Source organism: Pelodiscus sinensis, chromosome 2 (genome assembly GCF_052426305.1).
Source record: "Pelodiscus sinensis isolate ZL-2025 chromosome 2, ASM5242630v1, whole genome shotgun sequence".
Classification (NCBI taxonomy): Eukaryota; Metazoa; Chordata; order Testudines; family Trionychidae; genus Pelodiscus; species Pelodiscus sinensis.
Genome location: NC_143053.1, coordinates 260,281,216 through 260,342,163, shown reverse-complemented (window position 1 = coordinate 260,342,163; position 60,948 = coordinate 260,281,216). Strand labels below are relative to the sequence as shown.

At 46.9% G+C, this 60,948-nt stretch overlaps 1 protein-coding gene across 2 annotated transcripts; it reads right to left on the bottom strand.

The window, feature by feature from the left end:
* Positions 1–658: 658 nt before the first annotated feature.
* On the bottom strand, positions 659–58,777 carry LOC149525474 (uncharacterized). Of its 2 annotated transcripts, none has more exons than XM_089775940.1 (6): positions 58,647–58,777; positions 56,049–56,175; positions 49,180–51,227; positions 36,382–36,508; positions 21,543–23,558; positions 659–5,107 (listed from the first exon to the last, which is right to left on the bottom strand). In XM_089775940.1, the coding sequence occupies exons 2-6, from the start codon at positions 56,146–56,148 to the stop codon at positions 4,140–4,142; spliced, it is 5,259 nt and encodes a 1,752-aa protein (XP_089632066.1). In that variant the 5' UTR covers positions 56,149–56,175; positions 58,647–58,777; the 3' UTR covers positions 659–4,139. The 2 variants fall into 2 exon arrangements, with proteins under 2 accessions (XP_089632066.1, XP_089632067.1); XM_089775941.1 differs by having other exon boundaries at positions 49,396–51,227.
* Between the last annotated feature and the right edge of the window lie 2,171 nt (positions 58,778–60,948).

Here is a 60,948-nt window from a genome sequence, read left to right as displayed (position 1 = left end):
TTTGCAGAGGCACAAGGGGCCACTAGGCTCCTAATTCCCATGGAAAGTCAACAGGAGTTAGGCACCAAACAGCAATGGGAGACTGTTACTCTGCCCTGAATTGCCCAGGTCTCCTGCTCACAGCTCCGACTCCACCCTCCAGAGCCTCCCTGGCCGTGCCGGGCTCTAGGATTTCCCAGCAAGGCAGGTATCATGCAGAAGGGGCATTGCTGGAGCTCCTGTCTCTAGATTTAAATCCCCCGCGGATTTCCCTATTACGATCTGAAAAATTAGCATGCCCCTTCCGGAAAAGGAGCCAATGTAGACGCAGCCTGGCTGCTTGAATTTCCGCAAGAACACTGATTTCTTACTGTCTGAAATCAGTGCTTCTTGCGGAAATACATGCTGCTCGCGTTTGGGCAAAAGTCCTTTTGCGCAAAGCTTTTGCGCAAAAGGGCCCATGTAAACAGCTCAGATTTGTTTTGCGCAAAAAAGCCCCGATCGTGAAAATGGCGATCGGGGCTTTTTTGCGCAAAAGCGCATCTAGATTGTCACGGATGCTTTTCCGTAAAAAGTGCTTTTGCAGAAAAACATCCGTGCCAATCTAGACACTCTTTTCTGAAAATGCTTTTAACGGAAAACTTTTCCGTTAAAATCATTTGCGGAAAATCATGCCAGTCTAGACGTAGCCTTAGTGTGGGTCGCTGTCCCATGTAATGGCACTTAGAGCACTTAAAGCCAGAGATAAGAACAAGGGAGCTCTACATCCTAAGCTGAGTGCCCACTGGCTTTCAGCACAAGCTGTAGAGGCTCCTACAATAAGCTCCATAGGTCCCAGGTTCAAATCTGCTGGTGGTGGCTACACAGAGTTTGGGAGGGGTATGGGAGGCAGTTGTGATCTGGGGTGGGGGAGGAGGCTGCAGAGGGTTTGAGTGGTGATGTGGGGCAGGGGATTTGAGTGCAGGGTGCAGGAAGGGTAGAAGAAGGGGTGCAGGGTCTGGGAGGGGCAGGCTCTGGTCAGGAGATACTTACCTAAGCAGCTTCCTGCCAGCATCACTCTTAAGGGAGCTTCTGTGCCTGTCAGCAGCCCCCAGCTGGCTGTTCCATGTGACACTTTGCCCAGCCAATGAGAACTGAGAAATTGTGCTACACTGTCCCTGCCCCCAGCACAGTCTCTCAGCTCCATTTGGCCAGTTTGCAGCCAATAGGAGCTGGGATATTTTGCTGGGGCAGAAGCAGTGTGCAAAGCCTCCCCACTGCAGAGCAGAGTCACAGGGAGCAGCCAGCCACTTTGAGCGGTGCTGCTCTAGGTGACGGGCAGATTGGCTGGGTTAAAGGCTTGGCAGGACCCACCCAGCCTGGGGACCGTATCTTGCTCACCCTTGCTCTAGTAATACACAAAGTCCCAGGATAATGACCACAGACACCAACACAAAGTTTTATCTGTACAAGTTTTATTAAAGCAGTACGTAAGGTTTCAATGACCCAAGCATGTTGAAATCCTACAAAGCCCTGCACAATAAGTATAACTGTAGTCACTCACATCCCCAAAATTATTTGAGAATCCAATGAACCTATCGCCAACTGATCGTCAGTGGAGGGATACTTCCTGCTGGGGCTTTTCCCATGGATGATCCCACTTTCACCAAATCAGGGAACCCTTTATATACTGTAATTCTAACTCTGCCTAGCAGCTTATGTGTATCCCCGAACAAGTCAGCTCTCCTTCCCTTATCTGTGCTTTCACATCCCTTGCATATTGGGACACCATATATTTCATAAGTTGTTTGTAGCTCCTCTTATTCTCATGGTATGTACCCTACAGCTAAGACAGATAATCCAGGATATTTCAACCAAGTGTCCTCAGACAACATGTTGTGGTCTATTGCACTCACTTATTGGCACATTTTTATAGTAATCTTGTGACCTTTGGGACACAGGGCTATTCCTAGGTTACCCACTCATGTCCATCAATCATTCTTAAGCCTATAACCTAGTGCAGCTAAGTAAACATCTTACAGGTCTTAGCCTATAGGCCTGACATTTCAGCCAGGCTACACTTATATACTGATACATACACATCACTGCTAAATATTTAATTCTATATGTCTATAATTCTAAAGTTAAATCTAATCAGCAGACATTGATTATATATGAAATAGCATATAAATTAACCATAACATAGCATAATGATAAATGGGTGATAATATGAACTAATTGACTTCATAAATGATATTGGGATTAATTAATGTGTCCTAAAATTCAGCATGAAACTATGTTGAGTCAGCCCAGTCTAAAAACCCAAGTGCTCTCATGAAGTTAAAAACAAATAATATTTCTTTTCATAGTATCATTCATAATTCATGTAAATTATTTCAAGACAGTTCACAGCAAATCAGAAGCTACACAGGAAAATGCAGTAGAATGACATTACCTAATTGCAGGTAGGCTATATCCACAGGTACGTTGTAGGACTGTGGCAGTTATGTGGAATTAGAACTAGGTGTGTATTTTAAAACTGGGAATGGGCAACAGGGGAGGGATCACTGGATGGTTTCCTGTTCTGTTCACTGCCTCTGGGGCACCTGGCACTGGCCACTGTCAGCTGACTGGACACTAGGCTATGTCTACACTACAGAGTTTTTGCTCAAAAACTTGCGGAGCGTCCACACTGCAAACGCGTTTTTGCATTAAGTAAACTTACATTAAATCAGAAGAAGAGAGGGGTTTTGCACAATAGTTACTCCTCTTTCTATGAGGAATAAGCCTTTTTGCGCAAGAGCTCTTGTGCAAAATGGTGTGTGTAGATGGGCAGCAGGGTCTTTTTGCGCAAAAAAACCCTATCGAAAAAAGCACAAGTGCCTTGGTGGCAATTCTGTTAATGGCAATCAGAGCTTTCTTGCGAGAGAGCAACCATGCAGTGTGGACACTCTCTTGCGCAAAAGCGCAGTGCTTTTCCGGTGCACTTCTGCAGTGTGGACGTGCTCTTGTTCAAGAAGTTTTTGCGGAAGATCTCTTCTACAAAAAGCTTCTTGTGCAAGAAGCCTGCAGTGTAGACATAACCTAAACTAGATGGATCTTTGGCCTGACCCAGCCTGGCCATTCTTAGGTTCTTATGTAGTCACATAGGAAATGTCTACACTACAGGCTTTTTGCACAAGAAGTTTTTGCGGAAGTTTTTATGGATGATCTCTTCTCGCATAAGTGCGCGTCTACACTGCAAGAGCTCATCGCAAAAGCGCTGTGCTTTTGCACAAGAGAGCAAACAGACTGCATGAACACTCTCAAAAGGAAACTCTGATTGCTATTTACAGAATGTCCATCAGGGCACCTGTGGTTTTTTTTATTGCCTCTTTTTGTGCAAAAAAACCCTCTTCCCTGTCCACACATGCCTTTTTGTGCAAGAGCTCTTGCACAAAAAGGAGTTATTCATTATAGAAAGAGGACTACCTAAAGTGGAAAAACCCCTCTGCTCTTTCAAATTTTTTTGCACAAAAATGCACTTGAGGTTAAAAATTGTTAAACTTCAATGTTTCATGAATTTTCAAATTATTGGCTGAAATACCACATCATGCATCTTTGTTATTCTCCAGTTCGCTAAATTTCAATCTTGAAGCTGAAACAGTATAATATGATATGAGTGGCCAGTCACAAGTTATGCATGCTGAATACTGAATACTAATAGGGTGAACAGCCAATGAGCTTAGAACTGTTCATCCAAACCGATCAATGAATAAACATGAATGGTTATTTTTATGAACAGTTCCTGATTTCTGTAAACAATTCCTGAACAGAAGTAAGATCTATATTTACCACAATACTGATTATGACAATATTTGCACAATGCATATACACACATCAACCCAAATTTATTCCAGCTCTTAGTTCAGAAGAGATCTAATAGCCGTAGTCAGGATCTTTAAAGGATCCAACATGCAATCTTAATAAAAACAAATGCTAAGAGCTATATTTGCTCATGCTTTGCATGCAGTAGGTGTAGGGTATGAAAGCATGCGGTTAACTATAAAGCTGATGCAAATACAAACTTCCATGCAGAAATAATTAGCAAATAAATGTGTTCCAAATACTGATTATCCTGTCAGGACTACTGAAAAACTGGAAAAATGGCAAGAAAATACAAAAATACAGAAAGTCAATCATTACTCAAACCCGTGTTTCAAAATTGAAAATGTCTTTGAGAATGATTTATAAATAGCTTCTGGGATAGTAACATCCTCGTCAGCCCTTTCTCTGAGTTCTCGCAGTTGTTCCCGGTAGCGGTTGTTTATTTCCTCTAAATCTTTGTCCAATATTTGTCGCAGGGCCTCCTTCTTTTCTGTCAAAGTTTTATCATAAGAGCCTCCCTTTAATTCTTCCTCTATTTTTTTACATTCCTTCTCATACTGAGATCTCACTTCTCCTGTTTTTCTTTTCATCTCTTCCTTATAAGCTTCTTTGAGCATCTTGATTTTTTCTTGACGTTCCTTCTGTGCATGTTCATACATCTCATTAGTATAATGAGAGCCTCCATTCTGCTGCACCATCTTATCGATTATTGCAATCAGCTCTGACACCTGGGCTTCCCGCTCCTGGCCTCTTGCTTTGTTGTTGAAAGCGCAGCATCGATTCCTGCACCTTTTTATCAATGTCTCAAGATCTTTGTCATTAAACTCTTTTATATAATCATGTAAAGGCATTCCTTCTATGTCCTCTTTTCTGGTGAACAGGAGGACCATGTGCTGTGCAGCTTTGTCCCCAAAAATGTCTTGTATTCGTTCAATTGTTTTTTTTTCTTCTTCAGTGAAACGACCCAGCTGCATCACCAGGACGATAGCATGGGGGCCTGGGGTGGAGAGTGCGACACAACGCCCGATTTCTTGCATAGTTTCCATTAAAGCGACTCGTGTGTCAAACAGACCAGGAGTATCAATGACAGCAATGTCCCTGCCCTTCCAATGCCCTTTCCTCTTAGTACATTTCACTACCAATGATTGTGCTGAGATTCTATACTCAAACACTTTCTCCCCAAGGATGCTGTTTCCTGTTGCACTTTTCCCAGCTCCCGTTTTGCCAACAAGAACAATCCGTAGTTCAGGTTTCTCGGTGCACTGGCCAGCAAATTGTGGGACTGTAGGAAGGACATTGGAAAGGTAATAGAGTAATAGTGTGTGAGTTTAGGGATTTTCTTTTCTGTAAATATAACTGTTGTGAGGTCTAAGTTAACTGTCATGGAAACTAGGGGTGTTTGCATATAGTGGTTTAAACAATTAACCAATAAGCATAGGTTTATTGGTTCATCCAAACAACTACATAACCCCTCCCCCCCGTCCCCCAGCTGCCTCTGGGCTTGCTGCAAACAGAGGAAGTTCTGTGGGATGCTGGAGCCGCCTCTGAAGGCAGGGAGCTTGGACCCCCTTCCCCAGACAGGGGCAGCTGCAGGGACTTGTGAACTAGCTCCACCTCCCCAGGACGGGGCTGGAGTGATTAGAATCACAGAGCTAGAAGAGACCTCAGAAAGTCATCAAGTCCAGCCCCCCTGCCCAAGGCAGGACCAATCCCAACTAAATCACTGAGGGGATAGCTCAGTGGTTTGGGCATTTGCCTGCTAAAACCCAGGGTTGTGAGTTCAATCCTTGTGGAGGCCATTTGGGGCAAATATTTGTCAGGGATGGTACTTGGTCCTGCTATGAAGGCAGGGGACTGGACTCAATGACCTTTCAAGGTCCCTTCCAGTTGTAGGAGATAGGCAATCTCCATTAATTTAACCCAGCCAGGGCTTTGTCAAGCTGAGACTTAAACACCTCTAGGGATGGAGATTCCATCTCTCTAGAGAACCCATCCCAGAGCTTCCCCACCCTGCTAGGGAAATAGTTTTTCCTAATCTCCAACCTGGACCTCTCCCACCACAACTTGAGACCTGCCTCCACTGAGAACAGCCTCTCTCCATCCTCTTTGGAACCTCCCTTCAGGAAGTTGAAGGCTGCTCTCAAATCCCCCCTCACTCTTCGCTTCTGCAGACTAAACAGACCCAAGTCTCTCAGCCTCTCCTTATAAGTCATATGCTCCAGCCCCCTAATAATTTTGGTTGCCCTCCACTGGACCCTATTCAATGAGTCCACATCCTTCCTGCATTTGGGGGCCCAGAACTGGACACAATACTCCAGATGTGGCTTCACCAGAGACGAATAAAGGGGAATAATCACTTCTCTGGATCTGATGGCAATGCTCCTACTAATATGCCATTAGCCTTCTTGGCTACAAGGGCACACTGTTGACTCATCTCCAGCTTCTCATCCACTGGAATCCCATGGTCTTTTTCTGCAGAACTGCTACTTAGCCAGTCGGTCCCCAGCCTGTAACAATGCTTGGGATTCTTCCATCCCAAGTGCAGGGCTCTACACTTGTCCTACATCGAATGCCAACATTAGCCTCCCTAGTTCAAACTAGGGGGCTAGTGTAGACATACCCAAAGATAATGGCTAAAGGCTCTTGAATGACATTTGCCAACTCCCTCAGTACCCTCGGATGCATTAAATCCCGGGCCCATGGATTTGTGTACGTTTAGCTTTTCTAAGTAGTTCCTAACCTGTTCTTTCCCCACCAAGGGCTATCCACCTTCATCCCATATTTGCGTCACCTAGTACATTTGTCTGGGAAGAGAGAAGCAAAGAAAGCACTGAGTACTTCAGCTTTTCCCATCCCTCCCTAGTCATCTGTTCAAGTTTCCACTTCTTGTAAGTTTCCTTTTTGTGCTTAAGTTCACCAAGGATTTCCCCTGTAAGCCAGTCCGGTCTCCTACCATGTTTGCCTCTCTTGCTACGCGTCGGGATGGTTTCTTTCTGTGCCTTCAGTAAGGCTTCTTGAAAATACTGCCAGCTGTCCTGGACTCCTTTCCCTTTCATGTTAATATCCCAGGGGATTCTGCCCATCAGGTTTCTGAGGGAGTCAAAGTCTGCTTTTCTGAAGTCCAAGGTGTGTGTTTTACTACTCTCCTTTCTTCCTTTGGTCAGGATCCTGAAATCTACCATCTCATGTTCACTGCTTCCCAGGTTGCCACCCGCCTCTACTTCCCCTATTAGTTCCTCCCTGTTTGTGAGCAGCAGGTCAAGCTGCGCACAGCCCCTGATCGGTTCCTTCAACACTTGTACCAAGAAGTTATCCCCAACATTCTCTAAAAACTTCCTGGATTGCCTGTGTACTGCCGTATTGGTCTCCCAACAGATGTCAGGGGATTAAAGTCCCACATGAGAACCAGGGCCTGTGATCTGGAAGCTTCTCTCAGTTGTCTGAAGAAAGCCTCGTCTACCTCATCCACCTGATCCAGTGACCTGTAGCAGACACCAATCAGAACATCACTGCTATTGTTTGCACCTCTAAACATAACCCATAGACTCGCAACTGGCCTTTCTCCCTCTATATACTAGAGCTCTGAGCAATCATAGTGCTCTCTTACATACAGTGCAACTCCTCCTCCTTATCTCCCCTGCCTGTTCTTCCTGAACAGTTTATACTCTTTCATGACAGTGCTCCAGTCATGCGAGTCATCCCACCAAGTCTCTGTTGTTCCAATCAAATCATAGTTCCTGCACTGAGCCAGAGCCTCTAATTCTTTCTGTTTGTTACCCAGGCAAGTATTTTAGTAACTGTATAATTGATTAAAATTTTCAGTGGCTACACGATTGCTAAAATAAACATTATCTAACATCCCTCAAGACATTGCATTTTGGAGTGGAGCAGCACAGTGAGTGGGTCTTGGTGGCCTCTGTTCAGATCTGAGTGAGCTCTAAGCCGACATCAGGGCTACGTTTACACTGGCACCCCTTTCCGGAAAAGGGATGCTAATGTAGACTTTGGAATAGGCAAATCCGCGGGGGATTTAAATATCCCCCGCGGCATTTGCATTTACATGGCTGCCGCTTTTTTCCGGCTTGGGGAAAAGCCAGAGAAAAGCGCCAGTCTAGACGTTATTCTCCGGAAAATAAAGCCTTTTCCGGAGGATTTCTTATTCCTACTTTCAAGTGTTTCACCAGCCTCACAGTTAGGAAGTTTTTCCTGATGTCCAGCCTGAACCTCCGGGTCACGTTATTGGATTTTAAGGGGAGAAGCCAGATCACCTCTGCATCCAGGGGAGGGGGAGTTGCCCTAAAGTCTGTACAAAGGGGGCCATGTGAGGTGTCAAATGAAAGCTTATGTCCTACTGATTGTATGTGTGCCACTCATGTACTTGTATGATATCTATGTAGAGTTATGAATATGGACTCTAGACTGCCTGTTGGAAAGAACAATTATTCAGCCGATGACTATGCTAATTAACAGTGCCCCGAGGACAATGAGTCTCAGAGAGGCCAATACACACCTGAGGAATGCATCTGGGAACATGCAAATCAGCCAGGGGAAAATGGCTGCTGGCATATGAAACAGGGACAGGTCACTCAACTGTGTTACCTGCTCCATTTGAAAGATACCAGGGATGGATATAAAGTGCCATGAGGCAGACTCCATCTCGTCTCCAATACTGCTACTGATCCCAGATGCAGCCTTTTGAGGGACAGAGAGCTGGGAAGAATTGCTGACCCATTCTGACATAGGATGTACACCAGAGACATCTCTGCAAGATGGTGATTCGATGCATGTAATGTATTCTCAACAACTTTATTCTCATGCTTTTCTTTCTTTCTTTCATTAATAAACCATTAGATTTTAAATTCTAAAGGATTGGCCAAGCATAATCTTGTGGGTAGAGGCATAACGAGGGTGTTATGCACCCAGGGGCAAAGGAAAAATTTTTACCCCCCCACATCCCTGCTGTCACTGCCACACTCCCCTCTGCCACCTCCCCACTGCCACCGCCATGCACCAGGGGTGATAGGTCCAAAGCACTCATGTAACATTGGACCACTGCTGTGTACTCACCTCGAGTGGAGCACCCTCGGGGACACTACTCAATGAAGAAAAGCGAGTTACTCACCCCGTGCAGTAACGTCTGTTCTTCGAGATGTGTGTCCCCATAGGTACTCCACGTCCCACCATCCTCCCTGCTTCAGAGCTTCTATTTATATCTTTCAGGTGCTTCCGGTTGGGAGGAAACTGGCAGGACCGGACCACGCTCAGATGAAAGGCGCGAAGGGGAGCAGTCCGGTAGGGGGGCTACTGCTAATGAAAATTCCTCCGGTTTGCAGTGCTGGGACGAGCCCAGCACCTCAAGTGGAGCACCCATGGGGACACACATCTCGAAGAACAGACGTTACTGCACAGGGTGAGTAACTCTCTTTTTTGTTGCAGATTTTCCATCTCCCAGTCATAGCAGAGACTTGGGATTAATGTGGCTTTCTCAACTAAAAGTCTTACACATGTTTGGATGTTGTGATTGTGAACACCCGGAGAGGCAATCTGCTCAAGGCAAGATTGGCCTTGAATCTTGACATCTATGGCTTCAGTTGAATGGCTTGTGTGAAATTTGGAAGAGCCGATCAGAGAGACCTCTCTGCTTTACTTAATGGTAGAATCTCACGGCAGCCTGAAGGAGAAAGTCCTCAGGCAGACAGAAAGCCTCGCTTGCCGGGTATCCTCAGCCTTAGGCTATTTATTGCTTCAAGTACCTTTGAGAAAGTGAGGGTGATTCTTGTGTTGTGTGTTAGTTTTATTTAAAAAAATTTCAGTGTGTTATTTTAATAGGTAAATTAATCTCTTAGGGTATGTCTACACTACCCCCCTAGTTTGAACTAAGGGGGTAATGTATGCATACCGAACTTGCTAATGAAGCCCGGGATTTGAATTTCCCGGGCTTCATTAGCATAAAGCCGGCGCCGCCATTTTTAAAAGCCGGCTAGTGCGAACCCCGTGTCGCGCGGCTACACGCGGCATGGACTAGATAGTTCGGATTAGGCTTCTGAACTATCTAGTCCGTGCCGCGTGTAGCCGCGCGGCACGGGGTTTGCACTAGCTGGCTTTTAAAAATGGCGGCGCCGGCTTTATGCTAATGAAGCCCGGGAAATTCAAATCCCGGGCTTCATTAGCAAGTTCGGTATGCATACATTACCCCCTTAGTTCAAACTAGGGGGGTAGTGTAGACATACCCTTACATTCTTAAGTCTCATGTAGTTTTTCACTGTGCGATAATGTGAAAAACAATTAGGTTAACTAAGTAAGTAAATGAGCAGTTAGGAAGCATTACAGATTGCTTACAATAAATGTATTAGGTATCTTGTTAGTCTTTAAAGTGCTACATGACTTTTTTTTCTTTTTATTTTACCAAGATCAGACTAACACGGCTACCCCTCTATTACAATAAATTTGATATGCTCAAAATCTTTTTTACTTTTTCTTCATTAAAGCAATGTGTTACTCATTTGCTGTAACAGTGGTTTTAAATGCTTGAATGAAATATAGTGATGAAATTCATATTTAGGTTGTATAACATTAATTTCTCTTGTGTTTTATAAAATTTACATATTTAAGAATTTGACATTTTTAATGTAAAAGACATGAACCTAATGAAAATGGGATATGAACAAATTAAAGAGACAAAAATATGTAGCAGAATGTAAACCACAACACTTGATAATTTATAAGTCTATAGTTAGTAAAATAAGTACAGTAGACTTCCGATAATCCGGAACCTATGGGACCTAGGCGGTGCCGGATTATCAGATATGCCGAACTATCAGGAGGTATTATAAGATGGTTATATATATACTGTATACATTATATACTGTATATAAAGTGTTCTTATCCCTTTTTACTGTACATACTGTATACAGTATACTGTAATGTTTTAGTTTTTTTAAGCCTTTTTTACCCTTTTTGCTCAGTTCAGCTGCTGCCGTTGTTACCTTGTGACTCATTTTTTGCCACAGCTCGCTCACTAGGCTCTTGCCATTTTGATGCCGGACTATCAGGAATGCCGGACTATTGGATGACGGACTATTGGAGTTTTACTGTAATTCATTAAACAATAAATATCCTAAGAGGCAGATTATTTACAGTGGTGTAGTGAGGAAGGCTGGAGGAGGGGAAGTGGCCCCTGGGTGCCACACTAGTGAGGTGCCAGAATAGTCCCCCTACACTCCCACTGTCATCCCTCTGCTCGCCTGTTCCTCCCCTGCCCACCACCACTGGCTGGAGCTACCTCCTTCCCCACCTTTCTGCCCCCAGCCCGACCCCCTCCACATCTGCCAGAGGGTTAGTGCTTGTGGGACTCAGCCCCAAACTGGATGGGGTTGGGTAAGACGCGATACAAGCTCCCCACACTCCTCCCAGGGTCGGGCTCAGCTGTGGGCCAGGTTCGGGGCCCCACCATTTGGTGGTGGGGGAGGGTGCCAATTTTGCCTTTGCCCCCGGGCTCATAACACCCTCGCTACGGCTCTGGAACCCACTTCCCAGGGCTCATTGTTATTGGATCTGGCTTCCCTCCCCTCTCCAACCCTTGCAACTGCCCAGAGGTGTCACCTTCCGCCTTATCCATTACCACCTCACTCGCCCCACAGGGACAGTCTCTGCCTCACTTGTCCTAGGGACTGTTCTACCAAGACGTAATTCAAAGTTTCCATGTAAAAGGACTCAGTACAAAGCTAAAAACTTCAATGAGAGAATGATGAATACAGAGACGTGTCTACATCTGCTGCAGGGAAACACCTCTGCCTGCCTCCAGCCCTCTCCCCCAGAGTCTACAGCCCCACTGCAAAGTGGGGGAGGGGAAGAAAGGGGCTGAAGCCCATCAACGGGACTGAAGCAGTCATGAGCAAGCCATGCCCGGGAGCCATTCTCCTGTCCATTGCTGGTGCTGTGTTGCTTCAGGCACGCTGAAATGCAGTCACCTCTAGGGTGGGCTGGACAGCTGTTTAACACCTGCACAAGGTTTCAGGCAGGGGGCAGTGCAGGCTGCCTTTCTGCTGAGCCCCCGTCAGAACTACTGTGACCCCCTGGCTTAGGAAAAGAATAAACAGGAGGATTGGAAATTAACCCTCCCAATCTCACGTCCTCTAGGCAGGGACTAAGCCATCTACATTAGGTCCCAGCTAGAGTATCATGTGCAGTTCTGGGTGCCACATTTCAGGAAACATGTAGTGAAACTGGAGAAAGTCCAGAGAAGAGCAACACAAATGATGAAAGGTCTAGAGAACATGAGATATGAGGCAAGGCTGAAGGAATTGGCCTTGTTTAGCTTGGAAAAGAGAAGACTGAAAAGGGACATGAGAGCATCTTTCAAGTACCTAGAAGGGTGTCATAAGGAGGAGGAAGAAAAATTATTCTCCTTGGCCTCTGAGGATAGAACAAGAAGCAATGGGCTTAAACTGCAGCAAGGGAGGTTTAGGTTGGACATTAGGAAAAACTTCCTACCTGTCAGGGTGGTTATACACTGGAATAAATTGCCTAGGGAGGGATTGTGGAATCTCCATCACTGGAGATATTTAAGAGCAGGTTAGACAGACACCTGTCAGGGATAAGCTAGGGTAACTCAATTTTGGAAGCCCCAGGTAGGTGCTGGTGCCCCCTAGAAGGGACAGATCCCCAGAGCCCATCCATACCTCCGTGAGCCAGCCTGTGCCCCCAGCCCTGGGACTGAACCAGAGCCAGCGCCCCCTAGAGAGGCCCTGTAGCCTCCAGTGCACCAGTGGGATTTTGGTGCCAGGCCCCTTCCTCAAATGGATCCCTTGAACTGGGGGTCAGGTCAGGCCCTGTTCTCTCCCGCACTGTGGGGTCCAGGGGCCGGGCCCTGTGGTACCTCTAGGCAAGTGTTGTGGCACGAGGAAAGTGAATTGGTTAGGTCCGAAGCATTCTCCCCACAGGGCTCAGTAAGCCTGGGGGTGGGGCTGAGCAGATGGGAGAAGCGGGGGCAGGGGGTGGCTGCTGGGTTTGTTTCTGCCCCTTGCTGTCATTAGTTGGGCTGCAGCGTAGGCTGGCGGGCAGCTCCCAGGACTGTCTCCTTTGAGCAGGGGTGGCTTGATCGCAGCACGAGCTAGCCAGGGCATGATTGCTGAAGCCCCCCACCCCGCGGTTGTTCCCCACATTAGTCAGATGGCAGCAAGGCGGGTTATGCTGGGCTGTGCTGCAGTCACATCTTCACTACCCCTGTAGACAGCCCCTGAACCACTGGAAAGTGAGCTGCTAGTCCAGTCTGGTGTGTGACCTCAGGCATGTCACAGTCTCCACTGTGCCTCAGTTTCCCCAGCTGTAAAATGGGAACACTGCTGGCCTCCTTGGGAAAGCCCTCTGAGTGCTACCAATGGGGAGCTCAAGCACTTGGACCTGTAATCCCGCACCCTGCTGTTGTTGCCCCAATGGCACTAGCCTTGCCTTAGTCATGTGGGCTTGGTACTGTTCCAGTGGGTGGATGGCGCCATCGGTTGCTTGACAGCGCTTTGTGTCCGTATGAAATCAAGTGAGGTGGTCCAGTGACAGGCGGGTGAGTGGCTGAAAGTCAGTGGGCAGGGAACCGAGTGCCAGGTGCTGAGTCACTGGCAAATTCAGCATACGGGGAAGGGAGCTGCCCACACCTCAGCCCCCAGCACTTGCGGGCGGAGTTCACAAATGACAAAGCTCTTCTCACTTCTCCACCATCCAATCCATCACTTTCCTGCGGGTCCTTAGCACAGGCTGTCCTTTGCCTTGGCTGGGCACTGCTCTGGGGTGGGCCCAGCTCTCCAAGCCCAGAACCACAGAAGTGACCAAAAAGTGGGGCTGGGGAGCTCAAGCACCTGGACCTGTGATCCCCCACCCTGCTGTTGTTGCCCCAAGGCCCCACCCACACACTGTTCCTCCCTCCCAAAATGCTCCTGAGCTACCTCTTCCTCCCAAGACCCATCCCCACCCCCACTTGTGCTCTCCCCCTGCCATTGCCTGACCTTACATGCCTCTGGGGCCCCAACCCCTGCTCCTTGCCACCTGGCCCTGGCCAGCCTGACCATGGGCTGCCACTGGAGACTGGCAGGTTTTCTACCAGCTGGTGCCAGAGCCAGGCATCCCTAGCACCTCCAACAACCAAATGCCCCTCCCTCAGAGCTAAGCAACTCCAGCCCTCCCATTCCCCTCCTTCAGAGCCAGGCACTGGAGGAACCAGTCCGGTAAGTTCATCTTACCAGCTGCCAGCTGCCTCTGCTCCCAGTGTGTTCCAGGGGCAGCACGTGGCCCAGCTGCCAGCTCACTGACCTGAGCATCACATGGGCCTGTGAGACATGCGCTACGCTCCCACCCCGGCCTGGCACCCCCCTAGCCCAAGGCTGACTGGGGCACAGGGAGAGCTGGGGTATCAGAGGGGTTTTGCTCATGAGGCTTCCTGCTGGCTGGATTGGCAGCTGAAGCGCTTGGTGTGGCTGATGTGTGGCCTATTTGAGAAAGGTCTCCTGTCAGGGGCTGTAAGTCGTCCTGGTTTTGAGCAATTCACCCTGAGTGGACGCTGTCAGCTGTGTCCAGACCCAGCCCTGACTGTTACATTCCCTTGCTGCAGTTTAAGCTTCTTCTCTTATCCTCAGAGGCCAAGGAGAACAATATTGGTCCCTCCTACTTCTGAAACTCTTTTAGATACCTGAAAACTACTATCATGTCCCCTCTCAGTCCTCTCCTTTCCAAACTTGCAGGAGGAATAATGTTAGTTCGAATTAGGAGCTTTAATTCAAACTACCTAGTCTGTGCTGTGTGTAGCCGCGGGCAGTTAGTCTGGACGAAGGGGCATTTAAAAATGGCGGCGCCCGGGAACATGAAAATGAAGCCCAGGATATTTAAATCCCGGGCTTCATTTGCAAGTTCGAATGCCTACATTAGCCACCCTAGTTCGAACTAGGGTGGCTAGTGTAGACATACCCTTAATTACTTGCTCCATTACTTCCCTGGCACTGAAGTTAAACTAACTGGTCTGTAGTTTCCTGGGTTGTTCTTATTTCCCTTTTTATAAATGGGCACTAGATTTGCCCTTTTCCAGTCCTCTGGAATCTCTCCCAACTTCCATGATTTTTCAAAGATTATAGAAGAGGTATCTGAGCCTTTAGCTATTAGCTCCTTGAGTATTCTAGGATGCATTTTATGAGGCCCTGGTGACTTGCAGACACCTAACTTTTCTAAGTGATTTTTAACTTGTTCTTTTTTAAATTTTATCTTCTAAACTTACCCCCTTCCCACTAACATTCACTATGTTAGGCATTCCTACATCAGGCTTCTCGGTGAAGACCGAAACAAAGAAGTCATTAAGCATCTCTGCCATTTCCAAGTTTCCTGTCATTGTTTCTACCTCCTCACTGAGCAGTGGGCCTACCTTGTCTTTGGTCTTCCTCTTGCTTCTAATATAATTGTGAAAAGTGTTCTCATTTCCCTTTATGTCTGTATCTAGTTTGAACTGATTTTGTGCCTTTTCCTTTCTAATCTTGTCCCTGCATACCTGTATAGTTTGCCTATATTAATCCTCTGTAATTTATCCTACTTTCCACTTATGTGACTCCTTTTTTATTTTTTAGATCATGCAAGATCTCCTGGTTGATCCAAGGTGGTCTTTTGCCATATTTTCTATCTTTCCTACACGGCGGAATAGTTATCAGTCCATGAAAGGACCGGCGGTGGCACTAGGAGGGGTTCTGGAGTGCAGTGGGACTCTGGAAACAGGAAACCAGCACTGGGGGTAGTGGTCTGGTAGTTCTTCTGGCCTCCTGGCCACCATCCTTGCTAGCCCTTAGTCACCAGACACTGGTCAGCATTCCTCCTATCTATTACTAGAGATCAATAAACATGTGGACAAAGGGGATCCAGTGGCTATAGCGAACTTAGATTTCCAGAAAGCCTTTGACAAGGTCCCTCACCAAAGGCTCTTACGTAAATTAAATTGTCATGGGAAAAGAGGGAAGATCATTATGTAAGCGGGGGAATGATCCCGCTATTGTGGGGAACTTTCCTGGCTTCTATACACCCCGGTGAAATGAACCAGCGAAAGGATCTGAGTCCCCGCTCCCACTTCCTTTACCCCACGGCTCCCTGATCCTGAGGGCTCCCCCTCCACTCTCCTGAGTAGCAGAGCCCTTGAAACCCCAACAAGGCAGGGCCCAGGTTTCCTGGGGCTTAATCCCTGACCTTGTAGTCACTAGGGGCAGGAGTTAGGGTGTCCCCACTCCGAGGTGCTCTCTTTACACTGCAGGCCTTCTTGGCCCAGTGATCACTTCATAAGGTTCAAAGCAAATACAATTTATTAAACATCAACTGATTAAAGAGAAAAGAATAAGACAAAATGAGAATGGTTAAATGGGAACACACAGCCCTGCTCTGTAGCACAGGGACATCAAAACAGCAGTTTGCAGAGTGTAAGGACAATTCACAGTATCTTTCTTAGAGGCCCTGGATATGCTGCAGGGGGGGCTACAGGCTGGACACGCTAGCTCTGGCAGTGACCACACAGTCTCAAGCTCGAAGTGGCCAGACCCCTCTCCCAGTCCAGAGCCTTTCCCCACACTTTGCTGGTCCCAGGTGCTCACCACATCCAGCTGCAGGCTGTGCTGCTTGGCCAGTTCCAGCTCCTTGTGTTGCTTCTCTGTCCCTTTTGGCTTTCTGAGCACTGCCAGTCTGCTGCTCAACACAGGGTCTGCACTCCCTGTGCTGTGTATGCCTGGCTCTGCTGCTGCAAAAACTGCCCCTCAGCACAGCTTGCTCCTCTTAGCAGTGTCTCAGCTCTCTGTTCCTTTTTCAGGACTTCTGCACACAGCTTGCACTGCTCTTTTCAGCTCTCTTGTCTTTGCAGGACCTCTTCTGCACACAGCTTGTTTGTTCAGAGAGAGAGAGAGAGCCAGAACAATCCCACCTCACAGGGAGGACGGGGCCTGGCTTCTCCCCTTCCTCACTGGCCTGTCCAACCTGTCAATCAGGCTGAGCTGGAGAGTTGGCTGCTTTCCATTGTCTCTGGGGTCAGTCAGTCTCATGAACTCTTCCCCTTCAGATACAGTGAGCTGGCAAACCAAAAACTCCCACAGAGTTTTAGTGAGGGGTAACAGTCCCCTTACACTTTCATGGGCTAAGAACTGGTCTGGAATGGCTGCCATGTAAGGAGAGGTAAATAATACTAGGACTTTTCAACTTAGAAAAGAGGAGGCTGGGGAAGGGGGGGGGGGCGGAGAGAGGATATGACAGAGGTGTGGAAAAAGTGAATAAGGAAACATTATTTACTTGATCCCATAATATAAGAACTAGAGTCTACCAAATGAAATGAATAGGCAGCAGGTTTAAAACAAAGAAAAGGGAGTTTTTGTTCACTCAGTGCACACACAGTCAACCCCTGGAACTCAATGCCAGAGGATGTGGTGAAGACCAGGACTTTAACAAGGTTCCAAAAAGATCTAGATAGATTCATGGAGGTTAGGTTCATCAATGGCTATTAGCCAGGGTGGGTAGAGATGGTGTCTCTAGCCTGTGTCTGGAAATGGGTGACAGGGGAGGGATCACTTGATAATTATGTTTTGTTCCCTCCCTCTGAGCATCTGGCATTGGCCACTGTCGATAGACAGGATAGTGGGCTAAAGGTAAATAAAATTAAGTTAAATAAGGACAAATGCAAAGTACCCCACTTAGGAAGGAACAATCAGTCTCAGACATACAGAATGGGAAGCGACTGTCTAGGAAGGAGACCTGTGGAAAGGAATGTAGGGGTTATAGTGAACCACAAGCTAAATATGAGTCAACAGTATGACGCTGTTGCAAAAAAAAACAAACATGCTTCTGGGATGCTGTGACGTAGTGGGGGTACTTGCTGGGCTGTGGTGACCCCTGCTGTCTGGAGCAAGACCCAGCAGGGAAAACCTCACTAGGCAGAGGTAATGCCAAACTTGTTGAACCAGTGGCCAGACACCCCCCATGGAGAGGAACAAAGGAAGGTGGAATGCTGCCCTGACTGGGGGGCAGGGCTGGTGGAGGGTTAGTTAGTTCCTGGCTGGAAGGCAGGGAATAAGGAGCTGGGGAGGGGGCTGGGACTCCCCTATCTCAAGGGGGGGCACTGAGGCCTCTTAGCCCCAGTTCCTGTAACCAGATTACATCTGTGCTGTGCTGTGCTGTGCTGTGCTGGAGGAGCAATAAACCACCCTCAATTCCACTGGCTGGTGCAGTCTGTTTGTGCCATTTCGGGGTGCAGGAGACGGGGAACCCCCAACGCACCGTCACAGATGCATAAACAGGGGTGTTGTGAGCAAGACACGAGAAGTCATTCTTCCGCTCTACTCTGCGCTGGTTAGGCCTCACTTGGAGTACTGGATCCAGTTCTGGGCACCGCATTTCAAAAAAAATCTGGAGAAATTGGAGAGGTTCCAGAGAAGAGCAACAAGAATGATTAAAAGTCTAGAGAACATGAGCCATGAAGGACGACTGAAAGAACTGGGTTTGTTTAGTTTAGAAAAGAGAAGACTGAGGGGGGACATGATAGCCGTTTTCAGGTATCTAAAAGGGTGTCAGAAGGAGGAGGGAGAAAAATTGTTCTCTTTGGCCTCTGAGGATAGGACAAGAAGCAATGGGCTTAAACTGCAGCAAGGGAGGTTTAGGTTGGACATTAGGAAAAACTTCCTGCCTGTCAGTGTGGTAAATACTGGAATAATTTGCCTAGGGAGGTTATGGAATCTCCATCTCTGGAAATGTTTAAGAGCAGGTTGGATAGACATCTATCAGATATAGTCTAGACAGTACTGGGTCCTGCCATGAGGGCAGGGGACTGTACTCAATGACCTTTTGACATCCCTTCCAGTTCTAGTGTTCTATGATTCTGTGGACCATTGGTCTCACCCAGCATGGCCATTCTCATGTTCTCTTGGGTGAAAGAAGTCAGCAGTCTAGACATAGCCTAAGTAAGCATGAAAGGGACAAAAATGTCTCTGTTTTTGGAGAACCATCTCTCTGCACTTCTAACATATGAATCCCTTTTGTAGGTGAAGTGGAGGCTGTGACACTTAGTCAGAAAGAATATTATAAGATTTGGGAATGGTACAGGAAAGGGCAACAAAAATGATTAGAGGTAGGGAACAGTTTCAATATAAGGAGAGATTAAAGAAACTTGGACTGGTCAGTTTGGAGAAGAGATGACTAAGGGAGGAAATACTAAAGGAAAAAGCGAGTAAAGAAATGTTGTTTATTTCTTTACATAGCACTAGGACAAGAGATCACCAAGTGAAATTAATATGTAAGGGTATGTCTACACTACAGCGCTAATTCGAACTAAGCTAATTCGAACTAACGCGTCTAGAACTAAAAACTAGTTCAAATTAGCGTTTTGCTAATTCGAACTAGCAAGTCCACACTGAGTGGACCCTGAACAGGGCTTAAGGATGGCCGGAAGCAGTGCCGGCAGGGCATCAGAGAAGAACTTAGAGCGTGGAGATGCTGTCTCAGGCTAGCCAAGGGCTGCGCTTAAAGGGTCCCGAACCCCACCCCGGACAGACAGTTTTCAGGGGTGCCCCGCTTGCAAAGCAGTCCTGGCTTGGATTGCCCGGAGTACCCACACCGGGCACATCACACCACTCGGTCATCAGCCCGGCTGCACTTGCCGCAGGCTGCCATCTGGGGAGAGGGGACAATCGGGGGGCTGCAGGAGAGCTTCCACCCCCAGAAGCCCGCAGACCCAGCCCAGTCCTCCCCATCGGGGGCTCGTACCCCATTCCTCCCTCACCTCCTTCCACTTACCCTTCCCTAGCCCCCCTTCTTATTGATGTACAAAATAAAGATAACGTTTCTTCCAACATTGACTCTGTCTTTAGTGAACAAAACTGGGGGAGACTGGGAAAAGGAGGTGGGAGAGGGGAAGAGAAAGGCTGGGAGAGGGGAGGGCAACTAACATGATCAGGGGTTGGGAACAGGTCCCAGATGAAGAGAGGCTACAGAGACTGGGACTGTTCAGCTTAGAAAAGAGGAGATGGAGCGGGGACAGGATAGAGGTCTCTAAAAGCAGGGGTTGGGTGGAGAGGGTGCATTCATAAAAGTTCTTCATGAGTTCCCATAAAGAAGGACTAGAGGACACCAAAGGAAAGGAATGGGTAGCAGGCTTCAAACTAGTAAGAGAAAGTTGTTCTTCTTCACAAAGCAAATAGTTATCCTGTGGAACTCCTTGCTGCAGGAGGCTGTGAAGGCTACAACTAGAACAGAGTTTAAAGGGAAGTGAGATCAAGTCATGGAGGTTGGGTCCATGGAGTGGTATTAGCCAGGGGGTAGGAGTGGTGTCCCTACCCAAAGTTTGTGGAAGGCTGGAGAGGGATGGCACGAGACAGATGGCTTGGTCACTGTCTTCGGTCCATCCCCTCCAGGGTCCCTACGGTTGACCGCTGTCGGCAGACAGGCTACTGGGCTAGATGGACCTTTGGTCTGACCCAGGACGGCCATTGTAAGCTCAGGGCTCAGGGTCGGGGGTCTCAGTGGACCCCCTTGATTTTCATGCACACCTGCTCCTGGGTGGCCAGGCTGGCAGCTCTCCTGCCCTAGACGGCCACTTTCCTGTGCCTAGTGCGGACATCGTGGACAAGGTCCACGATGTCCGCACTAGCCCAGGAAGGTGCCCGCCTCTTGCGGTCCAGGGCAAGCTCCCGGGAGCCGCCAGCCTGGTCCCGGGAAGAGGGGGTGGGCTGGGGGACATCGGGTGGGTGGCTCTGTGCCGTGCCAGGTGTAGGGTCTGCTGGCTGGGTGCTGGCAGGCTTGCACCTGGCACGGGCACCGTAGCCAGCCCGTGGCCCTTTAAGGGGTCTGGGGCCGGGAGGGGGGCATAGAGTTTCCCTGGTGTTGGCCAGAGTGGCCACCAGGGAAAGCTGGGGAGGGCTAGCCTCCCACTAGTTCGAATTAAGGGGCTACACACCCCTTAATTCGAACTAGTAAGTTCGAACTAGGCTTAATCCTCGTAAAATGAGGTTTTCCTAGTTCGAACTAAGCGCTCCGCTAGTTCGATTCAAATTCGAACTAGCGGAGCACTAGTGTAGCGCCTATGAATGTTAGTTCGAACTAACGTCTGTTAGTTCGAACTAACATTGTAGTGTAGACATACCCTAACACGGTTAAATGAAAAGGGGAAATATTTCTTCACACAGCCCAGTCAACCCAGGGAACCTACTGCCAGGGAATATTGTGAAGGCCAGAAACAATTAGAGAAGTTCTCAGAGGACAGATCCATGAATGGCTATTAGCCAAGATGATGAGAGAGGCAACCCCAAGTTGTGTGTGTCCCTAACCTTTCTGCAGAAGCTGAGGGCAAACACTGGGATGGATCACTCTACGATTCCCAGATCGGTTTGTTCCCTTTTAGGCACCTGGCACTGGCCAGATGGAAGTCAAGGATGTTGGGTTACTGACTCCATATGGCCTTTCTTATGTTGAACCTCTCTTGGACATGGGCCTGGATCACTGGTCATCTAAGCCACCGAGTCCATGCACAGGAACCAGCTTAGGTGTTTCCCTGGAAGCTAGGATGTCTTTGTAATTTCATTCATTATCTGTATGGAAGCTGAGCCCACATTATACACCCAGATGATTTAGATTCATTCCCTTGGTAAGGAATCTCTTACCTGATCGAGTAGCTCCAGGCACAAGAGGCCTGTAGGGGAAGGAAGAACATGCTGGTTTATATCAATATTTACCTTTCTTTATTGTTGAGATCCAGCTCTCCTCACTCGGGTCACTCACAGCCCCGTCCGCACACACGGCCGACACCCGGAATCTGTAGGGCGCCCCAGGCCTCAGTCCATCAATGGTGCAGGACTCGGTTCTCTGTCCCGTCCTTCGCTCCAGCCATTTGGCTTCTCCAGCCTCCTCTCTGTATTGCACCTTGTACTCGCTTACACTGACTCCATCTCCAATGACACGTGGACTCTCCCAGGTCAGGGTGATGGCAGATGATTCTACAGTCGCTGCTGCAGGTTTCCCAGGGGGGCTGGTTGGAAGTGTCTTCACCGTGTCGCTCACGTCGCTGCTCTCGCTGAGCCCTGGTTTGCTCACGGCCGCGTATCGGAACTGGTACTGGGTGTTTGGACGGAGCCTTGTGACTGTGAGTGTCTCTTGTGTGTTACTGACATTCACAGCCACCCAGTTCTCCTGCCCGACAAGTCTGTACTCTGCCCGGTAGCCGCATATCTCAGCCCTGCCATAGGCTGCTGGTTTCAGCGTGAGCTGCACATGGTCATGTCTGACTCCACCAATCAGGAGAGGAAGAGGCTTTGATGGAGGCTGGAAGTTGGTGCTGAGCAGCTCTCTGTTTTCATACAGGTAAATGGAAGCACCTGGATTGGCCTTGTCTGGAACAGAGGCCACAATGAACCCATTAGATTCATTGATATGGGCAAAATCCAAGAAGAAATTTACAGACTCTTGTGCTCTTCGGTGACTCTCTTTGTCCTCGAACCAGTGACTGGATTTGGGGGTTTCACATGCAGAACTGGCTGATGCTGGCTCATGGGTTTTCTCTGCATGTGAGGTCTGCAGCCAGGCCTCTAAAGCGGATAAATATGGCTCCTCCTCATGTAAGGAAGTAAATGTGAAGGAGATGATGTACTTATGCATAGAGTTCGACAGTAGCTGCTGGAGCTCAGTGGCGGAGGAGGCAACATCCACGCCACTTAGAAGAGTGAGGTACGAGTCCACTAACTTCATCTCCTGCACCTTTTTATCTAGATGTTCACTGAGTCGCTGAGCACTGAACGGGGATCGCTCTTTGCTGCTTAGCACGTCCAGCAGGGCCCCTTCCTCTGCTCCCCCGCCGCGGACAGAGGGTACGATTTCTGCCAGCTGCTGCTGGACCGTCTGTCTGTACCGATGACACAGAGCGTGGAACCGCTGGACTTTCCTCTGGAGTTCCGGGAAGGTTGTGGCCGGTTTGTCCATTGCCATGTCATTGCAGCGCATGTCTAGTTCTGTGAGGTGCTCCAGGGCAGCGTGGACACTGGGAATCAGCCCTACACTGACCTCACGTATCAGCTGAGGGCCGCTGGAATCTTGCCTGACCAGCGGGTACAGCCAGACTGTCACTGGAACGGCCTCCTCCCCGTTGTCTCCCAGCTCCTTGGGGAGGGCAGAATAAATGTTTATGGCTTCTTGGTAAGTAGCCGGCTTGTTCTCAAGCCCAAAGTCACCGTAGAACGTGCAAGTGATTTTTTCAGTGTTTTCTATTTCCTTAGTGTCCATTTTGGGTTCTCCGTCTTCTGAAATCTTGGGGATCTTTTTTACCAAAACTTTCATCTGTCCCTGTATCTCCTCCACACTCTCACACGAAGAAGCTTCCCGATCGAACACGAAGAAAGCCTGAGCCCCGTACAGCACAGCCGTGACCACGTGGGTTGCTTTGCCTTGGTCCAACACAGCAGGATAAGGGGCTTGCTGCCCTACATGGCTCATCGTCAGCTGCTCAGACCTTGTTGTCATTTTGTACTGGAGAGTGACTCGGGCCTGACGCCGGGATCGCCTGGTGTCCCTCAGATACTCAGCAGAGCCCTTCACTTCAACCATCCCGCACAGGAAACTGGTCTGCAGCCATTCACCCACCTGGAGTGCAGAGGCCTTAGCTGCAATCGTGTCCGAGTCAATAACCTGAAATTCAGCCTTGTCCTCTTTCTTTATGTTCACGTCCTTTCTAAGAGCCGCCCTGTCCATCAGCATGAGGCCTGCAAAATTCCAGACATATAGTGACTAATCAAGAAGCTTGGAAATCTTTTGCGAGTGTAACATGGACAGGGAGATCCAAATCTGGGACCTCTGGTGCTTAGTGTATGAGCTTCTTCCACTACTGCCTTCTCAGACTCTTTGGCCTGCAACCCACCTCCCACAATACAAACCTTTCCATGAATCATCAGCCAACCACGCATGACACAGAATGCCTTCACTTATAGCTAAATACCATAGATACCAAATTATTTATATTAGGGTACAGGAGCTATTATGTAAGGGGGCATACGTAACCAATAAAAAAGGAAATATTATTAATCCAAAATTAAAATAATTAAATGGATAAAGAGATAAAGGGTATGTCTATACTACCCTCTTTGTTCGAAATAGGAGGGTAATGTAGGCACACCGCACTTGCAAATGAAGCCCGGGATTTTAATTTCCTGGGCTTCATTTGCATAAGCGGGGCTCTGCCATTTTTAAAACCCCGCTCGTTCGAACCCTGTGCCGCGTGGCTACACGGGGCACGAACTAGGTAGTTTGAACTAGGTTTCCTATTCCGAGGTGTACCGGTAGTTCGGAATAGGAATCCTAGTTACTCCTCATTTCATAATAACTAAATTTGATTTAATAACTCCCAATATAACAGAATTGAGCTAGTATGTCCCCACTATGAGGAGCCTTGAAATGAGTCCGAGGCAGGCTCTGTTAATGTGGATACTCTACCTCGACGTAGAGCCTCAGGAAGTGCTGAGGAGAAATTGGTTTGAATTACTCTGGGGAGTCGTTATTTTGAAATAGTGGCACCGGAGCATCCACATGACCCGCTGTTTCTAAATAACTATTTAGAAATAAGCATTATTCCTTGACGAAAGCAGGAGTAAATATTTCAAAATAATGGGCTTGGTAGTGGAGCTGATCTGCTGATATGATACTAGTATTATCTGCCCCATTGTGACGGTAGATGCATACTCAGGATGGTCTGGCAAGGAGGCAAAAGCAGATCTGGCTGCCATCCTGGCTAATAGCCATTGATGGACTTAACCTGCATGAATGTATCTAGTTCTTTTTTAAAACCCGTTATAGTCCTAGCCTTCACAGTCCTAGGCAAGGAGTTCCATGGGTTGACTGTGCACTGTGTGAAGAAGAACTTAGAACATAAGAACATAAGAATGGCCGTACTGGGTCAGACCAAAGGTCCATCTAGCCCAGTATCCTGTCTGCTGACAGTGGCCAGCACCAGGTACCTCAGAGAGGGTTGACCGAAGACAATGATCAAGCGATTTGTCTCCTGCCATCCCTCTCCAGCCTCTGACAAACAGAGGCCAAGGACACCATTTTATCCCTTGGCTAATAGCCTTTTATGGACCTAACCTCCATGAATTTATCCAGCTTCTCTTTAAACTCTATTATAGTTCTAGCCTTCACCGCCTCCTCTGGCAAGGAGTTCCACAGGTTGACAACACGCTGTGTGAAGAAGAACTTCCTTTTATTAGTTTTAAACCTGCTACCCATTAATTTCATTTGGTGTCCTCTAGTTCTTCTATTATGGGAACTAATAAATAACTTTTCTTTATCAGCCCTCTCCACACCACTCATGATTTTATAGACCTCTATCATATCCCCCCTCAGTCTCCTCTTTTCTAAACTGAAAAGTCCCAGTTTCTTTAGCCTCTCCTCATATGGGACCCGTTCCAAACCCCTAATCATTTTAGTTGCCCTTTTCTGAACCCTTTCCAAGGCCAAAATATCTTTTTTGAGGTGAGGAGACCACATCTGTACACAGTATTCAGGATGTGGGCGTACCATAGTTTTATACAGGGGCAGTAAAATATTCTGGGTCTTATTTTCTATCCCTTTCCTAATAATTCCTAGCATCCTATTTGCCTTTTTGACCGCCGCTGCACTCTGTGTGGAAGTTTTCAGAGAACTGTCCACGGTAACTCCAAGATCCCTTTCCTGATTTGTCGTAGCCAAATTAGCCCCCATCATACTGTACGTATAGTTGGGGTTATTTTTCCCGATGTGCATTACTTTACACTTATCCACATTAAATTTCATTTGCCATTTTGTTGCCCAATCACTCAGTTTGGTGAGATCTTCTTGGAGTCCCTCACAGTCTGCTTCTGTCTTGACTATCCTAAGCAGTTTGGTATCATCTGCAAACTTTACCACCTCACTGCTTACCCCTTTCTCCAGATCATTTATGAATAAGTTGAAAAGGATTGGTCCCAGGACTGACCTTTGGGGGACACCACTAGTTACCCCTCTCCAATCTGAAAATTTACCATTTATTCCTACCCTTTGTTTCCTGTCTTTTAGCCAGTTCTCAATCCAAGAAAGGACCTTCCCTCTTATCCCATGGCCATGGAATTTACACAAGAGCCTTTGGTGAGGGACCTTGTCAAAGGCTTTCTGAAAATCCAAGTATACTATATCTACTGGATTCCCTTTGTCCGCATGTTTGTTAACCCCTTCCAAGAACTCTAATAGATTAGTAAGGCAGGATTTCCCTTTACAGAAACCATGTTGACTTTTGTCCAACAAATTATGTTCTTCTACATGATTCACAATTTTATTCTTTACTATTGTTTCGACTAATTTGCCCGGTACTGAAGTTAGACTTACCGGTCTGTAATTGCCAGGATCGCCTCTAGAGCCCTTTTTAAATAAACTTCCTTTTATTTGTTTTAAATCTGCTGTCCATTAATTTCATTTGGTGATCCCTAGTTCTTATAATATGGAAACAAGTAAATAACTTTTCCTTATTTACTTTCTCCACACTACTCATGATTTTATAGACCTCTATCATATCCCCCCTTAGTATCCTCTTTTCCAAGCTGAAAAGTCTTTGTCTCTTTAATCTCTCCTCATATGGGACCTGTTCCAAACCCCCTAATCATTTTAGTTACCCTTCTCTGAACCTTTTCTAATGCCAGTATATCTTTTTTGAGATGAGGAGACCACATCTGTATGCAGATTCAAGATGTGGGCATACCGTGGATTTATATAAGGGCAATAAGATATTCTCCGTCTTATTCTATCCCTTTTTTAATGATTGCTAACATCCTGTTAGATTTTTGACTGCTGCTGCACACTGCGCGGACGTCTTCAGAGAACTATCCATGATGACTCCAAGATCTCTTTCCTGATTAATTGTTGCTAAATTAGCCCCCATCATATTATATGTCTAGTTGGGCTTATTTTTTCTAATGGCTACATCTAGACTGGTATGATTTTCTGGAAATGCTTTTAACGGAAAAGTTTTCCGTTAAAAGCATTTTTGGAAAAGCGCATCTAGATTGGCACGGATGCTTTTCGCAAAAGCACTTTTTGCAGAAAAGCGTGCATGCCAATCTAGATACACTTTTCCGCAAAAAAGCCCCAATTGCCATTTTCGTGATCGGGGCTTTTTTGCGCAAAACAAATCTCAGCTGTCTACACTGGCCCTTTTGCGCAAAAGCTTTGCTCAAAAAGGACTTTTGCCCGAATGGGAGCAGCCTAGTATTTCCACAAAAAGCACTGATTTCTTACAGTAGGAAGTCAGTGCTTTTGCTGAAATTCAAGTGGCCAGTGTAGACAGCTGGCAAGTTTTTCCGGAAAAGTGGCTGATTTTCCGGAAAAAGTGGCCAGTCTAGACACAGCCAATGTGTATTACTTTACACTTATCCACATTAAATTTCATTTTCCATTTTGTTGCCCAGTCACTCAGTTTGGTGACATCTTTTTGAAGTTCTTCACAGTCTGCTTTGGTCTTAACTACCTTGAACAATTCAGTATTGTTTGCAAACTTTGCCGCCTCACTGTTTACCCTTTTCTCAGATCATTTATGAATAAGTTGAAAAGGGTTGGTCCCAGGACTGACCCTTGGGGGACACCACTAGTTACCCCTCTTCATTCTAAAAATTTAACATTTATTCCTACCCTTTGTTTCCTGTCTTTTAACCAGTTCTCAGTCCATGAAAAGATCTTGCCTCTTATCCCATGGCAACTTAATTTACGTTAGAGCCTTTAGTGAGGGACCTTTTCAAAGGCTTTCTGGAAATCTAAGTACACTAGATCTACTGGCAGGGGCAGATGAGAGTTTTGCGTGGCCCAGGTTACGGGGCCTATTGAAGTGCAGGGCCCCGGGCAGCTGCCCTGCTTACCCTGCCCTATATCCGCCGCTGTCTCATGGATTCCCCTTTTCACATATTTGTTGACCCCTTCAAAGAAAGCTAATAGATTAGGAAGACATTATTTTCATTCACAGAAACTATGTTGCTTTTTGCCCAACAAATTATGTTCTTCTATGTGTCTGACAATTTTATTCCTTATTATTGTTTTAACTAATTTGCCCGGTACTGACGTTAGACTTACCGGTCTGTAATTGCCGGCAACGCCTCTAGAGTCCTTTTTAAATATTGGCATTACATTAGCTATCTTCCAGTCATTGGGTACAGAAGCTGATTTAAAGGATAGGTTACAAACCATAGTTAATAGTTCCGCAATTTCACATATGAGTTCTTTCAGAACCCTTGGGTGAATGCCATCTGGACCCAGTGACTTGTTCTGTTAAGTTTATCAATTAATTCCAAAACCTCCTCTAATGACACTTCAATCTGTGACAATTCCTCAGATTTGTCACCTACAAAGGATGGGTCAGGTTTGGGAATCTCCCTAACATCCTCAGCTGTGAAGACTGAAGCAAAGAATACATTTAGTTTCTGTGCAATAACTTTATCATCTTTACGTGCTCCTTTTGTATCTCAATCCTCCAGAGGTCCCACTGGGTGTTTAGCTGGCTTCCTGCTTCTGATGTATTTAAAAAAAACTTTTTGTTATTACCTTTTGAGTTTTTGGCTAGTTGTTCAAATTCCTTTTTGACTTTTCTTATTACATTTTTACACTTTATTTGGCAGTGTTTATGTTCCTTTCTATTTACCTCACTAGGATTTGACTTCCACTTTTTAAAAGATGTTTTTTTATCTCTCACTGCTTCTTTTGCATCATTGTTAAGCCACGGTGGCCCTTTCTTAGTTCTTCTACTGTGTTTTTTAATTTGGGGTATACATTTAAGTTGGGTCTCTATTATGATGTCTTTGAAAAGTGTCCATGCAGCTTGCAGGGATTTTACTTTAGTCACTCTCCTTTTAATTTCTGTTTAACTAACCTCCTCATTTTTGCATAGTTCCTCTTTTTGAAATTAATGTTATTATATTATGGTCACTACTTCCAAGCGGTCCTATTATAGTTACGGCTTGGACCAGATCCTGCACGCCACTCAGGGTTATATTTTATCTTTTGTCCATGCTGTAACAAGTCGTTTGCAAGATCAGCAGAGGCTAAGGTTTGCAGACTTACGTGCTTGAAACCCAGTCTCAACCAGATACTGGTCATAACTTATTTATGGTTTCCCGGGCCTGAAGAGGGGGAACTTAGGTCTGGACCTTTCACCCACACAGGATGGCCAGAAAAATATCCTCAGACTCAGCAGAAGTATTATTAAATATAAGTCCCAAATAACTGGTTCAGGCTAAGTAAAGTAATCAGACACAGGTTGCAATAGATAATCACAAAGACCCAGGGCAACAAACTGATGTATATGGGTATGTCTACACTACAGCGTTATTTTGAAATAACCTCATTCCTCATTTGAAATAGTTAATTCAAAAAAGTTATTTCGAAATAACGCGTCTACACACAAAATGCATTTCAAAATAGCGTTTTGCTATTTCGAAATAGCGCTTCTGCACTGAGTGGACGCTGAATCACATTTAAGGCCGGTCAGAATCAGGTCCAGCAGGGCATCAGGTCAGGAGTTACTTTGTGTGGCTGCTGCCTGAGGCTATCTGAGGTCTGTGCTTAAGGGGCCTCCCCTTTCCAGACAGCTGGTTCTCAGGTTTCCCTGCTTGCTTGCCTACCTCGATGAGGGACAGCAAAGCATTGTGTCTCTGCAGGCCCTGGTTGCCCTCACTTGGGATACCACAGCACTCTGCAACATGGAGCCAGAGCTGCCCCTGGGCACTCTGGTGCTTCTTGTGGACACATTGCTGTGAGCCTGGATGCACTTTCTGCAGGCTGCCATCCAGGAGGTCCATCAGGGGGCTGTCAGTATCCAGGAGGTCCTGCAAGAAAGCTTCCACCCTGAGGAGCACTAAGAGCCTCCCTGGTCTGCCCACTGGGGGCTTGTGCCTCATTCCTCCCTCACATCCTTCCACTTACCTCTCTCTACCCCCCTCCCCCTTCCTGATGTCAAATAAAATACACCTATTTTCTTGAACACAAACTCTCTTTATTTAACAAAACTGGGAGCGGGAGAGGGAGGGTGGGTCACCCTAGGAAGGCTGGTGGCCCCCTATTTCGAAATAAGTGTCTACACAGCACTTATTTCAAAATAGCTATTTCAAATTTGGCATTATTCCTCATGGAATAAGGTTTACCAAATTCAAAATAAGCGCTCCACTATTTCAAATTAATTTCAAAATAGCGGTTTGGCTTTGGAGATGCTAGTAAAGTTATTTCGAAATAATGGCTGTTATTTCAAAATAAATTTGCTGTGTAGACATACCCTAAGATAATAAGTTAAGAGAAATGATACATTGACCAATAGGAAAAAAAACCTTCATCATTAGAAATGTTCTCTATTGAATATGCATAAAACATATTATCGTCAGGGTCACTTGGTATGAAAGTGGGACCCCAGCCAAGAGGCAATGGGGAGGAGAAGATGTAGTCCTTGGAAGGACTAGAATGATGGCCCCTGGTGATGATTGGGAAGGTGAAGGTAATGAGAAAGATGATGGGCTAACATCTAAGATTGTTCTAGAAGGAATGATGTAAGTATATGGTAAGGAAATATGGATGTACATTCCCTATCTTATGAAACTGAGGTGTTTGTGACTGTGCTAACTGTATTAATAAACTATAAATATTGTAAATATTCAAGAGTTTCTATATTGTGAGTGTTAGTACCGTGCACATCAGAGTTCCAATCATAGAATAATTGAACACTGGGCCTGATCCTTGGACAGAGAACCTGTAAAACCCAAAGGTGGGTAATTAGAATTTAATATAATCTTAAATCAGGCTACACCAGGCCAACAAGCCCCCAACTGAAGTACAGGATCTGCCGAAAAAGCTCCCTGATGTCGGCAGAGCTGCGGCTAGACTTTAATTTCACTTTCGAAATGGTGCTTTATCGGCACAGCGCCAGAACGTGAATATGCAAATGAAGTCCGGGATATTTAAATCTGGGCTCATTTGCACTTTCAAATGGCAGAGGGATGTAGCCTACATGTAGCCTGAGAGTGAGTAAGGGCTGTGGACAGCAAATGATGGCGAGGAGGGGAACAGAAAGGCTTGGGCCTCAAGGAAGTCTTGGGGAAGGGATGGAGTAGATCTTGGCTTGTCCTGACATTTACAAAATGATCTTGGGTGTAAAAAGGTTGGAGACCACTGCCATACGGAGTTTCTTTGTTATTTTGAACTATTGTTCCAGTGGAAGCTGGAGTCTTTTGGCTAGCCTAGGCGGTGGGCTGAGAGCTGAAATCACTGAGGGTATGTCTACACTAGCCACCCTAGTTCGAACTAGGGTGGCTAATGTAGTCATTCGAACTTGCAAATGAAGCCCGTGATTAAAATATTCCGGGCTTTATTTGCATGTTCCAGGGCGTCGCCATTTTTAAATGCCCCCTAGTTCAAACTCCGTACCCACGGCTACACACGGCACGGGCTAGGTAGTTCGAACTAAAGCCCCTAATTCAGACTAGAATCATAGAACCATAGAATAATAGGACTGGAAGGGACCTCAAGAGGTCATCGAGTCCAGCCCCCCGCCCTCAAGGCAGGACCAAGCTCCGTCTACACCATCCCTGACAGATGTCTATCTAACCTGTTCTTAAATATCTCCAGAGAGGGAGATTCCACCACCTCCCTTGGCAATTTATTCCAATATTTGACCACCCTGTGGTCATTGCAGGAGGAGTAACGGTAGTCCAAATTAGGGGCTTTAGTTCAAACTACCTAGCCTGTGCCGCGTGTAGCTGCGGGCACAGAGATCGAACTATTGGGCATTTAAAAATGGCGACGCCCTGGAACATGCAAATAAAGCCCGGAATATTTTAATCCCGGGTTTCATTTGCAAGTTCAAATGACTACATTAGCCACCCTAGTTCGAACTAGGGTGGCTAGTGTAGACATACCCTGAGAAACTGACAAAGAGCTGAAATCACTAGGTTTGGCCCAGAGCCAGACCCATTGTGGAAGCAGGAGCCAGTGGTCAGAAGGGTGACTGGTAGGAGCAGCAGCAGGTGGGAATGAGTGGACAACAGGAGCAGCACACAGGTGGCATTGCCACATGTTCAATGAGTGAAGACATCAGGGTGATGTGTCTGGTCTGCACTGCCTGGACAGAGCTGTAAGTGGGGTGTTTGAAGTGGGGTTGGACTAAAGGCTTTGTGCTGCAGACTGGGCATGGCACCTTGCTTACTGATTTCTTTCATGTTATGGGTTTTCTTTGTTTATGTGGGGTCATGTGGGTTGACGCTAGATTACTGTGATTAAACAGACTGTTTCTATCTCCGACTCAGTGCTTGTGAGTAGGGGAGAATTGCCTCTAAAGGCACCCAGTGGGTAGACTGGAATTTTTGGAGTTTACTGGGTGGGGACTCGAGCCAGATTGTCACCTTATTGAAAGAATCTCCCTAGATACTGAACCCAGCCCTTCTGGCTGCTGACTGCTACTGGCAAAAGGGTTCTAGATCTAGATCTAGAGCTGGATTTCTTAAACTATAGTCAAGTACAGGCAGTTCCCGGGTTACGTACAAGATAGGGACTGTAGGTTTGTTCTTAAGTTGAATCTGTATGTAAGTCGGAACTGGCGTCCAGATTCAGCCGCTGCTGAAACTGACCGCCAGTTCTGACTTACATACAGAATCAACTTAAGAACCCCAGGCGTCCCCAAGTCAGCTGCTGCTGAAACTGATCAGCAGCTGATTCCAGGAAGCCCGGGGCAGAGCAACTCTGCCTGGGGCTTCCTGTAGTCAGCGCTGGTCAGTTTCAGCAGAAGCTGACTTGGGGACGCCTGGGGCAGAACAGCTGGGGTGCTGCTGGGTTGCTCCAGTAGCGCCGCTCCTGGGTGCTACTGGACCAACCTAGCAGCACTCCATCTGCTCTGCCCCAGGCGTCCTGATTCAGCCGCTGCTGAAACTGACCAGCAGCGGCTGAATCAGGACCTGGGGCAGAGCAGCTGGGGTGCTGCCGGGTTGGTCCAGTAGTGCCCAGAGCGGGCGCTGCAGGACCAATCAGCAGCGCCCCAGCTGCTCTGCCCCAGAGTCCAAAACAAAAGCCTGGTCTGCTGGGAGGGGGGGAGCACACTAGCTGCCCCCCCCCCAGCAGACCAGGGACACGGGGAGCAAAGCCTCAGAGGCGCGGGACCCCCCTGCGGCTGCGGCTTCAGTCCGGGAGCCTGTGGTCTGCTGGGGGGGGGCAGCTAGTGTGCCCCCCCCCCAGCAGACCAGGCTTTTGTTTTGGACTCTGGGGCAGAGCAGCTGGGGCGCTGCCGATTGGTCCTGCAGCGCCCGCTCTGGGCACTACTGGACCAACCCGGCAGCACCCCAGCTGCTCTGCCCCAGGTCCTGATTCAGCCGCTGCTGGTCAGTTTCAGCAGTGTCTGAATCTGGACGCCAGTTCCGACTTACATACAGATTCAACTTAAGAACAAACCTACAGTCCCTATCTTGTACGGAAGTCGGGGCGAGAAAGCCCCGTTCGTAAGCTGCTCCGGTGCCCCTGGTCTGCTGGAGACCGTCTCCAGCAGACCAGGGGCACCGGGCGGGTTCCCGCGCTTCTGAGGCTTTGCTCTAGCAAAGCCTCTGAGGCGCGGGACCCCCCCGCGGCTGCGGCTTCAGTCCGGGAGCCTGTGGTCTGCTGGGGACGGTCCCCAGCAGACCACAGGCACCCAGATTGAAGCGGCAGCAGCGGCGGTTCCCCGCACCTCTGAGGCTTTGCTCTGGCAAAGCCTCAGAAGCGCGGGAACCCGCCCGGTGCCCCTGGTCTGCTGGAGACGGTCTCCAGCAGACCAGGGGCACCGGAGCAGCTTACGAACGGGGCTTTCTCGCCCCGACTTCCGGGGCGAGAAAGCCCCATTCGTAAGTGCGGATCCGACATAAGTCAGATCCGCGTAAGTCGGGGACTGCCTGTAGTAAGTGTTGTATTTATTATTTGCTATCAGTTCTGCCACTTTACATTTCATATTAATTTAGATGGTATTTCCTTAATGATAACTACTCAAACTATGTTGTTTATCATTTATCTAGAAATGAGATCTCCTAGAATTTTATATTTCATTAAGCAATATAATTTCTTTCTTTACAGTCAGTGTACTATTAATTTAATATTCTTATTTCGTTGTTCAATTTTAATTTCCAATTTGATAAAAAAAAGGATTTTTATGTTATGCTTCAATAAACAAATTTCTTTATTCAATTATTAAATTTTCTTGTCTATCTTTAGTCACGGTGCATATGAAATGAACTCTTATGCACTTATTTACTGTAAGATAAAGAAGGTTTTCTAAAAGGTGTCAGCTAATATGGTTTTAAAAATATCTTTTTTTCCTAGTTGGGAAATCTCTTAGGTGATAAAGTGAGAGACATAATCCCTGGGGGTATGTCTACACTAGAAAGTTAGTTCGAACTAACGGACGTTAGTTCGAACTAACTTTCCTATGCGCTACACTAGCGCTCCGCTAGTTCGAATTTGAATCGAACTAGCGGAGCGCTTAGTTCGAACTAGGTAAACCTCATTTTACGAGGACTAACGCCTAGTTCGAACTAGCTAGTTCGAACTAAGGGCTGTGTAGCCCTTTAGTTCGAACTAGTGGGAGGCTAGCCCTCCCCAGGTTTCCCTGGTGGCCACTCTGGCCAACACCAGGGAAACTCTATGCCCCCCTCCCGGCCCCGGACCCCTTAAAGGGGCACGGGCTGGCTACGGTGCCCGTGCCAGGTGCAAGCCTGCCAGCACCCAGCTAGCAGACCCTGCACCTGGCACGGCACAGAGCCACCCACCCGATGCCCCCCAGCCCACCCCCTCTTGCCGGGACCAGGCTGGCGGCTCCCGGGAGCTTGCCCTGGACCGCAAGAGGCGGGCACCTTCCTGGGCTAGTGCGGACATCGTGGACCTCGTCCACGATCTCCGCACTAGGCACAGGAAAGTGGCCGTCTAGGGCAGGAGAGCTGCCAGCCTGGCCACCCAGGACCAGGTGTGCATGAAAATCAAGGGGGTCCACTGAGACCCCCGACACTGAGCCCTGAGCTTACAATGGCCGTCCTGGGTCAGACCAAAGGTCCATCTAGCCCAGTAGCCTGTCTGCCCACAGCGGCCAACCCTAGGGACCCTGGAGGGGATGGACCGAAGACAATGACCAAGCCATTTGTCTCGTGCCATCCCTCTCCAGCCTTCCACAAACTTTGGGCAGGGACACCACTCCTACCCTCTGGCTAATAGGACTCCATGGACCCAACGTCCATGACTTGATCTCACTTCCCTTTAAACTCTGTTCTAGTTCTAGCCTTCACAGCCTCCTGCAGCAAGGAGTTCCACAGGTTAACTATTTGCTTTGTCAAGAACAACAACTTTCTCTTACTAGTTTCAAGCCTGCTACCCAGTCCTTTCCTTTGGTGTCCTCTAGTCCTTCTTTATGGGAACTCATGAAGAACTTTTCTGAATGCACCCTCTCCACCCAACCCCTGCTTTTAGAGACCTCTATCCTGTCCCCCCTCCGTCTCCTCTTTTCTAAGCTGAACAGTCCCAGTCTCTGTAGCCTCTCTTCATCTGGGACCTGTTCCCAACCCCTGATCATGTTAGTTGCCCTCCCCTCTCCCAGCCTTTCTCTTCCCCTCTCCCACCTCCTTTTCCCAGTCTCCCCCAGTTTTTTTCAATAAAGACAGAGTCAATGTTGGAAGAAACGTTATCTTTATTTTGTACATCAAGAAGAAGGGGGGCTAGGGAAGGGCAAGTGGAAGGAGGTGAGGGAGGAATGGGGTACGAGCCCCCGATGGGGAGGACTGGGCTGGCTCTGCGGGCTTCTGGGGGTGGAAGCTCTCCTGCAGCCCCCCAATTACTCCCTCTCCCCAGATGGCAGCCTGCGGCAAGTGCAGCCGGGCTGATGGCCGAGTGGTGTGATGTGCCCAGTGTGGGCACTCAGGGCACTCCAAGCCAGAACTTCTTTGCAAGCGGGGCACCCCTTAGAACTGTGTGTCCGGGGTGGGGGTCGGGACCCTTTAAGCGCAGCCCTCGGCTAGCCTGAGACAGTATCTCCATGCTCTAAGTCCTCCTTTTATGCCCTGCCGGCACTGCTTCCGGCCATCCTTAAGCCCTGTTCAGAGTCCACTCAATGTGGACTTACTAGTTCGAACTAGCAAAACGCTAGTTCGAACTAGTTTTTAGTTCTAGATGCGTTAGTTCGAACTAGCTTAGTTCGAATTAACTAATTCGAACTAAGTTAGTTCGAACTAGCGCTGTAGTGTAGACGTACCCTGGAATAGTGTGATAGTTATTGTCTCCTCACATTAGCAGTTTCATATTTTTAGTATTTACAATTATTTGTCATCCAACACTAACTTACTACACAGAGGGGTCCAACGAGCAGCCCACAGGTTGGATTCATTTTACAGGATGATTCCATCCTCTTTCCTAATCTGTCCACCCACAGAGCAGATGTGCTCTGCAAAATGGGGTCCTCTGCCCAGCATGGCCTCGCATGCACCGTATGTGTCAGGTCACATCACATGGAATCTTACCCCACAATAAATCACTGGGATCCGTGTTTTGTAGAGTTACCTGGGAGGATGGAGTCTGTGCGGCGGTCGTACAGCATCCCCAGCTGGAAAGGACGGCCCAGCGCCGGCATCGCAATGGCTGCTTCCTCAACCGAGGCCAGGCTTGTAACTGGGAGATTTGCCCACACCTAGAACACAAGGCCAATGTATTTACAGCTCACAGCACAGACCCTCGTGACGGCCCAGTTATCTGTATACGAGAGGTCTGCTTCCACTGCTGTTCATTATTCCGCACCTCACTACCATTACATCAGAGTGGAATGCACTGGCAGGGCTTGAACTATAGGCTGGTCTTTTTAAAAGTTATTGAAAAGTTTTGACCTGAAAGCAGGATAAAGAAGGCTGAGAGCAGCAGAGAACAATTTCAATCAAGTGTCATTGATATGAGTCAGGTAGCATAATATAGTAAAATCTAATTCCATGGACAAATTAGTGATAGACAAACCAGGAAGGTGTCATTTGATTTGTAAAACTCTACAGAATCATAATTTTAATGGCATCACCCTTTATGGTGTCGCAGAAGTGACTCTCTGTCTACTTGGCTCCCAGCCACAAGGCCGTCAGTTGGCAGACATTTTCATAATACAAAGTTGTCAGAAGTAGAATAATAGAATCATAGAATACTAGGACTGGAAGGGACCTCGAGAGATCATCGAGTCCAGTCCCCTGCCCACATGACAAGACCCAGTACTGTCTAGACCATCCCTGATAGACATTTATCTAACCTACTCTTACATATCTCCAGAGATGGGGATTCCACAACCTCCCTGGGCAATTTATTCCAGTGTTTGACCACCCTGACAGTTAGGAACTTTTTCCTAATGTCCAACCTAAACCTCCCTTGCTGCAGTTTAAGCCCATTGCTTCTTGTTCTATCCTCAGAGGCCAAGATGAACAAGTTTTCTCCCTCCTCCTTATGACACCCTTTTAGATATCTGAAAACGGCTATCATGTCCCCCCTCAATCTTCTCTTCTCTAAACTAAACAAACCCAATTCCTTCAGCCTTCCCTCATAGCTCATGTTCTCTAGACCTTTCATCATTCTTGTTACTCTTCTCTGGACCCTCTCCAATTTCTCCACATCTTTCTTGAAATGTGGTGCCCAGAACTGGACACAATACTCCAACTGAGGCTAACCATCTCAGAGTAAAGCGGAAGAATGACTTCTCGTGTCTTGCTCACAACATACCTGTTAATACATCCCAGAATCATGTTTGCTTTCTTTGCAAGAGCATCACACTGCTGACTCATATTCAGCTTGTGGTCCACTATAACCCCTAGATCCCTTTCTGCCGTTCTCCTTCCCAGACCGTCACTTCCCATTCTGTATCTGTGAAACTGATTGTTGCTTCCTAAGTGGAGCACTTTGCATTTGTCTTTATTAAACTTCATCCTATTTATCTCAGACCATTTTTCCAATTTGTCCAGGTCATTTTGAATGATGACCCTATCCTCCAGATTAGTTGCAATCCCTCCCAGCTTGGTATCATCTGCAAACTTAATAAGCGTACTTTCTTTACCAATATCTAAATTGTTGATGAAGATAGTGAACAGAGCCGGTCCCAAAACAGACCCCTGTGGAACCCCACTTGTTATACCTTTCCAGCAGGATTGTGAACCATTAATAACTACTCGCTGAGTACGGTTATCCAGCCAGTTATGCACCCACCTTATAGTAGCCCCATCTAAGTTGTATTTGCCTAGTTTATTGATAAGAATATCATGCGAGACCGTATCAAACGCCTTACTAAAGTCTAGGTATACCACATCCACCGCTTCTCCCCTATCCACAAGACTTGTTATCCTATCAAAGAAAGCTATCAGATTGGTTTGACATGATTTGTTCTTTACAAATCCATGCTGGCTGTTCCCTATCACCTTGCCACTTTCCAAGTGTTTGCAGATGATTTCCTTAATTACTTGCTCCATTATCTTCCCTGGCACAGAAGTTAAACTAACTGGTCTGTAGTTTTCTGGGTTGTTCTTATTTCCCTTTTTATAGATGGGCACTAGATTTGCCCTTTTCCAGTCCTCTGGAAAAGTAGTTGTAGTTTGTATCACTCAGTGACGCTGTTGGATTCCAATACGATCACACAAATCATTGTTGCAACCACTGTTCTATGTTTGCCCCAAATCATGTACAAAGTGGGCCAAGTGAGGTTCTATTGAAAGCTGGAGCTTCACTGAATCTCTTTATATTATCCATGTGCATGTGTCCTTTTTGTATTTGAAGTTATGACTCTTGAATTTACTTGTGGTTCAGATGTTTGCTTCTGGGAGACACCAAACAGGAAGCTTGTCCAGCCTGTTGTGTCCTGTGAATAGAAGTACTCGACTGACAATGGGCCATGGGAGGTGCCAGTCCTCATCTGAGGAGCTTTTCTGAGAATGTTGAGGCCAGCGGGGGAAGAATAGCTGCTGCCTGAAAAGGGCTGAGTCATGTCTGGGTAGAGGACATGCTCATGTGACAAATTCCATTTTATGGCTGCACTTTTCCACAGAGAGCAATGGGCTTCCCTCCACATGGCCAAGGATACCAAAAGGGCCCTGAAGTTTCCTTTAATTTTGTCTTTAATTAGGATTCTCCACCTAGAATCATGGAACCATACAGCTGGAAGAGACATCAGGAGGTCATCAAGTCCAGCCCCCTACCCAACACAGGAACAGTCCCAACTAAATCATCCCAGCCAGGGCTCTGTCAAGCTGAGACTTAAAAACCTCTAGGGATGAAGATTCCACCCCCTCCCTAGGTAACGCATTCCAGTACTTCACCACCATACTAGTGAAATAATTTTTCCTAATATTCAACCTACATCTCTTCCTCTGTAACTTCAGACCATTGCTCCTTGTTCTGCCATCCATTTCTACTGAGAACAGCCTTTCTCCATCCTCTTGGGAACCTCCCTTCAGGAAGTTGAAGGCTGCTATCAAATCCCACCTCACTCTTTGCTGCTGCAAACTAAACAGACCCAAATCCCTCAGCCTCTCCTCGTAGGTCATATGCTCCAGCCCCCTAATCAGTTTGGTTGCCTTCTGCTAGACCCTCTCCAATGTGTCCACATCCTTCTTGTAATTGCTCCAGATGTGGCCTCACCAGAGCCAAATAAAGGAAAATAATCGCTTCCCTAGATCTGCTGGCAATGCTCCCTAGGGAACCCAGCCCAGTGCTTCACTACCCTCCTAGGGAAATGGTTTTTCCTAATATCCAACCTGGACCTCTCCCACCACAACTTGAGACCATTGCTCCTTGTTCTGCCATCTGTCACTACTGAGAACAGTCTCTCTCCATCCTCTTTGGAACCTCCCTTCAGGAAGTTGAAGGCTGATATCAAATCCCCCCTCACTCTTCTCTTCTGAAGACTAAACAACCCCAAATCCCTCAGCCTCTCCTCATAAGTCATATGCTACAGCCCCCTAATCAGTTTGGTTGCCCTCCGCTGGACCCTCTCCAATGCGTCCACATCCTTTTTGTAGTGGGGGGCCCAGAACTGGACACAATACTCCAGATGTGGCCTCACCAGAGTCGAATAAAGGGAAATAATGACATCTCTGGATCTGCTGGCAATGCTCCTCCTAATGCAATCTAATATGCCATTAGCCTTCTTGGCTACCAGGGCGCCCTGTTGACTCATGTCCAGTTTCTCATCCACTGTAATCCCCAGGTCCTTTGCTGCAGAACTGCTACTTAGCCATTCAGTTCCTAGCCTGTAACAATGCTTGGGATTCTTCCGTCCAAAGTTCAGGATTCTACACTTGTCCTTATTGAATTTCATCAGATTTCTTTTGGCCCAATCCTCTAATCTATCTAGGTCACTCTGAACCCTATCCCTGCCCTTAGGGTATCCACCTCTCCCCCTAGCTTAGTGTCATCCACAAACTCGCTGATGGTGTATTCCATCCGCTCACCCAGGTCATTAATAAAAATGTTCAACAAAACTGGACCTCGAACTGATCCTTGGGGCTCTCCACTAGAAACCAACCACCAACCTGACAGTGAGCCATTGATCACTACCCATTGGGCTCGACAGTCTAGCCAGCTTTCTATCCATCTTATGGTCCATTTATCCAATCCATATTCCCTTAACTTTCTGGCAAGAATATTGTGGGAGACCGTATCAAAAGCTTTGCTATAGTCAAGGTATATCACATTCACCAACTTTTCCATGTCTATAGAGCCAGTTACCTCATCATATAAGCTGAGAAAATGTGATGGAGTCTAGTCGAGCTCCTACAACCTTGAGAGCCCGTTTGGGCAGCAATTTGGTTTTAGACGGTTGATATGGAATCCAAGGCTGAGTAGTAGAGTGATAGTCTTGTTGACCATGTCCTGGGTATCTCGATATGATGTGCCTTTGATAAGGTGATTGTCCAAATACAGAATGATTATCACCCCTACACCTTGGAGGTATGCTACTACGACAGCTAGGGTTTTTGAGAAGACTCTTGGTGCTATTGATAAGCCAAATGGAAAGACTTGATATTGTTGGTGGTCAGTTCCTTATGTAAGATGTAGGAAATGTCTGTGTGCTGGGTGGATCATTATATGAAAATAGGCATCTTGGAGGCTGAGGGCTGAGAATCAGTCTCTGTTGTCTAATGCCAATATGAGATCATCTTGAACCTTCAATATATTATGTATTTGTTGAGTTTTCTGAGCTCTAATATGGTCTTCACCCCATGTCGTCTTCTGTGTGAGGAAGTATTTTGAATAAAACCCTCCTCCTTGTTAGCCCAAAGGGACTGGTTCTATGGCCTTGATTTGTAGCACCTGTTGAACCTCTGATTGTAGGAGGTTTTTGTGAGGGGGTCCCTGAAGAAGGACAGGGAAGGAGGTGGGTAGGGGAAATATATGTGAAAAGTAAGGAGTAGCCCAGACTGATGATATCTAAGACCCACTGGTTGGATTTTATCTCAGGTCATTGTTAGAAAAAGGACCATAGCCAATGGGTAAATTGAAGGTTGGATGCTGTAGATGGTGGTTTAGTGGGGATGTTTCTTGAGCCCTCGACTAAATCTTCAAAACTGCTGCTTTGGCATGGATGGTTGATTTACATAAGATTGTTGCTGATTATGTAGTCTGTGCTTTTGTTGTCTGTGCCTTTGTCTGAAGTTGTATGGCCAGTTAGACTGCTTATATGACTCTCTTGGCCTTGAGATGGAGGTATTCCTCTGGCATTTATTTGGCAGGGTATACATCCCCAGTGTCATAATGGGATAAGAGGGAAGGTCCTTTCATGAATTGAGAGCTGGTTAAAAGACAAGAAACAAAGGGTAAGAATACATGGTAAGTTTTCAGCATGGAGAGCTAGGGGGACCCTCAAGGGTCAGTCCTGGGACCAATCCTATTCAACTTAGAATCATAGAATCATAGAATAATAGGACTGGAAGGGACCTCAAGAGGTCATCGAGTCCAGCCCCCTGCCCTCAAGGCAGGACCAAGCTCCATCTACACCATCCCTGACAGATGTCTATCTAACCTGTTCTTAAATATCTCCAGAGAGGGAGATTCCACCACCTCCCTTGGCAATTTATTCCAATATTTGACCACCCTGACAGTTAGGAATTTTTTCCTAATGTCCAATCTAAACCTCCCTTGCTGCACTTTAAGCCCATTACTCCTTGTCCTGTCCTCAGAAACCAAGAGGAACAAATTTTCTCCTTCCTCCTTGTGACACCCTTTTAGATATTTGAAAACCGCTATTATGTCCCCCCTTAATCTTCTTTTTTCCAAACTAAACAAGCCCAGTTCATGAAGCCTGGCTTCATAGGTCATGTTCCCTAGACCTTTAATCATTCTTGTCGCTCTTCTCTGTACCCTTTCCAATTTCTCCACATCTTTCTTGAAATGTGGCACCCAGAACTGGACACAGTACTCCAGCTGAGGCCTAACTAGTGCAGAGTAGAGCGACAGAATGACTTCACGAGTTTTGCTTACAACACACCTGTTGATACAACCTAGAATCATATTTGCTTTTTTTGCAACAGCATCACACTGTTGACTCATATTCAACTTGTGGTCCACTATGACCCCTAGATCCCTTTCCGCCATGCTCCTTTCTAGACAGTCACTTCCCATCTTGTATGTATGGAACTGATTGTTCCTTCCTAAGTAGAGCACTTTGCATTTCTCTTTATTAAACCTCATCCTGTTTACCTCTGACCATTTCTCTAACTTGCTAAGGACATTTTGAATTATGTCCCTATCCTCCAAAGAAGTTGCAACCCCACCCAGTTTGGTATCATCTACAAACTTAATAAGCGTACTCTCTATCCCAATATCTACATCATTGATGAAGATATTGAACAGTACGGGTCCCAAAACAGACCCTTGCGGAACTCCACTTGTTATCCCTTTCCAGCAGGATTTAGAACCGTTAACCACAACTCTCTGACTATGGTTATCCAGCCAATTATGCACCCACCTTATCGTGGCCCTATCTAAGTTATATTTGCCTAGTTTATCAATAAGAATATCATGCGAGACTGTATCAAATGCCTTACTAAAGTCTAGGTATATGACATCCACCGCTTCTCCCTTATCCACAAGGCTCGTTATCCTATCAAAGAAAGCTATCAGATTAGTTTGGCATGACTTGTTCTTCACAAACCCATGCTGGCTATTCCCTATCACTTTATTACCTTCCAAGTGTTTGCATATGATTTCCTTAATTACCTGCTCCATTATCTTCCCTGGGACAGACGTTAAACTGACCGGTCTGTAGTTTCCTGGGTTGTTCTTATTCCCCTTTTTATAGATGGCCGTAATATTTGCCCTTTTCCAGTCTTCTGGAATCTCCCCTGTCTGCCATGATTTTTCAAAAATCATAGCTAAAGGCTCAGATACCTCCTCTATCAGCTCCTTGAGTATCCTGGGATGCATTTCATCAGGACCTGGTGACTTGCTGACATCTAACTTTCCTAAGTGATTTTTAACTTGTTCTTTGTGTATCCTATCTTCTAAACTTACCCTCTCTCGGCTTGTATTCACTACGTTAGGCACACCTCCAGACTTCTCGGTGAAGACCGAAACAAAGAAGTCATTGAGCATCTCCGCCATTTCCAAGTTTCCTGTTACTGCTTCTCCCTCCTCACTAAGCAGTGGGCCTACCCTGTCCTTGGTCTTCCTCTTGCTTTTAATGTATTTATAAAAGGTCTTCTTGTTTCCCTTTATGCCTGTAGCTAGTTTGATCTCATTTTGTGCCTTTGCCTTTCTAATCTTGCCCCTGCATTCCCGTGTTGCTTGCCTATATTCATCCTTTGTTATTTATCCTAGTTTCCACTTTTTATAGGACTCCTTTTTTATTTTGAGATCATGCAAGATCTCCTTGTTAAGCCAAGCTGGTCTTTTGCCATATTTTCTGTCTTTCCTACACAGCGGAATTGTTTGCTTTTGGGCCCTTAACAACGTCCCTTTGAAATACTTCCAACTCTCCTCAGTTGTTTTTCCCTTCAGTCTTGCTTCCCATGGGACCTTACCTACAAGTTCTCTGAGCTTATCAAAATCTGCCTTCCTGAAATCCATTACCTCAATTGTGCTGGTCTCCCTTCTACCTTTCCTTAAGATCATGAACTCTATTATTTCACGATCACTATCTCCTATACTGTCTTCCACTTTCAAGTTCTCAACTAGTTCCTCCCTATTTGTTAAAACCAAATCCAGAACAGCTTCTCCTCTGGTAGCTTTTTCAAACTTCTGAAACAGAAAGTTGTCTCCAATGCAGTCCAGAAACTTATTGGATAGCCTGTGCCCCGCTGTGTTAGTTTCCCAACATATGTCTGGATAGTTGAAGTCCCCCATCACCACCAAATCTTGGGCTTTGGATAGTTTTGTTAATTGTTTAAAAAAGGCCTCATCCACCTCTTCCACCTGGCTAGGTGGCCTGTAGTAGACTCCTAGCATGACATCACCCTAGTTTTTTACCCCTTTTAGCTTAACCCAGAGACTCTCTACACAGCTATCTCCTACGTTCATCTCCACTTCAGTCCAAGTGTGTACATTTTTAATATACAAGGCAACCCCTCCTCCCTTTTTTCCCTGTCTGTCCTTCCTGAGCAAGCCGTACCCTTCCATACCAACATTCCAATCATGCGTCCCATCCCACCAGGTTTTTGTAATACCAATGATATCATAGTTGTATTTATTGGTTAGCAATTCCAGTTCTTCCTGCTTATTACCCATACTTCTCGCATTTGTATATAGGCATCTAAGATACTGATTTGATCTTGCCTCCCTGTTGTGCCCTGACCCTCCTTTCTCCTTGCCATTATAGGCCGTAGTCCCCCCCATTTCCCCCATCTCCCAGTCCTGCACATTCAGCACTTACCTGTGGGCTTTGCTCACCTGTCCCCGTCTAACCTAGTTTAAAGCCCTCCTCTTACTTATTTATAAATGATCTAGAGAAAGGGGTAAACAGTGAGGTGGAAAAATTTTCAGATGATTCCAAACTGCTCGAGAGAGTTAAGACCAAAGCAGACTGTGAAGAGCTTCAAAAAGATTTCACCAACCTAAGTGATTGGGCAACAAAATGGCAAATGAAATTTAATGTTGATAAATGTAAAGTAATGCACACTGGAAACAAATAATCCCAACTATACATACTATATGATGGGGACTAATTTGGCTACAATGCCTCAAGAGAGAGAGAGATCTTAGAGTCATTGTGGATAGTTCTCTGAACACAGCCACTCAGGTTACGTCTACAATATGGAATTTTTTGCGGAAAAGCAGATGGGCTCTTTCGGAAGCTCTGTAAACCTCGTTTCACGAGGAAGAAGGGCTCTTCTGAAAGAGGTTTTTCTGAAATTTGGCCCAACATAGATGGGCCAAATTTTGAAAAAGCCACTTCTGAAAAAATAACCAGAAAAAGGTACACAAATTGTGGAATGCAATTTGCATACCTTTTTCCAAAAAAGAAGTGTAGTGTAGACGTATCCTCAGTGTGCCGCAGCAGTCAGAAAAGCAAATAGAATATTAGGAATCATTTAAAAAGGGACAGAGAATAAGACAGAAAATATGTTTCTATATAAATTCATGGTTCACCCCCATCTTAAATACTGTGTACAGATGTGGTTGCCTCATCTCACAAAAGATCTATTGGCATTAGAAAAGTTTCAGAAAAGAGCAACAAAAATGATTAGGGGTTTGAAATGGGTGCCATATGAGGAGAGACTAATAGGGCTGTGATATTTCAGCTTGGAAAAGAGAAGACTAAGGGGGACATGAGAGAGGTCTATAAAATCATGACTGGTGTGGAAAAAGTGAATAAGGATGTAGTTGGGGGGTAGCAGGAGTGGCTTTGTGAGCTGCACTTTTGGGGGTTGAAGAGCTGCATGGGGCTTGCAAGCCGAGGGTTGGCCACAGCTGATCTAGATGATCGTGACTCCCAGGGAGGGTGTCTCTGTGCTAGTGAGGAGAGTTGGGACAAAAAAACTTTGTGATGCTGTGTCTGCCTCACTCATTGATATTGATGGTGCTGGAGATCCGGGGGAAAATATTGAATGGACAGACGATGCCGGTGAATGCAGTGCTCATCAGACATCAGCCTGAATATGCTGACTGGGTACCGGGGTGTGTCTTGGTGCATGCTTATGTGGTGCCATCTTGGTTGGTGCCAATGATGGTTCCATCAGAGCCAGAGGCAGCATTGGCGTCGGTGCCCCAGGAGGTGGCAATCGGCACAGGTCAGCTTTGATGCCGTCTTCTGTGCTGATTTCGTTGTAGTTTTAGGCGCCGCATCAGGTGTCGGTGCTGATATTGATGCCAGTGCTGAGGACTGGTGCCTAGATTCTGAAGCACACATTTATGAGGTGCACTGTGCTTCGTCAGCACGGTGCTGGAAGTGCTGGGCTTATTGGCAGACCTCGCTCCAGAGGAGCTCAGTGCCAAGGCCAGGGGTCTGTCTGGAGAAGTCCTGGCCTTTGTCTTTGCCCTGTCTGATGAGGAGGAGGGATGGTTCTTGACTGAGATTGGGAGATTTTCCCTCTCTTGAGTCCTCGTTGAAACAGGGGAGTCGTCTCGAGCTGTCTGGAGGGACTTTTCATAGGGGAGAGTCTTAAAGCTGGGATTTAGTTGAGATTGGTCCTGCCTAGGGAAGCGGGCTGGACTTGATGACCATCTAAGGTCTCTTCCGGTTCTATGGTTCTATGATTCTAAGGTGGTTGGCTCAGTCCTGTCTTGTTTATGTGGTGAGATTAGAGCAATGAGGGCACCTCTGGGAGCCATGGCATTATATACAAGAGGAATGCCTTCCTCTCCTTCTCTCAGGCATTGTATACAAGAAGAATGCCTGTTAGAGACAGGCACAGTATCTCTGCATGAGTCACATCTCTTGAATCCTGATGAGCCAGACATCTTCAACTGGAGAGAGTGCAGGAAAACCAACTTTAATTTTTTAAAAAAAAAATTAAAGAAAAAATAGGGAGAAGAATTCAAAAACTTGGAAAAGAATAAAAACTAAAGAAGTTTAACTTTTTTGATGTTTTACATCTGAGGAGGGTGACTGCAAAGGAGCTCCTCTGCTGTCGAGGATAATAATAAGTTCTTCAATCCATCAGAAAAAGGTCGAACATGATCCAATGTCTGGAAGCTGAAGACAGACAAATTTATACTGTACGTTTTTAGCAGTGAGAGTAATTAATCAGTGGGACAATTTATGAAGGACTGTGGTGGATTCTCCATCTCGAACCATTTTTAAATTAAAACAGGATGTTTTCCAAAAGATATGCTCTATACTGTGGAACAGGTCTCTAGCTTGTGTTATACAGAAGGTCAGACCAGGTGATCACAGTGGTCCCTTCTGTTCTTGGAATCTAAGAAGCTGTGGTTTAGCCCTTTGTTCCTAGCTATCTCATCTTGAAATTATAAGATAAAGCTTGGCATCCATCAATTTTACCCTATAGAGATAAACCAAGAAAAATACTTACATTGATAATAGCAATTTACAGATAGGCAAAACAGGAAAAATGCTCTGGACATTATATTAGTGTTGATTTGAATAAATATACTTTGCATATTTTGACACATGATGTTGGATCCCATATAATTTTGCACAACTATAAACATTTACACAAATGAAAGTTGCAAAACAATGCTTGACAATTAAAAATCATTATCCATAGGAATTAAAGAAACATAACAATTGAATTCTGCTAAGTCTATTGATTTATGGGCTTGTGTTTGGCTGTGTCTAAACAAGCCCTCTGCGGAAGCCTGGTTCTCAGGAGAGTCAAGTTCTTTTGCTTGCCTAAACAATGACAGAGCTGCATATGGCTCTGAGGGAGTAGAGAGTGACCTTGTCATGGAGGATGCCAGGATGACGATAGGGTCTCCACCAGACGTGCAAGAGGAGGGAGAGAGGGAGGTTGGCAGGGAAGGCCAGTTGTGTGAGGGGGGAAACGGAATGAAGAATGCCTGTGACACAGTCAGGCTGGAGAGCTGCAAGAGGGCAGATCTGTTAGCCACAGGGGATACGTGTAGACGACACGGCTCTGTTGACGGAGCCATGGAATCTAGACACACCCAGGATGTGAAAGGCCTCTTCAGTATTAGCTGAAATGGGACCACTCAGGTCAGTGAGGGACACCTGATGTCTATTATGGCCTGCTGAAGCCTTTAACCCCCATCCTTTGGGCACAGATGGAGGGGGAGGGAGAGACAGGGGCAATGAGAGGCTGTGCTCTTCCCACAGGAGAACAGCCACACCGGAGTCTCTGCTGCAGGAAGAGCTGACACCCCAGGGCAACTGACAGGATGACGCCCTGCACCAGTGAGAAGACAACAAAGGGTTCTCCTGTGGGCTTTTGTTCATGAGACTGTTTCCTTTATGTCTGGTGAAGTGCCACCCCCTTAGGCCAACTTTTAGGTCTTCCCTAAATGAGCACAGCCAGGGAAAGGCAAACCCTGCCCTGAGTGGGGGCTGTTTACCCCAGGCCCACCAACACCAGAGGGGGAAGTGACAATGTGGTAAGAGAAAGCAGGTGCCTTGTTGTCACCGAATGTGGGGGAGTCACCAGGCCCCGCACCCCATCCACAGCCAGACGTGACTCTCAGGCAGCAGGTAGAAGAGAAGTGTTATTGGTTCCCAGGGACACAGCATAGCACTGACTTGTTGTTAGAGGGACTAGGAGCAGATAATACAACCCATCTTGGGGGCAGGGGGCCCAGAGCCCCAGACCTAGGCCCCTACCCCAGCCCACCAGGCCAGTGAGGCTCCCTTCTCCTTAAACCAGCTGAAAACTAACCTACACCCCCAGCAACTGGCACAGCACCCAGGTTGCCCCCCCTTTGTTCAGAGTTCCAGGCAAGGCGTCACCTGATTGAATTCTCCAACTAGCTCAGGTGTCAGGCCAGCCAGGGCCATTGCCTGCGGGCTTCCCGTTAGGAGTCCTCCCCCAGAAACCCATCCCCCGTTGGGCACTGCGCACGCACGCGTGCACACACACACACACACAGAGAGTCAATGGAGAGCCGCACAGGACAGTAAGATTCATGGCACAATGAAGCAAGCGGTAAATGTAAAACAGAATGACATTGTGGCTACACAACTGAATGCAGTCCCTGCTACATCACACTTGGCACATGGTGAAGAGGACAGAGAGGGGAGACAATGACTGCGTCAGTGCAGGCGATGGAAGAGTGGGAGGAGAGGGCAGCCTGGAGAAGAAGAATAGCCCCCAACACTGATTGGCTGGAAAAGACACGAGGACCAGATGCCAGGATGAGAGGCAGTGAGCAGGCAGGTGATACTGGAAATGTGCGCTTAAAGTTATACGTATGCACATTTAATGCATTTTCTCTTACCTTTGGAGTTGAAATAGATGTCTCCTCACTTGGGTCACTCACAGCCCCATCTGCACACACAGCCGACACCCGGAATCTGTAGAGCGTCTGAGCAGTCAGGCCTTGTATGGTACAGGACTTGGTTCTCTGTCCCGTCCTTTGTTCCAGCCATTTAGATTTTCCCTCATCACTCTTGTCTCCAGCCTCCTCTCTGTATTGCACCTTGTACTCGCTTACACTGACTCCATCTCCAATGACACATGGACTCTCCCAGCTCAGGGTGACGGCAGATGATTGTACAGTCTCTGCTACAGGTTTCCCAGGGGGGCTGGTTGGAAGGGTCTTCACTGTGTCGCTCACGTCGCTGCTCTCGCTGAGCCCTGGTTTGCTCACTGCCACGTATCGGAACTGGTACTGGGTGTTTGGACGGAGCCCTGTGACTGTGAGTGTCTCTTGTGTGTTACTGACATTCACAGCCACCCAGTTCTCCTGCCCGACAAGTCTGTACTCTGCCCGGTAGCAGCATATCTCAGTCCTGCAATAGGCTGCCAGTTTCAGTGTGAGCTGCACACGGTCATGTCGGACTCCACCAATCAGGAGAGGAAGAGGCTTTGATGGAGGCTGGAAGTCAGTGCTGAGCAGCTCTCTGTTTTCATACAGGTAAATGGAAGCACCTGGATTGGCCTTGTCTGGAACAGAGGCCACAATGAATCGGGTCTTCCCGTTAGATTTGTTGACCTGGGCAAAGTCAGAGAAGGACTTTACGGCTCTTTGGGCTTTTCTCCTTATCTTGTCATCCTCAAACCACTTTGCGGAGTTTGGCATTTCACCAGCAGGACCAGCTAGGGCTGGATCGAGAGTTTTCGTCACAAATTGTCTCCGCAGCCACAGATTCAGTTCTGAGAAGTAGGGTTCCTCGTCGTGCAATGAAGTGAGCGTGAGAGACACCACGAAGTTGTGCCTGGGGCTGAGAACTACGCGCTGTAGCTCACTCCTGGAGGATACAATTTCCACCCCCTCCAGCTCGGCAAGGTAGGAACTGACAAAATCCAGCTCTTCCTGTGTCTTATCCAGAAATTCATTGAGTTGCTGGGCACCAAATGGAGATTGCTCCTTGCTGGTTAAAATCTCCACCAGAGCCCCTTCCTCTGCTCCACCCCCACGGATTAAGGGCAAGGTTCTCGCGAGCTCTTTCTGGAAGCTCTGTCTGTGCTGTGTGCACAGCTTTCTGAACTGCTGGATTTTCCTCCCGATCTCGGGGAAGGCTGTAGCCGCTCTGTCTTTCACCATGTCATTGCACTGGATGTCGCACTCAGTCAGATGCTCCAGGGCACTTTGTGCATCATCAACCAGCACCGAGCTGATCTCACGCACCAGCTGAGTGGCTCTGGAATCCAGCTTGCTCAGGGGGTACAGCCAGACACGTACTGATACAGCCTTTTCCCCAGAGTCACCAAGCAGCTTAGGGAGAGTCGAATAAACTCCCAGGGCATCTTGATAAGAAACCGGATTGTTCTCCAGAGCAAAATCACCGTAAAATTTGCAACTGAAATTTTCATTTTTTTCTATTTCTTTGTTCTTCATTTCTCCAGACCCCTCTGCTACTCCAGAAACCTTTGGGATCTTTTCTACCATCAGCTTCATTTCTACCTCTACCTCTCTCACACTCTCTGATGAAGAAATTTCTCGATCAAAGACGAAGAAAGCCTGTGCCCCATACAGCACGGCCGTGACCACATGGGTGGCCGTGCCTTGGTCAAACACAGCAGGATAAGAGACATTCTCTGGTCCTAAATGGCTCATACTCAGCTCCTCGTAGCTGGTTGTTACTGCGTAGTAGAGAGCAACACGAGCTTGGTTCTTTGATTTCTTGGTATCACTTATAAATGCGGCAGATCCACCTATTTCCACCAACCCGCCCAGGACACTGGCCTTCAGGGACCCAGACAGATTGAGGGCAGAGGCCTTATCTTCCATGGTGTCAGATGCAATGATCTGGAATTCAGTCTTGGGATTTGGCTTTGTCACCACGTCATTCTTAAGAGCCTCGATGCCCCATAATGTGACACCTGGAAAATACCCCCCAAGGACATTGTCAGTGACCACTGGAGAGAATGAGAAATATTTTCAATTTATTTTAATAATATGACTGCATTTTTAAGACATGTAATGAGCAGAAAATACCATCCCTGGAGGCTCAAATCACTGTTGCCTGTTATCTGATTCTCTGTTTAGGGTGACCATATTTCCTTCTGCCAAATACAGGACACCTGGCAAATTGCTTTGATTCAAGTGAATCCAACAGCAACCAATCAGCTTTGTAGCACTGGCTTTTAAAACAGCATTAAGCTGGCACAGACACCATTGAAAAACACACTGCATCATAAGAACATAAGAACGGCCGTACTGGGTCAGACCAAAGGTCCATCTAGCCCAGTATCCTGTCTGCCGACAGCGGCCAGCACCAGATGCCCCAGAGAGGGTGGACCGAAGACAATGATCAAGCGATTTGTCTCCTGCCATCCCTCTCCAGCCTCTGACAAAGAGAGGCCAAGGACACCATTTTATCCCCTGGCTAATAGCCTTTTATGGACCTAACCGCCATGAAATTATCTAGCTTCTCTTTAAACTCTGTTATAGTCCTAGCCTTCACAGCCTCCTCTGGCAAGGAGTTCCAAAGATTGACTATGTTCTGTGTGAAGAAGAACTTTCTTTTATCAGTTTTAAACCAGCTACCCATTAATTTCATTTGGTATCCTCTAGTTCTTCTATTAGAAGGTGGATTTTGGAAAGCTCAGAGATCTCATAGGTAAGGTTCCATGGGAATTGAGAATGAGGGGAAAAACAACTGAGGAGAGTTGGCAGTTTTTCAAAGGGACATTGTTAAGGGCCCAAAAGCAAGCTATTCCGCTGTGTTGGAAAATACGGCAAAAGACCACCTTGGCTTAACTACGAGATCTTGCATGACCTAAAAATAAAAAAAGGAGTCATATAAAAAATAGGAAGTTGGACAAATTACAAAGGATGAATATAGGCAAAGAGCACAGGAATGCAGGGGCAAGATTAGAAGGGAAAGGCACAGAATGAGCTCAAACTAGCTACGGGAATAAAGACAAACAAGAAGACTTTTTATAAATACATTAGAAGCAAGAGGAAGACCAAAGACAGGGTAGGCCCACTGCTCAGTGAGGAGGGAGAAGCAGTAACAGGAAACTTGGAAATGGCGGAGATGCTCAATGACTTCTTTGTTTCGGTCTTCACCGAGAAGTCTGTAGGAATGCCTAACATAGAATCATAGAATACTAGGACTGGAAGGAACCCAAGAGGTCATCGAGTCCAGTCTCCTGCCCTCATGGCAGGACCAAATACTTTCTAGACCATCCCTGATAGACATTTATCTAACCTACTCTTAAATATCTCCAGAGATGGAGATTCCACAACCTCCCTGGGCAATTTATTCCAGTGTTTGACCACCCTGACAGTTAGGAACCTTTTCCTAATGTCCAACCTAAACCTCCCTTGCTGCAGTTCAAGCCCATTGCTTCTTGTTCTATCCCCAGAGGCCAAGATGAACAAGTTTTCTCCCTCCTCCTTATGACACCCTTTTAGATACCTGAAAACTGCTATCATGTCCCCTCTTGGTCTTCTCCTTTCTAAACTAAACAAGCCCAATTCTTTCAGCCTTTCTTCATAGGTCATGTTCTCTAGACCTTTCATCATTCTTGTTGCTCTTCTCTGGACCCTCTCCAATTTCTCCACATCTTTCTTGAAATGTGTCAGCCGCTTTTCCGGAAAAACTTGCCAGCTGACTACACTGGCCGCCTGAATTTCCGCAAAAGCACTGACTTCCTACTGTAAGAAATCAGTGCTTTGTGCAGAAATACTATGCTGCTCCCATTCAGGCAAAAGTCCTAAGTTAGTTCGAATTAGTGCTGTAGTGTAGACAGGTGCCACAGGACTCCTCGTGGCTTTTGTTTTGCCATGGTAAGAGCAGGTCTCATGCTGGTATCCTGATGCCTCAGGGCAGGGGAAGCCATTCACAAAGTTCCAAGAAAGTGTCCTTCTGCATTCAGAAGTTCTGCAGCCATTGCCGCCCGCCCTGCTTCCCCTGCTGCTTTTCTGTACTTACCGCTTTTTAACCCTGAGGCACCCACTACCTAGCTCAATCATTTGCAAGGGGATGTCTTTGCCCTTTTTACATGCATTTTTCTTCCCCGCTCTGTCTTTTAATATTTCAGAATAACTCTTCTTTACCTCGCAGTATATTTACCATTTAAAGCTTTTCTAAACATTTCTCTCTTTACGCACCTTTATAGAATAAGCCTTTTCTCTAAAGCTTTTTATCATGTGCTTACTAAACAATCTCCACTTCCTAAGGGTATGTCTACGCTACAAAGTTAATTCAAACTAACAGCCATTAGCTCAAATTAACTTTCATAGGGGCTACACATACAAACCGCTAGTTCGAATTTAATTTGAACTAGCATAGCGCTTAATTTGAACTAGGTAAACCTCATTCTACGAGGACTAACGCCTAGTTCGAATTAAGTAGTTCTGTGTAGCCACTTAATTCGAACTAGTGGGAGGCTAGCCCTCCCCAGCTTGCCCTGGTGGCCACTCTGGCCAACACCAGGGAAACTCTTCTGCCCCCCTCCTGGCCCCAGAGCCCTTAAAGGGGCACGGTCTGCCCACGGTGCCCGTGCCAGTTGCAAGCCTGCCAGCACCCAGCCAGCAGACCCTGCACCTAGCATGGGATGAGCCAGCCACCCGCTGCCACCCAGCCCTCCGCCTCTTCCCGGGACCAGGCTGGCGGCTCCCGGGAGCCTGCCCGGGGCTGCAAGTGGCGGGCGCCCGCCTGGTCTAGTGCGGACATCATGGACCTCATTGAGGTTTGTGGGGAGGCCGCCAATGCCCATGATCACCGCACTAGGCACAGGAACGCAGCAGTCTACAGCCGCATGGCTGCCAGCCTGGCCACCAGAGGCCACACCCAGGAGCACTGTGCTGAGCTTTCCCTTCTCTTCCCTTCCTCCCCTTCCTCCCCCTTGCAGCTTCCTCCTCCCAGGTTTCCCACTCCCCTTTCCCACCCTCTCTTTCCTCCTTTCCCTAGAGTTTCATTCCCCCTCCCCAGTTGTATTAAATAAAGAGAGTTTCTGTTTTTGAAAATGTCTTTTATTTGACATCAGGAAGGGGGGGCTAGGGAAGTGGAAGAAGGAGAGGGAGGACTGGGGCACAAGCCCCCAGTGGGGCAGACCGGGGGGACTGTTAGTGCTCCTCAGGGTGGAAGCTCTCCCGCAGGGCCCCCTGGATCCTGACAGCCCCTCGATGGTCCTCCCGGATGGCAGCCTGCAGACAGTGCAGCCAGGCTACCAGCAATGTGTCCACAAGATGCAGCAGAGTCCCCGGGGGCAGGTCTGGTTCCATGTTGCAGAGTGCCCTGGTGCCCCGAGTGAGGGCAGGCAGAGCACTCCGACACACAAATGCTTTGCTGTCCCTCAGCGAGGTGGACCAGCAAGCAGAGAAACCTGAGAACTGTCTGTCGAAGATGTGGGGTCGGGTCTCTTTAAGCACAGCCCTCAGCTAGCCTGAGGCAGCAGCCCCACACACTAAGTCCAACCCTGATGCCCTGCTGGCACTGGTTCCGGCCAGCCTTACCTTCCATTCAGGGTCCACTCAATGTGGACGTGCTATTTCGAATTAGCAAAACGCTAATTCGAATTAGTTTTTAGGTCTAGATGCACTAATTCAAATTAGTTTATTTCGAATTAACTAATTTGAATTACATTAGTTCGAATTAGCGCTGTAGTGTAGACATACTCTAAACTATTTTGAAAGTTCCTTTTTTTCTGCCATGTTTTCTCTTTGAATTTCAAAATAACTCTTTTAAATGCTCTTTTCTTCACCTGCATTTTTATTTAATAAATTTAAAGGCTCCTCTCCCAACTTATCTTTAAATTTAATATTTTATAGCTTTTTAATTGCCCCAGGAAGATCTGAGTTACATGCTGACCTATCTGTGTGACTCGTCTCTTCAGATCTGAAGAACACTTGGTTTGATGAAACTGGTTTTCATCAACCACTTATCATAACATCTAGTGCAGGGCTGGGGAACTGTTTTTTGGACAGAAGGCTGATGACCCCCAGAAAAACCAGTCAAGGGCTGCTCTCAAGTGAGATGCCCACAAAACCCAAAATTCCTCTCTGACATGACAGTCCCCACATTCCCCTTGCACATGAGAGCCTGGGGGTCGAGCCTATTAGATTTTGTGTGCTTCAGTCCCATGGAAGGATTGAGGGGGTCGAGTCCTGAGCCTTGGAGGCCAGAACCTGGCACGCTTGGCAGGGGCGGATGAGAGTGCCGCGGGGCCGCGGGCAGCAAAATTTCACGGGCACCCCCCTTTGACACAGCGCATATGCCGTGGTGCCAAGGCGCATGCACAGGGCCTCGGGAAGCGCGGGGTCCAGGGCAGCCGCCCCGCTCGCCCTGCCCTAAATCAGCCGCTGACGCTCGGGACTGCATCCAGCTGCCAGACCTTAGGCTTCCTACCTCTGATCTAGTGTCTGGGAGGTGAGATGAGGACTGGGACTGCCTATGGAGCCGGCATTTCTGACTCTTTGTTAATCAGTGTGGCAAGACAGAAGTTGACTTTTGGTTTTGGTTTGGTATAATGTAATTATAGAAACCCCACCGGTGTGGAGTGAGTCTGTGCTCCAGCTCTGCTGTTTGCCCTGAGTCTGGTATTCTCAGCTGTGACCCACTGAGGCACAGTGACACCATCCCAAAGGAGCAAAGGCTTAAACAGGTTCTTCTGCTGAAAAGGCCCCTGCAGGGTGGCTAAAGCCAGAGGTCTGTAAACAAGAAATACAAGTGGTGTTCAGTGCATCTGTACCTGGTATGAGAGCGTCGCTGCGGCAGTCGTACAGCATCCCCAGCCGGAGAGGGCGGCCCAGGGCTGGCATCTCAATTGTGGAATCTCCAATGTTAGCCATGGTGGTAGCCGAGAGGTTGATCCAGCCCTAAAACACACCAGCAGCCCAGTTACACAGACACAATGTGATCTCCTATCATTGTTCTCACCGTGTGAATTTTATCCTCTATGATCTTCAGATTCCTGTGGCACCTTATAAACTAACAGATTTATTGGTGCATAAGCTTTTGTGAGCAAAGACCCACTTTGTCAGATGCATGTAGTGGAAATTTCCAAATCTGACGAAGTGGGTCTTTGCCCACGAAAGCTTATGCGCCAATACACGGGACTTCTCATTGCTTTTGCAGACTCAGACTAACCCGGCTTGATCTTCAGATTGTTACAGAGTGAATCCATCAAGGATAACAGAAGGTGCAGCATCATAACAGCCAATCCATAGAGTTTGCTGAGCTACAGGTATTTCTCTAACCTGTGTTTAAAAACTTCCAGTGCTGGAGATTCCACAGCTGCCCCAAGCAATTTATTCCAATGTTCAACCACCCTGACAGGAAGTTTTTACTAATGTCCAACTGTCACAGACTCACAGGACTTGTGCTCACTCTTGGCTCTGTACACTCCCTGTTCAGTTCAGTGAGGGTACGTCTAAACTACATGGCTCCGTTGATGGAGCCATGTAGATTTGTTTGTTCGGCAAAGGGAAATGAAGCCGCAATTTAATTAATCGCGGCTTCATTTAAATTTACATGGCTGCTGCGCTGAGCTAACAAACAGCTGATCAGCTGTTTGTCGGCTCAGAGCGCTAGTCTGGACGCTCCCCTGCCGACATGAAAGCCCTTTATCGACCTCCCCGGTAAAGGGTTTTCAGGTTGGCATGGGAGCATCCAGACTAGCGCGCTGAGCCGACAAACAGATGATCAGCGCGGCAGCCTTTTAAATGTAAATGAAGCTGCGATTATTTAAATCGCGGCTTCATTTCCCTTTGCCGATCAGCCTAATCTCATATGTTGACTCATATTCAGCTTCTCCTTTCCTTCAGAACTGTCACTTAGCCAGTTGATCTGCCTGTGGCAGTTCTTGGGATTCTTCTGTCCAAAGTGCAGGACACGGCATTTGTTCTTAGTGAACCTCATCAGATTTCAATTTGTCACTCTGCTCTCTCTCCCTACCCTCCAGTATCTATCTCTCGACCCAGTTCAGTGTCTTTCACAAACGTGCTGAGGGTGCAATCCAGCCCCTCATCCAGATTATTAATGCAGATAAAAGTTCAGATGGGTTGCCGTGTTAATCTGTAACTTTAGAAACAACAAGTAGTCCTGTAGCACCTTAGGGTATGTCTACACTAGCCTGTCCGGTCACCATTTTTAAACCCCCTTAGTCTGAACTAACTGCCCGCGGCTAGACGTGGCAGTTAAGCGTTAATTTGAACTAAGCCCTTAGTTCGAATTAACTATTACATCTGATTCCATGAGGAGTTCCATGTTACACCTCATTCCATGAAGAGTAACAGTTAATTCAAACTAAGGGCTTAGTTTGAATTAACGTTTAACTGCTGCGTCTTGCCGCGGGCAGTTAGTTCGGACTAAGGGATTTAAAAATGGCGACCGGATGGGAATATGCAAATAAAGCCCAGGATATTTAAATCCCAGGCTTCATTTGCAATTTCGAATGCCTACATTAACCTCCATAGTTCGAACTAGAGGGCTAGTGAAGAAATACCCTTCGAGACTAACAAAAATACCATTATATAGTATCATGAGCTTTTGTGGGCACAACCCTCATCTTCAGATAAACAGTGTGGAGAGAAAATCACCTCCCAACCTTCTCATGTCCAGACCCTGCATGCCCATCCCCCTCATGTACTCTCCCTCCCTCCCAGATCACACACCTCCCGCAATAACAGTTTAAATACAGCACATTAAGGATTTCTCTTACGCCATATTGTCCATGTACAGTACCCTACAATGCTTTACAAATACAACAGCTTTAGTAATAGACTTTGTTTGCCCTTCATTATGGCAAACACCCAGGGTCTGGAAAATTCCATAATCTGGCATAGCCCATTTCCTAAAATTGCTGGATTAAAGAGCTTCAAGTGTGTAATCAGGAGACAATCCTAAGTGCAGAAGGAATTCAAAGTAAAGCACAGGGGCAGCAGGATAAACAACATGCACAAAAGAGAATTCAATGCAATGGATTGTATTAAAGATCCAGCTGCCCCTCCCTCCAGAAAACTAGACACACAGCAGCCTCTGGAATAACGTATTCCATCCAGCACTAAACACAAACTCTCGGGCTTAGTTAACTCTACATTTCTACAATTGGGAGAAAATGCAGTTTAGCTCCCAACACTTACTGCGCTGCTTCCTACAAAAGAATTGAAAGTCCAGCAGCTCGTCAAGCCCTCGAGGCTGCATTAAACAGCCCAGCCCCAGAGCTGAGTGGCTCAGAGTTATTCCTGGAGACCAAGCTGTCCACAGGGAAGGAACAAGCACTGAATTCAGAAGTTTGCAGAGGCCATTAGAGTTACATTTGGATACAGGTATTGGCATCAGTCCTTACCTGGAGGGTCGATCCCCTTGCTTTAGTAGCACGAATAGGCAGAGTTCAGGGAACGTCACTGCTTTCTCAGCTGCTTCCCACTGCTCAGAGAAGGCAAAGAGCAAAACTGAAAGTGTAACTTGTCCTTGCATAAACTTAAAAAACAACCAATGGTCTGGTAGCACTTTATAGACGAACAAAACATGTACGTGGGATCATGAGCTTTCATGAGGACTGCCCACTTCTACAGATGACCAGAGTTTTTGCAGTGTTTCTCAGAACGCCCTTAGTCACACAGCAGCTCTGTCCTGCTGAGGGTGGGGATGTGAAACCTAGTGAGACAAAGGTTCTGTCTGAAGGAGACCACCCAGAAGAATGTGCCTGGATACAAACCCCAAATCACAGAGGCACCAATGAGCTGGTAGGGTCACAATCCCAACCCCGCAACAGGTAGAGTAGGGTCAGTGTGTGAGGGTGGCAGAGATCAGAGAGATTCCAGGGTTTGATAAAATGGTGACAGTGGGAAACTTCAGATCCTAATACATGGACTGACCCAGAGTGCCATGAACAGGCCATCCCTGTGGGGCGTCTCAGCACTGACTCTGGCCCTGGCATCTTTCCTGATGCATTTTCCTTGTTTGGGATATTTTGTCATTCCTTTTCTCCTTGGCCATCACCAGGGCCCTCATCACTGCATTCACTTCTCCTGGCTCAGGGACTTACACAGCGCACGTCTGTCAGCCTGTCAGCGCCAATCACAGTAAAGGGATCAATGCTGCTCATTGAATCATAGAACACTAGGACTAGAAGGACCTCGAGAGGTCATCAAGTCCAGTCCCCTGCCCTCATGGCAGGACCAAATACTGTCTAGATCATCCCTGACAGACATTTATCTAACCTGCTCTTCAATATCTCCAGAGATGGGGATTCCACAACCTCCCTGGGCAATTTATTCCAGTGTTTCACCACCCTGACATCTTTTAACAGCCTCCTGAAAATACCCCAGAGTTCATAACAAATAGTCTAATGCCCACCATAGACACCTTCACCGCTCCAGTCAACAAGCTGACTAATGAGATACCTGAGCCATTAGCCAATATATCTGAAAAGTCATGTAAGAGTGGAGAGATTCCAGAAGACTGGAAAGGGCCAAATATAATGTTCATCTATAAAACATGAAATAAGAACAACCCGGGAAACTACATTCTGTGCCAGGAAAGGTAATGGAGCAAGTAATTAAGGAATTAATCTGCAAACACAGCCAGCATGGATTTGTCAAGAACAAATCATGTCAAACCAACCTGATAGTTTTCTTTGACAGGATAACAAGCTGGAAAGGACTGTTTAACCAGCCCAGGCTGACAAGGGGGCACCTGCCCCAATGCCCTTTATAACTAAAAGACAGAAACACCAATGCCTGAGATGATGGGGCATCCAGGATTTCTAGTATCAGGTGACACTATGCAATAGCACATTTTTCACCTCAAAGCGCATCGCAGAAGTGATGTGCTTTTGTGCAAGAGATCATCCACACTGCGTGGACACTCTTGCACAAGACAGCTCTGATGGCCATTCACAGAATGTCCATCAGAGCACCTGTGCTTTTGCCAATAGGGGTTTCTTGTGCAAAAACCCCTCTGGAGCATCCACACCTGCCTTTTTGTGCAAGAGCTGTAGTGCAAAAAGGAGTTATTCCTTGTGGGGAGAGGAATAACTTTACCAACAAAATCCCTCTGTTCTGACAATTTTCTTGCACAAATTGAGGTGTGGACGCTCCACTGGTTTTTGCCCCCAAACAGCTGTTCTTGTGCCAAAACCTTGTAGTGTAGATGTAGCCCAAGGGAATAGGAGAAAGACAGTTCCTAAATTATGGGGCTTTCTTTTCTGGCTTGAGCAGGAAGTTTGCAACACATATGGAGTGCAGAGGGGAGGGAGGGGCTGTCATATTATGTGTCCTTTGCAGGAAGCATTAAGACCAGCATTAGCAAACTAGGGATGTAACTTCACCCTCATACAAACTCTAAGCAGTTAATATATCCCAGGAACTTTTTTTTCTGTTTACATTGCATCTTTAAGATAAGATTGTTGTTTGCAACTCACCCAGGCTGTCAGCCATGCAAATGTTTTCTCTGCTATCTACCTATGTCCCTTTTGAAATAAACAAACTCATTTTTCCCCTAGATCCTATTTACTCTCAAAGAGCCAACAGGATTTTGAAAAAAAAATTCTTAAGTTTCGTAAAGACCACTTCAGGATTTTGGAGTCTGTAGATGGTGTGACAAAGTCCCTTGGTAGCTCCCTGGGGTTCTACCCTTCTTGGAAG

Excerpts from the sequence above, each read along its gene's own strand:
- LOC149525474 (XM_089775940.1), bottom strand. The coding sequence starts at position 56,148 with ATGGCTAACATTGGAGATTCCACAATTGAGATGCCAGCCCTGGGCCGC. Across the intron at positions 23,559-36,381 it reads CACAGACTCCATCCTCCCAG|GCCTCATGCTGATGGACAGG; the intron begins GTAACTCTACAA and ends GGAATTTTGCAG. Across the intron at positions 5,108-21,542 it reads GATCTCAACAATAAAGAAAG|TCCCACAATTTGCTGGCCAG; the intron begins GTAAATATTGAT and ends TCCTTCCTACAG.